This window comes from Pelodiscus sinensis, chromosome 28 (assembly GCF_052426305.1).
Source record: "Pelodiscus sinensis isolate ZL-2025 chromosome 28, ASM5242630v1, whole genome shotgun sequence".
NCBI classification, from domain to species: domain Eukaryota; kingdom Metazoa; phylum Chordata; order Testudines; family Trionychidae; genus Pelodiscus; species Pelodiscus sinensis.
The window spans coordinates 17,594,740-17,666,400 of record NC_143079.1 but is presented as its reverse complement, the minus strand read 5'-3'; the positions used below and the strand labels follow the sequence as shown (position 1 = coordinate 17,666,400).

The 71,661-nt window shown below is 46.8% G+C and overlaps 1 protein-coding gene across 1 annotated transcript; it reads right to left on the bottom strand.

Moving 5' to 3' along the window:
* Positions 1-27,835: 27,835 nt before the first annotated feature.
* ASTL (astacin like metalloendopeptidase) lies at positions 27,836-51,238 on the bottom strand. Its single transcript, XM_025180071.3, has 12 exons — positions 51,100-51,238; positions 45,371-45,484; positions 44,622-44,683; positions 41,098-41,188; positions 40,249-40,366; positions 38,938-39,119; positions 38,306-38,387; positions 37,624-37,769; positions 30,515-37,285; positions 29,457-29,585; positions 28,259-28,386; positions 27,836-27,972 (listed from the first exon to the last, which is right to left on the bottom strand). The coding sequence occupies exons 1-12, from the start codon at positions 51,155-51,157 to the stop codon at positions 27,850-27,852; spliced, it is 8,004 nt and encodes a 2,667-aa protein (XP_025035856.3). The 5' UTR covers positions 51,158-51,238; the 3' UTR covers positions 27,836-27,849.
* Between the last annotated feature and the right edge of the window lie 20,423 nt (positions 51,239-71,661).

Below are 71,661 nucleotides of genomic sequence, written 5' to 3'. Positions count from 1 at the left end.
AACGGAATCGTAACCAAAACAGACATAGGAGAATGACTGTTGAACTAAATATATGCAGCTAGATACAGTGTTTTAATACACATTCGACCAAATTCCATATTTTTCGCTCGAAAAAGGCTCCGACTCAAGACTCATATGGTGCCTGTGACAACTTTCCTCTCAGCGGGAATGAAAAGTTTACTTTTTCTCTCTGCGTGAAGGTGCCGTACAAATTATGGGCTTGACCCGAGTTGGTACGATTTCTGTAGCGTCTGGCAAGCTTTTCACACCTTTCCGAGGCAATGCAAGAAATAGTTTGACAACTCCTCTCCTAATCAAAAGTGCTGTAGGGGAATCTTGAATGACTTGTTTCTAGCTAGCCGCAGTTTGTTAAGTCGCATATAGGCAAACTCCGAACACTTTGCTGAACTTGTCTCCAGATGAAGACTGATGCATAGCTTTTGAAAGCTTTCTGTTCCGGGAAATGAAAGCCTTCATTTTTCCCCATGTATGACAGTCTCACCCAAAAGATGTAGTTGGACAGAGCTGTTGCTTTCTCTAGACCGTGCGGAAGGCTTTTCACACATATCTGCGGCAATACTAGAAACCTCGCGAAAAAGCGTCTCGTAAGCAGAACTGATCTAGGGGAATGTTGTATCCAGCTGCTCACAGTGTTGCCCAGGGTGCAAACATCTCAGCTACAGCTAAAAAAATCAATTCAAACCAACTTCTTAGAAATGCTATAGGGGAATGTTGAATTAAGTGTTACTAGCTAGCCACAGTTTCTTATGTACCATATAGGCAAACTCCATAGAGTTTGCTGAACTAATCTCCAGATGAGGGCTCATGCAGAGCTTTTGAAAGATTTCTCTTCCGGGAAATAAAAGCCTTCATTTTTCCCTATTTATGACAGTCCCAAACATGTAGTTGAACAGAGCTGTTGCTTTCTCTAGACCGTGCGGAAGGCTTTTCACTCATTTCTGAGGCAATACCAGAAACCTTCAGAGAAAGCGTCTCGTCAGCAGAACTGATCTAGCGGAATGCAGCACAGTGTTGGAATGGCCCAGGGTGCAAACCTCTCAGCTACAGCTAAAAATCAATTCAATCTTACTTCTTGTATGAGGGACATTGACTACAGGGCTACAGCTTCAGAAAATCGTCTCCTGAAACAATGATTGGTTCCTGTACCAATGTCTCGAGCTGATCTGTATGTAAACTGACTTGCTGCGGTGTGTAGAACGGAAGGCAGGATCTTGACGCATTTCTGAGCCAGTTGAAGACACTGTGTCGAACAGGGTCTCGCAAGCAAAACTGATATGGGGAATTTTATACCCAGCTAGTCAGTTTTCTAAAGACCACAGTGATAAACACGACAGGGTCATTCTGAAAACGCTTTTCAAAAGAGGGATCATTGTCAGTGGGAATGAACGACTGCATTTTGCTCTCTACAAGCAAGTTCCGCACATACCTCGTAGCTGACATGCGTTGTTGTGGTCTCCAGAACCGGGAGAAGGATTTTCACACATTTCTGAAGTACTTCATGTGATTGGTAGGAGGAAAAACGGAATCGTAACCAAAACAGACATAGGAGAATGAATGTTGAACTAAATATATGCAGCTAGATACAGTGTTTTAATACACATTCGACCAAATTCCATATTTTTCGCTCGAAAAAGGCTCCGACTCAAGACTCATATGGTGCCTGTGACAACTTTCCTCTCAGCGGGAATGAAAAGTTTACTTTTTCTCTCTGCGTGAAGGTGCCGTACAAATCATGGGCTTGACCCGAGTTGGTGCGATTTCTGTAGCGTCTGGCAAGCTTTTCACACCTTTCCGAGGCAATGCAAGAAATAGTTTGACAACTCCTCTCCTAATCAAAAGTTCTGTAGGGGAATCTTGAATGACTTGTTTCTAGCTGGCCGCAGTTTGTTAAGTCGCATATGGGCAAACTCCGAACACTTTGCTGAACTTGTCTCCAGATGAAGACTGATGCATAGCTTTTGAAAGCTTTCTGTTCGGGGAAATGAAAGCCTTCAGTTTTCCCCATGTATGACAGTCTCACCCAAAAGATGTAGTTGGACAGAGCTGTTGCTTTCTCTAGACCGTGCGGAAGGCTTTTCACACATATCTGCGGCAATACTAGAAACCTCGCGAAAAAGCGTCTCGTAAGCAGAACTGATCTAGGGGAATGTTGTATCCAGCTGCTCACAGTGTTGCCCAGGGTGCAAACATCTCAGCTACAGCTAAAAAAATCAATTCAAACCAACTTCTTAGAAATGCTATAGGGGAATGTTGAATTAAGTGTTACTAGCTAGCCACAGTTTCTTATGTACCATATAGGCAAACTCCATAGAGTTTGCTGAACTAATCTCCAGATGAGGGCTCATGCAGAGCTTTTGAAAGATTTCTCTTCCGGGAAATAAAAGCCTTCATTTTTCCCTATTTATGACAGTCCCAAACATGTAGTTGAACAGAGCTGTTGCTTTCTCTAGACCGTGCGGAAGGCTTTTCACTCATTTCTGAGGCAATACCAGAAACCTTCAGAGAAAGCGTCTCGTCAGCAGAACTGATCTAGCGGAATGCAGCACAGTGTTGGAATGGCCCAGGGTGCAAACCTCTCAGCTACAGCTAAAAATCAATTCAATCTTACTTCTTGTATGAGGGACATTGACTACAGGGCTACAGCTTCAGAAAATCGTCTCCTGAAACAATGAGTGGTTCCTGTACCAATGTCTCGAGCTGATCTGTATGTAAACTGACTTGCTGCGGTGTGTAGAACGGAAGGCAGGATCTTGACGCATTTCTGAGCCAGTTGAAGACACTGTGTCGAACAGGGTCTCGCAAGCAAAACTGATATGTGGAATTTTATACCCAGCTAGTCAGTTTTCTAAAGACCACAGTGATAAACACGACAGGGTCATTCTGAAAACGCTTTTCAAAAGAGGGGGATCATTGTCAGTGGGAATGAACGACTGCATTTTGCTCTCTACAAGCAAGTTCCGCACATACCTCGTAGCTGACATGCGTTGTTGTGGTCTCCAGAACCGAGGGAAGGATTTTCACACATTTCTGAAGTACTTCATGTGATTGGTAGGAGGAAAAACGGAATCGTAACCAAAACAGACATAGGAGAATGAATGTTGAACTAAATATATGCAGCTAGATACAGTGTTTTAATACACATTCGACCAAATTCCATATTTTTCGCTCGAAAAAGGCTCCGACTCAAGACTCATATGGTGCCTGTGACAACTTTCCTCTCAGCGGGAATGAAAAGTTTACTTTTTCTCTCTGCGTGAAGGTGCCGTACAAATCATGGGCTTGACCCGAGTTGGTGCGATTTCTGTAGCGTCTGGCAAGCTTTTCACACCTTTCCGAGGCAATGCAAGAAATAGTTTGACAACTCCTCTCCTAATCAAAAGTGCTGTAGGGGAATCTTGAATGACTTGTTTCTAGCTGGCTGCAGTTTGTTAAGTCGCATATGGGCAAACTCCGAACACTTTGCTGAACTTGTCTCCAGATGAAGACTGATGCATAGCTTTTGAAAGCTTTCTGTTCGGGGAAATGAAAGCCTTCAGTTTTCCCCATGTATGACAGTCTCACCCAAAAGATGTAGTTGGACAGAGCTGTTGCTTTCTCTAGACCGTGCGGAAGGCTTTTCACACATATCTGCGGCAATACTAGAAACCTCGCGAAAAAGCGTCTCGTAAGCAGAACTGATCTAGGGGAATGTTGTATCCAGCTGCTCACAGTGTTGCCCAGGGTGCAAACATCTCAGCTACAGCTAAAAAAATCAATTCAAACCAACTTCTTAGAAATGCTATAGGGGAATGTTGAATTAAGTGTTACTAGCTAGCCACAGTTTCTTATGTACCATATAGGCAAACTCCATAGAGTTTGCTGAACTAATCTCCAGATGAGGGCTCATGCAGAGCTTTTGAAAGATTTCTCTTCCGGGAAATAAAAGCCTTCATTTTTCCCTATTTATGACAGTCCCAAACATGTAGTTGAACAGAGCTGTTGCTTTCTCTAGACCGTGCGGAAGGCTTTTCACTCATTTCTGAGGCAATACCAGAAACCTTCAGAGAAAGCGTCTCGTCAGCAGAACTGATCTAGCGGAATGCAGCACAGTGTTGGAATGGCCCAGGGTGCAAACCTCTCAGCTACAGCTAAAAATCAATTCAATCTTACTTCTTGTATGAGGGACATTGACTACAGGGCTACAGCTTCAGAAAATCGTCTCCTGAAACAATGAGTGGTTCCTGTACCAATGTCTCGAGCTGATCTGTATGTAAACTGACTTGCTGCGGTGTGAGGAACGGAGGGCACGATTTTGACGCATTTCTGAGCCACTTGAAGTCACTGTGTGGAAAAGGGTCTCGCATGCAAAACTGATATGGGGAATTTTATACCCAGCTAGTCAATTTTCTAAAGACCACAGTGATAAACACGACAGGGTCATTCTGAAAACGCTTTTCAAAAGAGGGATCATTGTCAGTGGGAATGAACGACTGCATTTTGCTCTCTACAAGCAAGTTCCGCACATACCTCATAGCTGACATGCGTTGTTGTGGTCTCCAGAACCGAGGGAAGGATTTTCACACATTTCTGAAGTACTTCATGTGATTGGTAGGAGGAAAAACGGAATCGTAACCAAAACAGACATAGGAGAATGACTGTTGAACTAAATATATGCAGCTAGATACAGTGTTTTAATACACATTCGACCAAATTCCATATTTTTCGCTCGAAAAAGGCTCCGACTCAAGACTCATATGGTGCCTGTGACAACTTTCCTCTCAGCGGGAATGAAAAGTTTACTTTTTCTCTCTGCGTGAAGGTGCCGTACAAATTATGGGCTTGACCCGAGTTGGTACGATTTCTGTAGCGTCTGGCAAGCTTTTCACACCTTTCCGAGGCAATGCAAGAAATAGTTTGACAACTCCTCTCCTAATCAAAAGTGCTGTAGGGGAATCTTGAATGACTTGTTTCTAGCTAGCCGCAGTTTGTTAAGTCGCATATAGGCAAACTCCGAACACTTTGCTGAACTTGTCTCCAGATGAAGACTGATGCATAGCTTTTGAAAGCTTTCTGTTCCGGGAAATGAAAGCCTTCATTTTTCCCCATGTATGACAGTCTCACCCAAAAGATGTAGTTGGACAGAGCTGTTGCTTTCTCTAGACCGTGCGGAAGGCTTTTCACACATATCTGCGGCAATACTAGAAACCTCGCGAAAAAGCGTCTCGTAAGCAGAACTGATCTAGGGGAATGTTGTATCCAGCTGCTCACAGTGTTGCCCAGGGTGCAAACATCTCAGCTACAGCTAAAAAAATCAATTCAAACCAACTTCTTAGAAATGCTATAGGGGAATGTTGAATTAAGTGTTACTAGCTAGCCACAGTTTCTTATGTACCATATAGGCAAACTCCATAGAGTTTGCTGAACTAATCTCCAGATGAGGGCTCATGCAGAGCTTTTGAAAGATTTCTCTTCCGGGAAATAAAAGCCTTCATTTTTCCCTATTTATGACAGTCCCAAACATGTAGTTGAACAGAGCTGTTGCTTTCTCTAGACCGTGCGGAAGGCTTTTCACTCATTTCTGAGGCAATACCAGAAACCTTCAGAGAAAGCGTCTCGTCAGCAGAACTGATCTAGCGGAATGCAGCACAGTGTTGGAATGGCCCAGGGTGCAAACCTCTCAGCTACAGCTAAAAATCAATTCAATCTTACTTCTTGTATGAGGGACATTGACTACAGGGCTACAGCTTCAGAAAATCGTCTCCTGAAACAATGAGTGGTTCCTGTACCAATGTCTCGAGCTGATCTGTATGTAAACTGACTTGCTGCGGTGTGTAGAACGGAAGGCAGGATCTTGACGCATTTCTGAGCCAGTTGAAGACACTGTGTCGAACAGGGTCTCGCAAGCAAAACTGATATGTGGAATTTTATACCCAGCTAGTCAGTTTTCTAAAGACCACAGTGATAAACACGACAGGGTCATTCTGAAAACGCTTTTCAAAAGAGGGGGATCATTGTCAGTGGGAATGAACGACTGCATTTTGCTCTCTACAAGCAAGTTCCGCACATACCTCGTAGCTGACATGCGTTGTTGTGGTCTCCAGAACCGAGGGAAGGATTTTCACACATTTCTGAAGTACTTCATGTGATTGGTAGGAGGAAAAACGGAATCGTAACCAAAACAGACATAGGAGAATGAATGTTGAACTAAATATATGCAGCTAGATACAGTGTTTTAATACACATTCGACCAAATTCCATATTTTTCGCTCGAAAAAGGCTCCGACTCAAGACTCATATGGTGCCTGTGACAACTTTCCTCTCAGCGGGAATGAAAAGTTTACTTTTTCTCTCTGCGTGAAGGTGCCGTACAAATCATGGGCTTGACCCGAGTTGGTGCGATTTCTGTAGCGTCTGGCAAGCTTTTCACACCTTTCCGAGGCAATGCAAGAAATAGTTTGACAACTCCTCTCCTAATCAAAAGTGCTGTAGGGGAATCTTGAATGACTTGTTTCTAGCTGGCCGCAGTTTGTTAAGTCGCATATGGGCAAACTCCGAACACTTTGCTGAACTTGTCTCCAGATGAAGACTGATGCATAGCTTTTGAAAGCTTTCTGTTCGGGGAAATGAAAGCCTTCAGTTTTCCCCATGTATGACAGTCTCACCCAAAAGATGTAGTTGGACAGAGCTGTTGCTTTCTCTAGACCGTGCGGAAGGCTTTTCACACATATCTGCGGCAATACTAGAAACCTCGCGAAAAAGCGTCTCGTAAGCAGAACTGATCTAGGGGAATGTTGTATCCAGCTGCTCACAGTGTTGCCCAGGGTGCAAACATCTCAGCTACAGCTAAAAAAATCAATTCAAACCAACTTCTTAGAAATGCTATAGGGGAATGTTGAATTAAGTGTTACTAGCTAGCCACAGTTTCTTATGTACCATATAGGCAAACTCCATAGAGTTTGCTGAACTAATCTCCAGATGAGGGCTCATGCAGAGCTTTTGAAAGATTTCTCTTCCGGGAAATAAAAGCCTTCATTTTTCCCTATTTATGACAGTCCCAAACATGTAGTTGAACAGAGCTGTTGCTTTCTCTAGACCGTGCGGAAGGCTTTTCACTCATTTCTGAGGCAATACCAGAAACCTTCAGAGAAAGCGTCTCGTCAGCAGAACTGATCTAGCGGAATGCAGCACAGTGTTGGAATGGCCCAGGGTGCAAACCTCTCAGCTACAGCTAAAAATCAATTCAATCTTACTTCTTGTATGAGGGACATTGACTACAGGGCTACAGCTTCAGAAAATCGTCTCCTGAAACAATGAGTGGTTCCTGTACCAATGTCTCGAGCTGATCTGTATGTAAACTGACTTGCTGCGGTGTGTAGAACGGAAGGCAGGATCTTGACGCATTTCTGAGCCAGTTGAAGACACTGTGTCGAACAGGGTCTCGCAAGCAAAACTGATATGGGGAATTTTATACCCAGCTAGTCAGTTTTCTAAAGACCACAGTGATAAACACGACAGGGTCATTCTGAAAACGCTTTTCAAAAGAGGGGGATCATTGTCAGTGGGAATGAACGACTGCATTTTGCTCTCTACAAGCAAGTTCCGCACATACCTCGTAGCTGACATGCGTTGTTGTGGTCTCCAGAACCGGGAGAAGGATTTTCACACATTTCTGAAGTACTTCATGTGATTGGTAGGAGGAAAAACGGAATCGTAACCAAAACAGACATAGGAGAATGAATGTTGAACTAAATATATGCAGCTAGATACAGTGTTTTAATACACATTCGACCAAATTCCATATTTTTCGCTCGAAAAAGGCTCCGACTCAAGACTCATATGGTGCCTGTGACAACTTTCCTCTCAGCGGGAATGAAAAGTTTACTTTTTCTCTCTGCGTGAAGGTGCCGTACAAATCATGGGCTTGACCCGAGTTGGTGCGATTTCTGTAGCGTCTGGCAAGCTTTTCACACCTTTCCGAGGCAATGCAAGAAATAGTTTGACAACTCCTCTCCTAATCAAAAGTGCTGTAGGGGAATCTTGAATGACTTGTTTCTAGCTAGCCACAGTTTGTTAAGTCGCATATGGGCAAACTCCGAACACTTTGCTGAACTTGTCTCCAGATGAAGACTGATGCATAGCTTTTGAAAGCTTTCTGTTCCGGGAAATGAAAGCCTTCATTTTTCCCCATGTATGACAGTCTCACCCAAAAGATGTAGTTGGACAGAGCTGTTGCTTTCTCTAGACCGTGCGGAAGGCTTTTCACACATATTTGCGGCAATACTAGAAACCTCGCGAAAAAGCGTCTCGTAAGCAGAACTGATCTAGGGGAATGTTGTATCCAGCTGCTCATAGTGTTGCCCAGGGTGCAAACATCTCAGCTACAGCTAAAAAAATCAATTCAAACCAACTTCTTAGAAATGCTATAGGGGAATGTTGAATTAAGTGTTACTAGCTAGCCACAGTTTCTTATGTACCATATAGGCAAACTCCATAGAGTTTGCTGAACTAATCTCCAGATGAGGGCTCATGCAGAGCTTTTGAAAGATTTCTCTTCCGGGAAATAAAAGCCTTCATTTTTCCCTATTTATGACAGTCCCAAACATGTAGTTGAACAGAGCTGTTGCTTTCTCTAGACCGTGCGGAAGGCTTTTCACTCATTTCTGAGGCAATACCAGAAACCTTCAGAGAAAGCGTCTCGTCAGCAGAACTGATCTAGCGGAATGCAGCACAGTGTTGGAATGGCCCAGGGTGCAAACCTCTCAGCTACAGCTAAAAATCAATTCAATCTTACTTCTTGTATGAGGGACATTGACTACAGGGCTACAGCTTCAGAAAATCGTCTCCTGAAACAATGATTGGTTCCTGTACCAATATCTCGAGCTGATCTGTATGTAAACTGACTTGCTGCGGTGTGTAGAACGGAAGGCAGGATCTTGACGCATTTCTGAGCCAGTTGAAGACACTGTGTCGAACAGGGTCTCGCAAGCAAAACTGATATGGGGAATTTTATACGCATCTAGTCGGTTTTCTAAAGACCACAATGATAAACACGACAGGGTCATTCTGAAAACGCTTTTCAAAAGAGGGATCATGCAGCAAAATGGAGCCCGAGCCTGTGAAAGTCATCTTGTCAGTGCCCATGAATGACTGCATTTTCCGCTGTACAAGCAAGTTCCGCACATACCTCTTAGCTGAGATGCGTTGTTGTGTTCTCCAGAACTTGGGGAAGGCTTTTCACACATTTCTGACGTACTCAAGTGATTGGGGGGGGGGGGGGGAACAACAGAATCGTAACCAAAACTGACATAGGGGAATATTAACCCAAATGTATGCAGATAGATAAAGTGTTTTAATGTACATTCGACCAAATTCCATATCTTTTGCTGGAAAAAGGCTCCGAATCAAGACTCATGTAGTGCCTGTGACAACTTTCCTCTCAGCGAGCATGAAAACTTTTTCTCTCTACGTGAAGGTGCCATGTAAATCATGGGTTTGACCCGAGTTGTTGCGGTTTCTGTAGCCTTTGGCAAGGTTTTCACACCTTTCCGAGGCAATACAAGAAATGGTTTGAGAAATCCTCCCGTAATCAAAATCGCTGTATGGGAATGAAGTGTTTCTAGCTAGCCACGGTTTCTTAAGTCGCATATGGGCAACCTCCGTACAGTTTGCTGAACTTGTCTCTAGATGAGGGCTCATGCAGCGCTTTTTAAAGGTTTCTTTTGCGGGAAAATGAAAGATTTCGTTTCTCCCTATTTATGACAGTCTGTGATGACGCGTTGGGGGGGGGTCCCCCGTCTCCTGCACCCCGAAATGGTACGAATAGACTGCACCAGCCGGTGGAATAGAGGAAGTTTATTGCCTCTCCAGGATACAGCATAGCACCGATGTAATCTGGTCACAGAGCTGGGCTAGGATGCCTCAGGCCCACTTGAGTTGGGGGGAGACTGGGCCCCTAAACTGCAGCCCCTCTCCCTAGGCTATCTCCTCCATGCTCACAGAGAGCAACCCACTAACACTCTTCCAGCCCTGCCCCCCAGCTAGGGCAGCATTCCACCTTCCTTTGTTCCTCTCCATGGGGGGGTGTCTGGCCATACTGGTTTGCATAGTGACTCATCCTGTTTTGCTGGCAGCCAGTGGGGGGTTACCCCAGCGCCAGATGCATAGAAACCAGCCAGGTACCCTCACACCGTCACACAGTCCCACCCAAAAGTTGTAGTTGAGCAGAGCTGTTGCTTTCTCTAGACCGTACGGAAGCCATTTCACACAGTTCTGAGGCAATACAACAAACATCGAGAGAAAGCGTTTCGTAAGTAGAACTAATCTAGCGGAATGTAGTATCCAGCTGCTCACAGTGTTCGAATGGCCCAGGGTGCAACATCAGAGCGACAGCGAATGGCCCAGGGTGCAAACATCTCAGCTACACGTCCCAAGCAAATCTCGTGTACGAATCGAATTTTCCAGTCCTATAGTATCTGTCAACAGTATTTAGCGCACCTTTGAGGACAGCTAGGAAGTCCTCTATAAACGTGTTTTGCTAGGATTACAGATATTGGTCAAGATGAAGATGCGGGTGTACAAGTAATGGTTACAATTTAGGAATCCCAGCATTCTGTAAGCTCAGCATAGCGAAGTGTAGCTATCATTAGCTAGACACTGTCTCACGCCCATTCTTATGCAGCTTCACAGAAGCGCCTACTACGGTCCCAAAGCTTTGCAGCGCATTTTCTGCCTTAGAATGTCCAGTCTTCGCGAACGCCACTAACTCAGCATTGTCCAATAGAAGTCTTACTAGCCAGACTCCGTTTTCACACAAATTCTTATATGGCTTCAGAAATGTGCTACGTACCCACCACACGTGCTGGAAGACTGCAGAACTACATTCGCACACGAGATTTCCTTGCCAAGTTCTCATACGCACTAAAAACACCTAATTGTTCATTAGCACTGTAAAGACATGGTTTACTAATGCCATCCTGTTATCAAAGCCCCCACCTCGCCATAAACATCGTTTCTTTTGAAGCAGAACGGAGCTTCTTTTGAAGCAGAACGGACCTTTTATAAATACATTAAAAGCAAGAGGAAGACTAAGGACAGGGTAGGCCCACTCCTTAGTGAGGAGGAAGAAGCACTAACAGGAAATTTGGAAATGGCAGAGATGCTCAATGACTTCTTTGTTTCGGTCTTCCCCGAGAAGTCTGGAAGTGTGCCTAACGTAGTGAATACAAGCAGAGAGAGGGTAGGTTTAGAAGATAGGATTCACAAAGAACAAGTTAAAAGGCACTTAGGAAAGTTAGATGTCAGCAAGTCACCAGGTCCTGATGAAATGCATCCCAGGATACTCAAGGAGCTGATAGAGGAGGTATCTGAGCCTTTAGCTATGATCTTTGAAAAATCATGGCAGACAGGGGAGAGTCCAGAAGACTGGAAAAGGGCAAATATTGTACCCAGCTATAAAAAGGGGAATAAGAACAACCCAGGAAACTACAGACCGGTCAGTTTAACGTCTGTCCCAGGGAAGATAATGGAGCAGGTAATTAAGGAAATCCTATGCAAACACTTGGAAGGTAATAAAGTGATAGGGAATAGCCAGCATGGGTTTGTGAAGAACAAGTCATGCCAAAATAATCTGATAGCTTTCTTTGATAGGATAACGAGCCTTGTGGATAAGGGAGGTGGATGTCATATACCTAGACTTTAGTAAGGCATTTGATACGGTCTCGCATGATATTCTTATTGATAAACTAGGCAAATATAACTTAGATAGGGCCACGATAAGGTGGGTGCATAATTGGCTGGATAACCGTAGTCAGAGAGTTGTTGTTAACGGTTCTAAATCCTGCTGGAAAGGGATAACAAGTGGAGTTCCTCAAGGGTCTGTTTTGGGACCCGTACTGTCCCAAAAAAGAAGATTAAGGAGGGCCATGATAGCGGTTTTCAAATATCTAAAAGGGTATCACAAGGAGAAAGGAGAAAATTTGTTCCTCTTGGTTACTGAGGACAGGACAAGGAGTAATGGGCTTAAAGTGCAGCAGGGGCACTTTAGATTGGACATTAGGAAAACGTTCCTAACTGTCAGGATGGTCAAATATTGGAATAAATTGCCAAGGGAGGTGGAATCTCCCTCTCTGCAGATATTTAAGAACAGGTGTGACGTAATGGGGGTACCTAGCTGGTTTCTATGCTGCTGGCTCTGGGGTAACCCCCATTGGCTGCCGTGGGTACCACGACCAAGCACAACAGCATGAGTCACTATGCAACGGGATCTCTCAACCCGTATGGCCAGACACCCCCCCCCCCCCATGGAGAGGAACAAAGGAAGGTGGAATGCTGCCCTGGCTGGGGGGGGCAGGGCTGGAAGAGTGTTGGTTAGTTGCTGTCTGGGAGCATGGAGGAGACAACGTAGGGAAAGGGGCTGGATATTAGGGGCCCAGTCTCCCCCTTCTCAAGGGGGCCTGAGGCATCCTAGCCCAGCTCTGTGACCAGATTACATCGGTGCTGTGCTGTATCCTGGAGAGGCAATAAACTTCCTCTATTCCACCGGCTGGTGCAGTCTGTTTGCCATTTCGGGGTGCAGGAGACGGGGGACCCCAACCGCCTCATCACAACAGGTTAGAGAGACATCTGTCAGGGATGGTGTAGACGGAGCTTGGTCCTGCCTTGAGGGCGGGGGGCTGGACTCGACCTCTCGAGGTCCCTTCCAGTCCTGTTATTCTATGCTGCTTGTGCTCCTTAGAGTGGGCAATGCTGAGCTATTGGTTTAAAAGTAGGACAGCATTGTAACGCAGATGTAGAATGGACTGTGCTGCGTTATGGCTGAGAGGATACGTGCTCTTTGAGGGGGCATTGTAAACAAACTTCGAGCTTGGCGAGCATGTCTTTACAGAGCTAATGAAGGAGTAGGTTCTTTTCCTTCATGTAAGGACGTTCCAAGCAAATGGGGTGTGCGAATGTACTTCTGCAGTCCTCCAGTCCGTGTGTCCCGGTTTTAAGCGCATTTCTGGAGCCATATAAGAAATTGTGTGAAACAGTGTCAGCTAGTAATAGTTCCATTGGGCAATGTGGTGTACGAGGCGCCCTAGCATTCTAACACACATACAGCATAAACTGCGCTGCAGTTTTTTTAAAGGAAACTTGATCGTTGAGGCGTCATTGAAATAGGGCTCAATCTTGTAAACGATGTCTTTACAGAACTAGAGAACGATTAGGGTTTTTTTCCCCATGCAGGAAAGAACGTCGGAAGGACATCTCGTGTGAGAAAGTAGTTGAGTAGTCCTCGTCTACGTGTGGCAGGTTTTTAGCCCATTTCTGAGGCCACATAAGAATTTGGCGAGAATAATGCCTCGGTAGGAATACTGAAATGGGGCAATACTGACATAGTGGTGTACAAATCGTGAGCACATTAAAAACACCTACCCCATAACTACTGTTGCCATTAACTGCAACAGTAGCGTTCAGTTCGGGGGTTGGGAGGGGTCATTTAGAACAGTCATCAATTTTGTAAAAAAAGAATGCATCTGAACAGCTAATGAACGATTCGGTTCTTTTTCCCTGCACGTGAACACGTACGAAGCAAATCTCGTGTACGAATCGAATTTTGCAGTCGTATAGTATCTGTCGACGGTATTTAGCGCACCTTGGAGGCCAGCTTAGAAGTCTTTTAAAAACGTGTTTTACTGATATTGGTCAAAATTGGGGTGTACAAGTATTGGTAACAATTTAGGAATCCCAGCATTCTGTAAGCTCAGCAGAGCCGAGTGTAGCTATAACTAGCTAGACACTGTTTCACGCCCATGCTTATGCAGCTTCACAGAAGCGCGTACTACGGTCCCAAAGGTCTGCAGCGCATTTTCTGCCTTAGAATGTCCTAACTACGTGAAGGCCACTAACTCAGCATTGTCCAATAGAAGTCTTACTAGCCAGACTCCGTTTCACAAAAATTCCTATATGGCTTCAGAAATGTGCTACATACCCGCCACACGTGCTGGAAGAGTGCAGAACTACATTCGACAACGAGATTTCCTTGCCAAGTTCTCACATGCACGAAAAAAAAATTAATCGTTCATTAGCACTGTAAAGACATGGTTTACTAATGCCATCCTGTTATCAAAGCCCCCACCCCTCCCTATACATCAAGTTTCTATGAAGCAGAACGGAGCGCATTCTATGCTGCTTGTGCTCCTTAGAGGGGGCATTGCTGAGCTATTGGTTTAAAAGTAGGATAGCGTTCTAACGCAGATGTAGTATGGCCTGCGCTGCGACACGCCTGAAAGGATACGTGCTCTTTGAGGTGGCATTGAAAACAAACATCGAGCTTGGCGAGCATGTCTTTACAGAGCTAATGAAGGAGTAGGTGCTTTTCCTTCATGTAAGGACGTCCCAAGCAAATGGGGTGTGCGAATGTACTTCTGCAGTCCTCCAGTCCGTGTGTCCCGGTTTTAAGCGCATTTCTGGAGCCATATAAGAAATTGTGTGAAACAGTGTCAGCTAGTAACAGTTACATTGGGCAATGTGGTGTACGAGGCGCCCTAGCATTTTAACGAACATACAGCATAAACTGCGCTGCGTTTTTATAAAGGAAACGTTATTGTTGAGGCGTCATTGAAACAGGGCTCAATCGTGTAAAGGATGTCATTACAGAACTAGAGCACGATTAGGGTTTTTTTTCCCCATGCATGGCAGAAGGTCAGAAGGACATCTCGTGTGAAAAAGTAATTGAGTAGTCCTCGACTACGTGTGGCAGGTTTTTAGCGCATTTCTGAGGCCATATGAGCATTTGGCGAGGATAATGCCTCGTTAGGAATAGTGACATGTGGCAATGCCGAGATATTGGTGTTCAAGTCGTGAGCACATTCTAAAGCACCTATCCTAAACTACTACTGCCCTTTCCTGCAAAAGAAACGTGAAGTTCGGGGGTTGGGCAGAGTCATTGAGAACAGGCATCAATTTTGTAAAAAAAAAAATGCCTCTAAACAGCTAATGAACGATTCGGTTTTTTTTCCTGAACGTGAACACGTCCCAAGCAAATCTCGTGCATGAATCGAATTTTGCAGTCGAATAGTATCTGTCGACATTATTTAGCGCACATTTGAGGACAACTATGAAGTCCTCTTAAAACGTGTTTTGATAGAATTACTGATATGGGTCAAGACAGAGATGGGGGTGTACAAGTAATGGTAACACTATAGGAATCACAGCCTCCCTCCCTCCCGCCTTCCTTCCTCCCTTCCCGGTAGCCTCCTCCAGCCCCCGGGGCTCATTTGTATGGGGGCTCCGCCCCCTCTCCCCGCAGTCTTTCTGCCTCTGCTTCTGCTCTTCCGAGCCCTGACTCCCTTTCTTGATTTAAAAAAAAAAAATAAACAGAAAATTAAAATGAAAAAAGCAGCCGCTTGCCAACGCTGCCTTTGAAAAAACCTCCCCCAGGAGACCAGGGAGACGTGGAGCAAGGTCACGTCGAGAAAAGCCGCTCCGCGTCTCCCTGGTCTGCTGGGGTGGCAGCAGAACGGGGGGGGGGGGGCCAGCAGACCAGGCAGACGTGGAGCAAAGGTAGGAGGTGGGGCGGGTCCCAGGAGGCAGGAGCAGGTCCAGAGTAGGTTGCAGGAGCAGGTCTCAGGAGGTAGGAGCAAGTCTCAGGAGGCAGGAGGAGGGCTCAGGAGGAGGGGGCAGGGGCAGGTCCAAAGGCAGCAGGAAGCTCCAGCTCCAGCGGAGCAGATCCACAGCCGATAGCAGAGGATCCAGTGTAGCAAAAAGGAGAGAGCAGCTGTCTCAAAAGACGTGCCTAGGCAGGGCCTGAAAAGCTGATTGCAGATCAGTTGTAAAGCGGCTGGCAGAAAAACCGCGGTAGGGGTTTAAATCCCTTCCAGGCCAAAAACAAAAAACAAAAAAACCCGCACACAACTGTGTGAAAGGAAGGTATTGAGGCCTATCCAGAATATGTCAAATGAGCACCAGTTTAATTGTAAGTGTAAAGGAAAGGCAGCACTCTCAGATACAGGAGATAAAAATAAAAACAAAATTTGATTGGTTGACCAACAATAACCCCGCTTTTAGGGAAGTAAGTAACTCAGACAGCAGTATGCAACAAAGTGCTGATTACCCCAAATGGAGCAGACGAAAGTTTTTTTGTAGGGGCAGAATGAGACAACAAAAATCTAATGTCAGCAACTGTCAGGCGCGTGGAGGAGTACCAAAATACTGAAACAGGGTATATAAGTGATAGAAATGTAGCCGTGTTAGTCTGGGATAGTTGAAGCAAAATGCAGGACAATGTAGCACTTTAAAGGTGGGCTGAAACAGAGCAAGAGTGGATGGGTTGCAAATCCAAAAAGCCAGGTCTGATCAAGCAGGGCTCCCTCCCCAGCGCTCCGAAAGGGGAACGAATACCGGTCGTAAGTTGCAATGAAAAAATCCAAAGAAAGGAAAAACAAAGTAAAAAATGTCTCCTGAATCTAAGCAATGCTTCTATCTTTCTTAACGTATTATATATTTGTTAACTCCATAACTTGTTTAAAGGTAAATCAGGAGGGTATATCTGTAGGAGAAGTTATTATTTCTTGTTTTTTTTAACTGTACTGTTTTTCTATTTTTTCTTTATATATTATATTGTCTTAAAAGAATAAAAAATAATGAATTGATTTCAATGGAAAATTAATTATAAAGTAAATAGAAAAAATAAATAATCTTTGTTTGACCCTAAAAAGAAGTATTCCTCTCTCTGTGGTTTCAAATCCTTTAAAGAACCAAACCCGGTTATCGAAATGGTGTCACGAACAGGATTTGACAGAGCAGAGGATGCCCTTTTGATGGGTTAAACAAAACAGAAGGTATAGGACCTCTCAACCACTGGTTATATCATAATAAGGATGAGAGTGAAGAAAACATGCTCAAAATAGGAGCAGTTCTAGCAATAGGGGAAGAAAATCATACATATACCCTACATGTAATATGTTCAGGGTTGAGATGTTTAATGGCTAATAATGATCTAGCGAAATGGGAGTTAAAAGATTGCAAAGTACCATTACCAGATGTAACACAAAAAACCCCATCTAAAGAAACAAATTATAAAAAACTGCAAAACATATTAGAAAGAACAGCCGATACGACAGATCCGTATCGAAATGGGGGTACCCCAGAAATATTAAAATTGCCAAGTCAAACAACTGACAAGTTGATGGGAGAGGTACTAGAGGACCTTATAAGATATGCTAGAGAAAAGAAAAAATTAACTGCCGACAAATGGGATCCAAATAAAGGGGTCCGTGTACTTTGGCACTGGTTGAAAAAAGCCGGAAATAGAATAACTAAATTAGAAGGCACAGTAAATACCCTACAAGCCTTATTAAAAAAAGAAACTCAGGAGAGAGAGAAAAAAGGGAAATAATGGGAAAAAAGATATAATAAAACCAACAGCCCCACCCCCTCCTTATCCTGAATCAGTCATAGAGGAAAATCAAAAGGGAGAAAGGAAAAAAGTATTAAAAGGAGGTGTATACCCATGGGATATGCTAACGGAAGGAATATGCACAGGGGAATGTAAATGTGAGAAGGAGATAGGAGAAAAGATTGAGGCTGGAGATGATTTGGTCAAAGCTCATCCGATAACACAAATAATATAGAAACAGAGGGGAGGACTTCCACCTGTAGCCACTATGGAATCAAGGGAAAGATCCCAAATAGAAATGAATGACTTAATAAGTTGAACCCGAAGGAGACAGGGAGAGAACCCAGTAGTGTAGGTAGGAAGGCTAGTAATGGAAAATATGAATGAATTAATTTCACAATCAGAGCTAACTATATTAACAGGAAATCCCGGATATTCAGGAGGGCTGATGAAAATGAGTTCAGCTATAGGGCCGTTAACTGGCCGTTAACTTTACCAGCCGCAGTAGCCTTATCAATAGCAGCTACAGGGCAGGGAGGAGCTGTACCAGAGGGTTGCATAAAGACGAAGGAAGATGTTAAAGCTGCAGCTGTTGGAATTTCCTTCCTATTTTACCAACCCACAACAGCAGCCCAAGACCAGTTAACAGCAGCACAGAGAGCTGATCCTCACCAATTTAAATATATAGGGGATCCAGGTCTGATAACAATGGACAGAGTAACAGCACAAATGGTATGGCAAGGAGTAGAAAATAAGGAAGGAAACCAAAGCCTAAAATTGTGGCTAACAGCCCTAACAGGGACTAGTGTTTGGGGAATACTGGAAACAATAAATGATTTGGAACAAGTACGCAAACATACCCCAGCACCAACATACAAACCCCCAAGAGACATGCGTAAAACATGCAAAAGTTTCCAAACCCCGAAGAAGGGGAAAGACCCAAACAAGGAAGAAAAAGCCATATTTGGTTTTCTGTTAGGAAATGGATACAGTAGACCAGATTTAAAAAAGATGACGCCCCAAGAACAAAAACAGGCAGCAACAGAAAAAGGATGGCAGGAATGGACAAAGTTCCCCAAATCAAAAAACGAATAGCAGAGGCCCCAAACCAAGGGCCCAGAAACAATCAAAGAAAAAAAGATAATAGAATTTATATAAGTGCTGAAGTATTAAATTGGAACACTGGGAATTATGAACAATTTAAATGGTTATTAGATACAGGGGCCCAAATAACCATAATAGATGAAGCAAAAGTACCACATAGAAAAAGAAAACGTAAAATATGGGTGTCTGGACTAAATAGGGATAAAATGTATCGAACAGGGGCAATAAAAGTAAAACAGGGACAGAATGTAACAAAAACTACAGTAGTACTAGGGGAAGAGAATATACAGGGCATGGATATAATACAGAATCCAGCAATACGACAGAATTTAAAAGCAGTATTACCAATACAAATATCCAATGAAAAATTACATATCCCACAAATTGATGAGAAGAAATTAAGGTCACAAAAGGTGAATAGTAGACCAACAAAAGCAGAAGGAAAAGAACCCATTAATCAGTTATTAAAAGAGTTATTAGATCAAGGAAAAATTGAACAAGTATTACACACCCAAAGTAGGAGTCCAGCATGGGGGATACAGAAAAAGGAAAAGGGAAAATGGCGAATGGTAATAGATTACAGAAAAATAAATGAAGCAATAGAACCAGTTGCCTTTACCACCGCCTGGGACAAACCAACTATAGAACAATATTTAAAAGAAAATGGAGAATTAAAATGGGGAGCATTAATAGATTTAAAGGATATGTTTTATAGTATACCTATAAAAGATAAAAAAGGAGCCTTAAATTTTTCAATTGGAGGAAAATACTATAGGTGGAACGTATTACCCCAAGGTTATAAAAATTCACCAGCATTAGCAACAGATGCCATGAGGTATACCCTTAGTCAACGAGGTTGGGAACAAGATCCCCGAATAATATACTATGTAGATGATCTTTTAATAAGAGAAAAGACACAAGAAAAAACTGAGAAATTAAAACAAGAAGTTATAGAACACTTAACCACTCAGGGATGGCAGATAAACGAAAGAAAAGTAACTATGGCCCAAACTGAATACTCCTTTCTAGGAATTCAGGTGATGGAAAATAAAACAACAGTAGGTACAACTTACCCCAATGGTGTAGGTAAGTGGTTAAAAAGCCCTCCGAAAACCCGCAAACATCTACAGGAAGTTTTAGGCATGGTAAATTATAATAGGGCAAGTATTCAACGGTTAGGACATAAAATAAAACCCTTATTGAAATTATTAAAAGGAGGGAAAGATTTAATTAACTGGAATGAAAAAGCCCAAGCAGCCTTAATAGAGTTAAACCAGGATTTGAAATACCCCACTCCATTAAAAAGGTGGGACCCTAAGGGACCCCGGATAGAATTACAAATTAACTGGAATGAAGAGTGGGTAACAGGAAGTGCAACACAAGGCGAAACACGGGAAGAGGTAGATAGATGGATTTTGCAATTTAACGGACCCCAAAGACATTATGGTGAATATGGAAAATTATTATGGGTTTTAAATGAAATAAAAGATAGGTACTTTTTAATGACGAGTGTAGGTCTTACTTTACACGCTCCAAGGGTGTCAGCTTTAGCATGGCTTACCAGGGAAATAATACCACCAAACTTTGAGGGCCAGAAAAATACTTGGGAAAAACTGTATTATAGCTGGCTAGTAAGTTGGTCAAATGTTAAACTGGGAAAAAATTTAGTACCCTGGGAGGCCCCAAAAGCTACACCAGGAATAACAGAAACACCCTGGATATTTACAGATGGGAGCACGAAAGGGGGAAAAGCAAAGGCAGGATATTACTGTACCAAATGTGAAAAAAAGTTCTTTATAGTGTTAGGGGAAAAAGTGAATGCCCAAGAAGCAGAAGTAGAAGGAGTTAGAATAGGATTACAACATGCACAAGAGAGTCACCCTAACGAACCATGGGAATTAGGCATAGATAGTATGTATTGTATAAAGACACTGTTAAAAGGGAATACAGACATTGAAACACATGCAGGGTGGAGAGAAATATGGGTCATAATTAGAAATCACGTAAGTGGTACATCAGTGAAACATATCCCTAGCCATAAAGAAGGATACAATCCTGACCACAAACAACTAGATAAAGAATTGCAAGAATTTGAAGTGTTAGTAGGAAAAAAAAACAAAGAAAAAGGACAAGTGGATCCATTCATAAAATGGTTACATGAATGTACAGGCCACTTTGGGATACAAAAGGAAAGAGAATGGATAAGACAATATACAGGAGGAGAATCAATAATTGGAGTAAAAGAACATGAAAAAATACATAAAGCCTGTAAAATCTGTCACAATACTAAACGCATGAATCAGCTAAAATATGCCTATGGTGCATATAACCCAGATTATTATAAACTAGGAAACCATTGGCAAATAGATTTAATAGGACCATTACCAAATGCTAAACAATACCCAAAGGGAATAGTTGTAGTAGATGTGGGAAGTCGGAGTACTATGGTAATTCCTTTGAAAAAAACAAAAGCAGAACACATACTAAAAGCCTTAGAAAAAATAATGGCAGCTTGGGGACGCCCACAAATAATACAGTCAGATGGAGGCCCACCATTTGGAAGTAAAAAATTAGAACAATGGTCCATGGAAAAGGACATAACATGGCATTTAAATCTCCCATACCATCCTCAATCCAGCGGAGTAGTAGAAAAGAAAATTGATATTTTAAAACAACATTTAAAAATGGCAACTAAGGATGGCACCTTTAAAGGTTGGCACCTAGTATTGGATACAGTTTTATTAAATATGAATGAACATACAAGCCGATGGCCAGATATAAAACCCAAGCAGCAACCAAACTGGGAGCCATTCTATGAGCAAGGAGAAAAAATATGGATTGTATGGCCAACGGAGGATAAGGAGAAAAGAGTGGCATTGGAAGGAACAGTAATGGAAGCTGGAAAGTTACCATTCACCTATGTAATCACAACAAAAACAAGAAAAGGATTAGCACACCATAATTGGCCTCTGGGCAGCGCGCCGCTCGCCTCCCTCCCTCCCGCCTTCCTGGCAGCCTCCGCCAGCCCCCGGGCTCATCTGTATGCGGGCTCCGCCCCCTCTCCCCGCAGTCTTTCTGCCTCTGCTCTTCCGAGCCCTGACTCCCTTTCTTGATTTAAAAAAAAAAAAAAAAAAAAAAAAAAACACAAAATTAAAATGAAAAAAGTGGCGGCTTGCCAATGCTGCCTTTGAAAAAACCTCCCCCGGGAGACCAGGGAGACGCGGAGCAAGGCCGCGGCGAGAAAAGCCGCTCCGTGTGTGACGGCACGTTGGGGGTTCCCCGTCTCCTGCACCCCGAAATGGCACAAACAGACTGCACCAGCCAGTGGAATTGAGGGTGGTTTATTGCTCCTCCAGCACAGCGCAGCACAGATGTAATCTGGTCACAGGAACTGGGCTAGGATGCCTCAGGCCCCCTTGAGATGGGGGAGACTGGGCCCCTAAACTCCAGCTCCTCTCCCTAGGCTGTCTCATCCATGCCCTCCGACAGCCAGCCACCAACTCCCTAACTTCCAGCCCTGCCCCCCAGCCAAGGCAGCATTCCACCTTCCTTTGTTCCTCTCCATGGGGGGTGTCTGGCCACTGGTTTGCATAGTGACTCATCCTGTTTTGCTGGGTCGTGGTACCCACGGCAGCCAGTGAGGGTTCCCCCAGAGCCAGCAGCATAGAAACCAGCCAGGTACCCCCACTACGTCACACCGTGTCTCCCTGGTCCGCTGGGGGGAACGGGAGACGCGGAGTGGCTCAGCTCCCCGTGGCTTTGCTCTGTGTCTCCCTGGACTGCTGGGGGGGCAGCAGACGGGGGATGGTGGGGGGCCAGCAGACCAGGCAGACGCGGAGCAAAGGTAGGAGGTAGGAGCAAGTCTCAGGAGGCAGGGGACAGGACCCAGGAGCAGGGGACAGGACCAGGTCCAGAGCAGGTCCCAGGAAGCAGAAGCAGGAGCAGATCCAAAGGCAGCAGAAAGGTCCAGGTCCAGCGGAGCAGATCCACAGCTGATAGCAGAGGATCAAGTGTAGCAAAAAGGAGAGAGCAGCTGTTGCTTTAAGGCAGCAGAAGAGCCTCCGCCAATAGGCAGTCTCAAAAGACATGCCTGGGCAGGCCTGAACAGCTGATTGCAGATCAGCTTAGAGCGGCCAGCAAGCAGAAAAACCGGGGTAGGGGTTTAAATCCCTTCCAGGCCAAAAAACAAACAAACAAAAAAAAAAAAAACACAAAACACACCGCACACAACTGGAGGCTTTTACGCTCCGGAGCGGTTTCCGAGGTGCCTAGAAATAAGGCTATTGATTGCAGAGTCTTGGTATCAGAAGCCCTAAAAAGGGCTGGATCCAATCGGGTCCCACGGAGCAAATGATTCGATCCCACGGCAGTTGCTTAATCAGGCGATCTTCAAACAGGAACCCGGTCCGGATACTACACTCGAGCTTACCTCACCTCACGGGGCACACAGACGTACTCTCCCCCTCCCAAGACGTCCCCCAGCGTGGGGGAATAGAAATTTTCTAAGTCCCGCCTGCTCGCTGCCTTTGAAAAAACATCCCCCAGGAGACCAGGGGACGCAGAGCAAGGCTGCGGCGAGAAAAGCCGCTCCGCGTCTCTCGTGAAAATGGCGACCCGGGAAGCAGAGCCAGAAATCCACATCCGGAGCCCGAAAATGCCCTCCTTGGGCCGCGATGGCCGAAATTGACTTTTGAAGCCAAAAACGACGACACAGGCTTCGGAGGCCAAAATCCACGTCCGGAGCCCAAAAACGCCCTCCTCGGGTTGTGATGGCCGATATCGACTTTTGAATGCGAAAACTGCGATTCGGGCCGCCGAGCCAGAAATCCACGTACGGAGTCCGAAAACGCCCCCTTCGGGCCTCGATGGCCGAAATAGAGATTTGAAGCTGAGAACGGTGACCCGGGCTGCGGAGCCAGAAATCCACGTCCAGAGCCCGAAAACGCACTCCTCGGGCCGCGATGGCTAAAATCGACGTTTGAAGGCGAAAACGGCAACCCAGGAAGCCGAGCCAGAAATCCACGTCCGGAGCCCAAAAACGCCATCCTCGGGCCGCGATGTCCGAAATCGACTTTTGAACCCGAAAACGGAGACACGGGCTGCAGAGGCCAAAATCCACTTCTGGAGCCCGAAAATGCCCTCCTTGGACCGCGATGGCCAAAATCAACTTTTGAAGGAGGAAATGGCGACCCGGGCAGCAGAGCCAGAAATCCATGTCCGGAGTCCAAAAATGCCCCCTTCAAGCCGCAATTGCCGAAATCGACTTTTGAAGTCCAAAACGGCGACCCAGGCCGCGGAGCCAGAAATCCAGGTCCGGAGCCTGAAAATGCCCCCCTCGGGCCTCGATGGCCAAAATAGAGATTTGAAGCCAAAAACGGCAACCCAGGCAGCAGAACCGGAAATCCACGTCCGGAGTCCGGAAATGCCCTCCTCTGACCGCCATGGTCGAAATCGAGTTTTGAAGGTGAAAACGGGGACCCTGGCCGCGAAGTGAGAAAACCACGTCTGGAGCCCGAAAACGCCCTCCTCGGGCTGCGACGACGGAAATCGACTTTTGATGCCGAAAACGGCAACATGGCCCTCGAAGGCAAAAATCCACGTACGGAGTTTGAAAACGACCCACCATGGGCCGCGATGGCTGAAATAGACTTTTGAAGCCAAAAACGGCGATTCGGGCCAGGGAGCGAGAAAACCACATCCGCAGCCCGAAAACGCACTCCTCTGGCCGCAATGCCTGAAATCAACTTTTGAAGCCAAAAACGGTGACCAGAGCTGCGTAGCCAGAAATCCACGTCCGGAGACAGAAAACAACGTAGTAGGGCCGCGGTGGCCGAAATAGTCTTTTGAAGCCGAAAATGGCGACCCGGACTGTAGACACAGAAATCCAAGTCCGGAGCCCAAAAACGTCCTCCTCAGGCCGCAATGGCCGAAATCAACTTTTGAAACCGAAAATGGCAAACTAAGCTGCAGAGCCACAAATCCACGTTCGGAGCCCTAAAATGTCCTCCTCGGGCTGCGATGGCCAAAATAGAGATTTGAATGCGAAAGCGTCGACCCGGGCCGCCGAGCCAGAAATCCACATCCGGAGCCCGAAAAAGCCCCCCTTGCGCCGCGATGTCCAAAATTGACTTTTGAAGCCGAAAACGGCGACCCGGGCTGCGGAGGCCAAAATCCTTGTCTGTAGTCTGAAAACTCCACCCGGGGCCATGGTGGTCGAAATCGACTTTTGAAGCCGAAAACGGCGACCCGCTCTGCGAAGCCAGAAATCCACGTCTGGAGCCCGAAAATGCCCTCTCGGGCCTCAATTTTCAAAACCGACTTTTGAAGCCGAGAACTGCGACCTGAGCTGCGAAGCGAGAAAACCACGTCCTGAGCCCGAAGACTGCCTCCTCGGGCCACGATGGCCAAAATTGACTTTTGAGGCCAAAAACGGCGACACGGGCTTCGGAGGCCAAAATCGTTATCCGCAGCCTGAAAACTCCCCCCCCAGAGGAAATCAACTTTTGAAGCTAAAAACAGCGACCCGGGCTGCGGGGGCCAAAATCCATGTCCTGAGCCCGAAAGCTCCTTCCCGGCAGCTATGACTGAAATCGACTTTTGAAGCCAAAAACCACGTCTGGAGCCCGAAAATGCCCCCCTTACCCCTTAGCCCCCCGAACCCTCTTAACCCCCTTCACCTTAATCCCCCTTACTCCGAACCCCCCTTTAACCCCTTAACCCCCAACCCCCTTTAACACCAACCCCCTAACCCCCGACCCCCCCTTACCCCCACCTTCCCCCGAACCCCCCAACCCCACCTTCCCCTTCACCCCCTTTACCCCTAACCTCCCATACCCCGACCCCTCCTTACCCCTTTACCCCCCATACCGCCTGACCTCCTTACCCCAAACCCTCCTTACCCCCTTAACCCCCAAAACCCCTGAACTCCCTTAACCCCCCTTACTGCCGAACCCCCGAACCTCTTAACCCCCAACCCTCCTAACCCCCTTCCCCTTAACCCCCGAGCCCCCTTAACTCCCCCCTTAATCCCAAACCCCCTTAACCCGATCCCCCCTTGACCCCGACCCCCCTCAACCCCCAAGCCCCCCAACCTGAACCCTCACCCCCAAACCCCCTACCCTAACCCCCTCACCCCCTTATCCCAACCCCTCTAACCCCAACCCCCTTAACCCCAACCCTCAAAACCCTGACCCCAGACCCCTTAACCCTAACCCCCTACCCCCTTGACTCTAAACCCCAACCCTACCCCCTAAACCCACACCCTCCCCACCCCCTTTCCCACCCCCCCCCCACCCCTAAACCCCCTACCCCCCAACCCCACCCACAACCCTGCACCCCCACTGTAAACCCTCACCCCTGACCCTCCAGACCCCCTTAAACCCTAACCCCAACCCCCGGGCCCTCTTAAACCCTAACCCCAACCCCCCCAAAAATTGAGATGAAGTGTTTGAAAAATAATTTGTAAAAATTTATCAAAGTGTAAAAGTTAAATTTTCCACTGCAGTTGCAGTTAGAATCTGGTATATTCCATTAATTGGAACCTACTTTTGCCCCGGCTTCTAAGCTCATGAATGCTAGAAAGACATTGGAGAGCAATTTATCTGCGAGCCCATGCCATATAGCAGAGGTCTTAATTTAAGATATTTAGCTCTATTTTAGCCCAATCTAAGGCTATGTCTACACTGGCAGCTTCTTGCGCAGGAACAGCCATTCTTCTGCAAAAACTTGCTGGCTACACTGCACGAGCATTCTTCCAGAAGTAAATTTACAGTACAGCATTGTAAAACAGGGCTTCTCCTGGATGAGTTATTCCTCCCCACGAGGAATAAGCCCCCGTGCGCAAGAGCTCTTCTAGAAGAGGCCACTGTAGAAAGGCAACATGAATTTGTGCAAGAAGCCCCTATGGTTAAAACGGCCATCAGAGCTTTCTTGCACAAAAGAGCATCTACACTGCTATGGATGCTCTTGTGCAAAAGCACATGGCAGTGTAGACACTCTTGTGGAAGATTTTTGCACAAGAACTCTTCCACAAAAGAGTTTTTGTGCAAGAAGCTGCCAGTGTAGATGTAGCTTAAGGGTTGAGGTGAGCCTGAACCTGTTAGTTTGGGATCACCAGCAGTGTGCAGAGATTCTAGCTGTGTCCACATGAAGGATAGTTTAAAAGCAGGTGAGCTCCCTTGTTTTGGAACTTGCTTTATGGAATTCTGCTAGTTGAGATGCATGGGCAAAGTTTACATTTTACTAAACCAACACAACTCCACATCCACTCAGTCATCCGGGCCGACTTATCCATTAGGCACAGTGCCTACGGCCTACGAAAATGTTTTAAGTTCTTAAAATCAGAAGAAGAAAAAAAGAACTTAGGGTCAAAGAAAATGTTTTAAATTCTCCCCCCCTCCCATCAGAAAAAAAAAAAAAATCAAACTTAGGGCCATGTAAATCTATTTATTTTTCTGTTTTAGGCAAAGTTTAAGTATTGAAGTATTTAAAGTTATATCAAAATAATTTTTGATATTTCAGGGCTCACTGAACAGCGGCAAGCCCCACTCACCAGCCATGCTGTCCGGCGCTCTGCACATGTGCCGATCGCCCGAACCCGGCTCGGCCAGGTTGCCATCTACTCCCCCCTGGATAGTAGATTACGTTATTTCTTGAGCCCTGGATATTATGGTGGGAGGGGCCCATGAAGGCAAAAGTGCCTAGGGCCCACAAAAGTCATAATGCAGCCCTGTCAGTCATGTACTCCCAGCTAGACAAAGTCTGCTGTCAAATATGCCCTTGCTATTGAAAAAGAAAGCATTGATACTGGTCCCAAAACAGCTACATTGCTGCAAGTCACTTCTGTGACTTGCTCCAGTTGGAATGCAGGCAAGGCCTGGGCTCTAGACTGAAATGTGACTGAGCAGAAAGAGCAAGCCACACCTGCCTCCAATGCTCCCAGTCCAGCACTAGTGTCCAGAAGCTGAGCAGCAGCTTGCTTGGGCAAGAGGCCAGTTATCGGGGTTCCCCAGGAAGTTCCTGCAAAGTTCAGCTTGACTAGAGCCCAGGGATCTTTGGTAGGAGTGAGAGTCATTGACCAGTTTCTGCATGGACGACGTTTCCCTTGCTACAGCATGTTGGAAAAGGCCCTGTTGTGAAGGATGACATGGCAAGTGCTGAACAGCTCTGATTGTTCCCTATCCCAGCAAGGAGTCCAACCCCTGCTCCCAGCACTTCCTATCAGGGCAGTGGGATGCAGCTACTCAGCTGAGTGCCCCAATCACCACCTTCTCCATGGTGCTTGGGACAGTAACCCCAGCTGATCAGCCCAGAGAACGACTTGAGACCTTTGTGCATTTAAAAAAAGTTTATTTTGTTTGATGCTTGTTTCACTTTCTGTATAAGGCAGCTAGCTCTTCACAGCCTTCCTGACACTCCGCCATACAGAAAGCGAGGTCATCAATGGCAGCATCACTCCCTGCTTCCAGGCCAATGACTCCTTCCACCATCACCTACAGCAGAAAGATTTCAGTTACTGACTACTGCTTGGGCTCAAGAGGCCAACTCAAAGCCACTCCCTGCCTAGCTTCCATTGCCTTCTCTGCTGGGCAACTGTAGGTAACAGCACCCAGGAAGGGAGGAGGAAGGCAGCACTTATTTCCAGAGCCTGTCTGAGTCTCAGGCAAATCTTTCCCCTCCAAGCTACCAAGCATTCTCCTGACAAAACCCCTGATCACCCACATGCCATATCCTCCCTCCCCAGCCAGAGACAGAAGACACACCCAGCAGGGCTCTCACCTGCAGCTTCTGAGACACACAGGCCTCCACACTTACTTCATGCCAGTCTGTGCCCTGCTGCCCTTTGGCAGACCAGATTCTGTGCCACTCAGGGGCACCTGCAACTTTGAGATAGATGCTGATTGTGCCTGGTGAGAGATTCAAGCACTTAATGCCAGCAGGATACAGAACAACAGACAGGCCAATAAACCCAACATTGTCCCTGTCCCCTGCTGATCAGAGTTGGGGTTACTTTTGTTTACGGAACTGGTCCGTGTTTACATGGTCACCACTTCACAAACAGGTAGCATGCATGGGGTACTTGAGGGTTCCTAGATCATTTAGATGTGTGCAAGAGGGCCTCTGCAAGCTGGATCCTGCCTGCCAAGCAGGTTGATCCAGCCTCTGGAGACCCTGCCACTCCTCCACCCCAGGCCAGTTAGGGCCTGGGCCGGTGGAGTGCACAAGACTTCCTCTCGCCCAGCAAGGAGCATGCAGCACTTCAAAATGCTACATGCTCCTCACAGGACAGGAGGAGACATCATGTACTCCCGCCCCTAAGCCCTGATTGGCTGGGGGGGGAAGGTGTGAAGCTTCCTCCCACCCTGTGAGGAGCACATAGCACTTTGAAGTGCAGCCTGTGAGGAACAGAGTGGGGGTAGGGCAGGAGGCAGCTTCATGCTCCTCCTGCACCCAGGCCAGTCAGGGCCTGGGGGTGGGGGAGCCGCATGAAGTTTTCTTTGCCTTGTCCCAGTCGTGAGGAGTGTGCGGCACTTCAAAGTGCCACGTGCTCCTCACAGGGCAGGTGGAGGCTTCCCACACTCCCCTGCCCCCAGTCCCTGACTGGCCAATCATGGTGTGGGGGTGGGGCAACCCAGAAGCATCTTGCCCTGCCCCTTCTGGGCAGCCCGGGCCACTTCAAAAATGTTTGAAGTGGCCCCTGGCCCAAAATGATTACCCACCCCTGATTTAGACACAGGAATAAGGAAGCATCTGTTTCTCTGGGATGAGTAACAGCAAAACCACAGTGCTGTGCTCAGCATTCTCAAGGCTCATCCTGTCCCGCCTTCCCCAGCTGGAAGCCTTCAGCAATCAGTATCCCTCAGCTATTGCCAGCATGACTGAAAACATGCTCCTAGAAGGACTAAACCAATATACCCGCAGCGAGCTCTGGTTTACATCCTTTCAAGCCTTGTCAGAGGCACAAGGCCAAGCTTACCCATAACAGAGCCCAGTGGGCTGTACCAGAAGTGGATGCATCCAAGCTTTTGCAGAATGGGACTAATTAGAGCAGCTTTCTGTTCTGGCGTTTGTCTGGAGAAAGGAGACTTCAGGGAGATATAGCTACCTGGAAGAGTGAATCAAACGCACAAATCCTCACTGATCAGCCCTCCTTCCTGCCCATTTAGGGAACGCCTGCCTGCCATGGGTAAGTGCATGTATGCAAAACTGAACAACTCAAACTATGTATGTGACTAATGTTTTTGTAACCCAGGAATGGCAATTTGAATCCTCCTCCAAATGGATTTAGGGTTAGGCTTTTAGGAGTCTAGTTTGTGGCTGAGTACAGGGATACTACAAGACCCCCATTCCACCTGGAGAGAGAAACACCTTCCATGGTGGTGGGGTGGAGGCACTGTCCATACTTGCTTCCCAGGGACGCTTCATGTTTTAGCTATTAAGTGAGCTGTAGAGAATTTAGGGGAGGGCTCAGTCCCTGCATTCCTTTAGGATTCATGAAAGAACTGGGAGTATCAACGCTGCTTTTCAATGATCTGAGGGCCCCTGCCTGCGCCCCCCCACCCCCCACCCCACAGAGGAGCTCGTTAAGACTCAAGGGAAGTCAGAGTCAGGTGACTTGGCTCCATGGTGTCTCCCACTACCTACCTGTCAGTCTCACCTGTCACTGAAAGGAGGGCTGGTATTATGGAGTATGCTGAGTTTTACCAGCTAAATGCCTGCAGCATTCCCAAGCCTCTATCCAAATGAGAGCTGGGCACTTGCCAAGGATCTTTCCTTGCATTAATTCAAACATGCAGTGCTGGTCACAGGGCAGCATCCCCATCTGCTACTGCTCCTCCCTCTTGCTGAGCCAGCTGTGAGTCACCACAGCAATCTGTCCTAGTGCAGACTCCCCTGGTGTTTAAGAGTTCCTGAAGCCTTATCAGCTGAGTCATGTTCCCAGCTCCCTCTGCCCACGAGCTGGTTTACTAGGTTACTCCTGGACCCCATGGCACAGTTACTCCCACCCCACTGCCCAGAGACAGCACCACTTACCCCAAGAAGGAGAGCACTGGGTTTCAGAGGTATTGCCAGTCACTGGCCCAGCAGGTCTTTCCCCGGCAAGTATCCAGTCAAAGTCATCAGTGTTGCTCTGCTGCCAGCCACACAAGTCCCTCTTGAAGTCACAGACCTGCCAGTTAGGTAGTCCTGGCAGCACCACAGCCCTTTGAGCTGGCAGGATGTGCTGGACATGTTTACCAGGGCCAGACAGTTTGTCCATGGCAGCATGTGGGCTTCTACCAAAGCAGTTCAGGCAACAGCAGTTCTTGGGCAGAAAGAGGCCAACTAAGGGGCTGGCCAACAGACAGAGTTCCCTACACTTCTCATTCTGCTCGTGAGAAGAGGTACCTGCCTCAAGCCAAGGAATATGCTTGATCCCTCTTGCAGGTGGATGTAATCCAGTGGCAGGGAACCTCTGAAACTCAGGTGACAGGAAGTGTTGCCTTTGGAGTGCTTCTAGAACCTTTGCCTGTAGTTTTTCTAGGGTGTTTGGAATCAGAGGACCAATGTGTCCATGGCTCAGAGTACTCACTGTGTGATCTGGATTGCAGCCATGGGGTGGAGCTGGCCTTTCCTCCATCTCTGGCAAAGACCTCTTGCCAACAAGGTGCAGGAGTTCTGAGTCAACTGTAGACCGGCTACTGGGGAGCTTTTGGAAAGCCCATTGCAATTGAGTCATCTTTATTTGATGTGATTCTTCAGAACCTGGTGTTGCAGAGTTGGTGGCAGTTCTTGCTTTATGCATCTGTGGTTGTGGGGTTGACAGTTCACCACTGGTCAGTTTGGTGGCGATGGCCTGTTGCTCAGCTAGATTTGAGTGCCATTTTGTGGCATGTGTTTCATTTTCCAGCCCCCAGGAATGCACTGGAGCTGACAGCTTATGTTTCCCTCCATTGCTCCCTGCTGACGGGCTTGTAGTTTGGCTCTCAAGGGAAGATCCCACATATTGAGATGGGATTCCTTCCACAATAGACTGAATTCCAGATTCCATTTGAGTCTCTGTGGCAGCCAGGACCTTTTGGTAGGAGGGAGGCCACAGGGCTGGATGGACATAAGTTGTGTCACTTCCCACAGAAAATATGCTGCCAATAGGAGGTTGGGTATGGGCTTGTCCACTTTTCTTCCTGTAGCTACTTGTGACTGTCCTCCCCCTCTCACTTGGGCTACTCAGGGCCTCAGCTGTTTTCATTCTGATCCCCCATGTAGTGGAGTAAGACTGTCCTGGGGCTTTGGGTCCTGCTGATGCAGCCCTTGTCTCCCTTGGGAGCATGGTCTGAGTCTCTGTACTCTTACTAGGCACATTGTTCACAGCTCCTGTTGCTTCACCTGCTCTCAAGCTAGGTCTCTCTGCAAGTGGGGAAGAGACAAGTGCTTTGAGTAATGAAGTTTCTGTAGTTCCCTGCTCAGTTTGGCCTTCTAGGGCTCCTATACCAAGTACTCTCTTGGTAGAAGATTCCAAGTAAGTCTCATTTTCTACAGGTTGTGTTGTTCCTAGGTGAAGAGGAGAGGGTTTTCCTTTTCTCTTTTGGTGTAAGAAACTGACCTCCTCTAGTCTCTGTACTGGGGGCTCAGGAGAATGTGCGGATAGAGTCTCTCTGACAAGTCCTAGCCTGACTACAGCTTCCACCCATTCTGGAGGGAAAGGGCTTCGGCCATGTTCTTCCCTGGGGAGCATCATGGCATGCATTGGGCTGTGCAGTTCAATGAGGCTGACTGTTTCTGGTGAGGCCTGCAGCAGAGAGACTCCCTCGGCAAGCTGCCTGGAAGCTAAGACCATTCCAGTATAAGAGACCCCACTTGAACTTAGAGGGGTATTTCCAACTCCTGCAGGGGTTATGTTAGTTGTGGGTTTGCTGGTCCCCTGTTCAGAGGGAGTGATGAGCTGATGCCTCCTGAGAATTGGCTTGTGTATTTGTGTAGACTGCACTTGCTCAGCAGTTTCACTGCTTAGAGTATCAGAAGCGAGAGGATGGGTTGTAGTTACAGCCGCTTCTCTGTAACTACTAGTTTCTTCTTTTATTGCCACAGCTGGATTTTCAGGAGCTTCCAGCAGCAGCACCTCTCTGGTGGAATGCACTGTATCAGTTGATGTGTTTGCAGTGGAAGTTCCCTCCTTGGTGTTTGAGGAAGTTTGGGCTGGGGTCTGAGTGTATGGCCTTTTCGAATGCATCTCCCTATTGGGGCTTTTCTTGGCCAGATGCCCTGGGTGTTCTGACTCCCTTGATATAGGCCATATACCAGCAGGCAGGAGTGTGTAGTGTCCTTCCTGTCTATGGAAGATTGTGGCTCCTTTCCCTTTCATCTCCATTGATGGGCTGAACACATAGGTAGTATCTTTGAGACCAGCATTAGTGCTTATAGTATTTGCCATTCCAGTGCTTGGGCTTGTTACTGGGGTTTCTGCAGTCTCTAGAGATGGCCTTACATGTGAGACTTTAGTTCCTGTTGCAGAAGTGTGCACCCTACCCTGCTTTCTACAGGGCTTCTGGACTTCTTGGTGACCCAGCACAGCTTGGGGAGTGGTTTTAGTCAGAGCCTCCAGGAATTGTCTATACATCACTTCAGTCACTGACAAGTTCATTTCTTCCCTTTGCTCTGTTCTAGAACAAGCTTTCCTCTGGCAGTTTGGGACTGCCCTTGATGCCAACTCTGTGGGACTGAGAGTTTGGTTTTCATGTCTTGCTGTGGTGGATACAATTTTTGCAGGTTCCCAGAGACTCTTGGTTGCTGCAGCTGGCATTCCAACTAGAATCTGAATTTCTCTGCTGCCTCCTTTCCTGGCAAGGTTTGTGGCTTCTTCTGTAACTGAAGTAGTGGGTACATTAGTCATTTGAGCACCAAAAGCCTCCAAAAAGGTGCACACAGTTTTTGTTTCCATGCCCACAGACAGCATTCCTTCTGTTGTAGGAACAGGCTGCTCTCCACCTTCATTTCCTTGTACATGTGTTTCTATCCCCCTCCCAGACGGGCCTTCTATTGCTTTTGTAGCCAGCACTGTGTTATTGGACTGTTTGGCAGGAGCAAGAGTAGCTCTGAAGAGTCCAGGCACAGCAGCTGTCTTCACTTCCTTTTCAGCCAGGCTGTTTTTCCTGCTCTCCCAGGGCTCTAGGGATTCAAAAGTGATATTTGCAGTTCTTGCTAAGGGAGCCCTCTCCATAGCTGAGATGTGTGGTACAGCCTCCTCCCCAGGGAGGCTTGTGGTATGGGTCTCTCTGTAGCTCACAATGTCATTTGACTCAGGGAGGAGACCTTGACTCCTGCTTCCCCTAGCAGCACGTGCACCTTTGGCTTCCTCTGTTCTTAGGGAGGGCACGGCAGGAACACTGGTGTCTGTCTGTACTTGGTGCATCTGCCAGTTCCCAGAGGAGAGCAGCAATTCCTCTGTGGTGATCACTGGTTCTGTGGATTTCTTTCCCAGAAGTGCCTGGGTTTGTTCAAAGGGGAACAGCTTTTTCTTGAGCCTACTTGCCTGAAGGAACATGACATGATTGAGAGTTGGCCTCACTGCCTTAGAAGGGAGCATTGGGCTAGCTCTTCCTTCCTTCCTGTGCTCATCTTTGAATTCTTGTGCTCCCATCTCTGTTCTGCTGCTGTATTCTGACAAGCTCAGCTGCTTTCCAGCACTCATGTTCATCTCTGCAGTCCAAGAGTATGGGTAGATTGGTGGGTGGTCCAGTTCTTCAGAGATCACCACATAAGCAGGTTCCATTCCTGCAACAGAACGCTTTAATATGGAGTGAGCCGAGAGACTGATCCATCCACTTCTCTTTCTGTGAGTGCTTATTGCTTCCTGACTATCCATTTCCACTGTGTGGGTTGCTGGAAATTCAGGAGGGAAGGTTACTTCTGGGGTTTTGCTCAGTGGAGGGGAGGTTCTTGCAATTAGAGACCCATATTCTTTACTAGCACTGGCATGGAAATTAGTTTCCACAAGCCCTAACTTAGCTGGGGCCTCCAGAGACATTGCTTTGGTCAATGGCTCTGCATTCCAGGGGCCTGTCATTTGCTTTCTAGATATTACTTGGGCTCTGGGTTCCCCAGTGACACCAGCAGGAATGGTTGGTGTCTCAGACATGCCCAACAGTGGGGCAGTCACAGCTTCTGAAGGGTTGGCTGTGGGAAAGACAGCTCTTTCTGCATGGGGAGCAAGGTGCTGTTTAACTAGTGAAGCTTTAGTTTGTAGCTCAATTGAACTGGCTGTTTGGCTCTCTGAAACTCCTGCAGCAAGAGGGCTCATATGGGTTTCATCTTCAGCAGGCAGTCTCTCTCTCATGGGGAGAAGGAAGGTTTTTCCTCTTTCAGCCTCCACTGGTCTGTATTGAGGACACGGAGAAGCCAGAGTGCCTAGAGCTTGTGTAGAATGGTGTTGAAACTCCTCTGTAGAAGTGGAAGTTGTAGGAGTCCCTTGTGGAGGTGCCAGGCTTTCCTTGACACTCATATTTGCATGCATTGGTTGTTTACTTGCAGTTTTGAGTCTTCGTTCAATGGAGCTGGAAGGCTGCAGCAGTGAGGGTCCCTCTGCAGGGTATGCTATGTTGGTGGGCTTTGTTTCCAAGGACAGGGCAACTCTTTTTACACCTGTCTGGGCTTGGTTAGTTGTGGATTCAGTATGGATGGGGGTCAGTTTCTCAGCTGTTGACTCAGGCATTTCTGCCGATGGCACTAGCTCAGTCCTTAGCCTTGACTGTGGAGGGGGAAGTGTAACTAATCTAGCCCCCATTCTGTAACCAACTCCATATTTCTGTATCCTCCCCTCAGGTAGGCTGCGGAAGTCTGAAGACTGGAGAACCTTGGTGGAGTATACCTTTTCTGTACCATGAGGGAAGAAAGTTGCCTCCCTAGTTCCTGAGGAGCTCAACAGGTTTTTAGCTTCAGTCCAAGCAGGTGAGACACTTGTAATTTCCATCTCAGTTGGGCTGCTGGCATGAGCCAATGAGGTTTCCAGGCCTAATACTTCTCTGGAAGGATGTTCCTTGGGTTTCAGTTTGGTTACTGTGGAGACTATCACAGAATTAGGGGAATAAGTTTGTCCTCCCCTTCTGTTTGGAGAGGCGTTACTGGCAGCTTGCATCTCCATTTCAGTTGCCCTTCTGGTGGACAAGATAGTTTTGCTTCTTGCAGCTTCTGCAGGTTCTGCACTGTATGGGTGCATTACTGGGTTCTCAGAAGCCCCCAATAAGGGTGTTGTGGGTCCAACTGCTGTAGGTGAAGTTCTTCCATTAGTGTGCACCGTGTAGTTGGTTGTAGTTGCTTGTATACCAGTGTCAGCTGGTTCAGAGGATTGGGAGACCCAAGCCACTGGAAAGGTCACTGCATCTGTAGCACACTCAGCATCTTCCACTTCAGTCCATTCTGTTAAGCCAGGAGAGCCATGCTTGCAGCTGGCTTTGATTTTTGTGGTTTCTACAAATCCCAACTTCATTTGGGTCTTCATGGAAGTAGTAGGTTTTGTAGGAGGTACTTTATAGGATGTTTCAATTCCTGATGAATGCAGGGCTGTACCTTTATGCCTAGTTGTGCCTTCCTGCAGTCCTATTTCCACTGGGTAAGTTGTATGGTTCTCAGCCATCTCTGAGGAGTTCATTACTGTTGTAGGTTGCATCATGTCTGCGGGTTCAGTCTCTGTAATGCCTCTAGCAGGCATGGCAATGGTGCTTCTCTCATTACTCCCTGAGCTGTATGTCTGGCCACTTGCAGGCTGGTTTCTTTTGGTCAGGCTGCTGGCCCAGCTCTGTATGGAAGATAGCAGGAAGGTCTGCTCTGGAGCGTGTGTCACAGGGATCATCTCTTGAAATGGAGACAGTGTCTCCCAAGTTGGGGCAGATGTGGTCCTGGGGGGTGCCATGGAGGTTATGGCTCTGGAGCAGACCAGTCTAGTGGTCAATTTTTCAGTGCTTGTTGGATGGAAGGTTTCTGCTGCACTTACTTGCTCAAGGGGGGTTGGCCCCAGAGACAAAGGTGCTGATCTATAGATTCTCGCACTCTCCAACAAGCTGGTGCTCTCCTCTGTGGCCAACTCAGTTTGAGTCTCCAGAGACTCTGTTTGGTCTAGAGACAAGGCCACCACACCAACTTCCATTACTGGAGTTGGCCCCTTTTGGGTCCAATAAGTAGGAAGATAAGTCAACTCCATTCCTTGGATGTTGGTAGTCTCAACTATTTCCCTCATCTCCATAAGGGTTACTCTAGCAGGGCTTGAATTACCAGAACTGGTCTCTGCAAGAGTTTTTGTGGAAATTTTAATGGTACTAAGTCCCTCTGCAGCCTGCCCATGGTGGCTTGTCTGGCTCTTTGGAGAGGTCATTACTGTAGTAAAGTCAGGCTCTTTAATGGATTCAGCTCCCAGGAGTGATGAGTCCTCTGTAGGAATCAGAGCTTGCCCCTCAGCTTCTACAATCCTCATTTCCATGGGAGGTGGAGGGGGCTTCCCAGTAGCTTCCAGGTAAGTCTTGGCGTGGTTAGACAGCTTTGTAGGCTCAAATGTCACTGACTCAACACCCCACCCTGGAGTCAAAGGCACTTTTAGTCCATCATCCATTGCAGTTCTGCCCATGGGTTCCTCCGTGCCAGCTCTGAATTGACTTGTTTGTTTAGAGGGCCCCCTTACACACTGGGCTGTTTTGGGGGGGTTGGTTCCTGGAGACAAGGCTCCTGCAGTGGGAAAGGGGGTGGACACTTTGATTTTCCCTTCAGTTGGGCAAGGTTCCAGCTGCTTTGGGATGAAGTCCATTACCCTCTCTTTGGTGGTACTTACAGTTGGTCTTTCTGGAAAGAAGTTAGGAGAGCAGAGAGGTGTGTATCAACATATGGCACAGCTGGGTCATGGTGTGCTGTGCACATCACTAGTTCTAATTCAGCAGGATGTTCTGCAGAGAATTAGTCACCCTGACCCAGGATGCATCCACACTCCCATTCCTGTGTGGGCCCTGTTCCTGCTCTATTCCTTTCCCCTTGAATCCTGCCACTTCCAAGCCTAGCTATTCTTGAAGGAGAACCTGCTCCCGAGGCCCTTCCCAGAAGGGTTGGGCTAAAGTGCTTGGAAGCATTACTGTCTCCATGTGTTGGGCCCCTCCCCAGAGGAGGGGCACCCAGTTCCTCCCTACCTGATTCTGTCCCAGTCTGAGAACATTTGTACAGTTTGTTGACTCTGGCGATGTCCGAACTGCTCAGATTCCACCTCTGCCCAAGAGCAGCATTGGGGTTGGAGAGTGGTATGATGGTGGGCAAGCCAGTCATACTGAAGGCATACCTAGAATTCAGAAAGAGGACTAATCTGTCTGGAGACCATGTCATAGCAGAGATCTCCCAAGCTGGGTCTCCTACATTGAGGGGAGTAGTGAAAGGTGACTTCAGACTATCAAGTAAGGTAACGAAGTGATTAGAAGCTTCCCTATCCAGCTTGATGGTTAGAGGCATGTACATAGGTCATGTGCCCTTCAGGTATAGGGGAGAACTGGCTCTGATCAAGGGTGGTCCTCCTCTGAAGCACCACCTGTTTGACATGGGGAGGTGCCACTCACAGCAGTGAGAAAATGTGCTTTGATAGCAATGAAATAGGCACACAAGTCAACACCTCAGTTGGATGGGGCTGTTTTCCCTGAGGTAATTTGGATCTGGGCAGACTAATACAGTGGTGCCTGCCTGAGTTCACCCCCAGGCCATATTCCAGAGTGATCTCTAGTAGCATCCTGAGGGTTGCCTGAGCACTGATGTTAGAATAAGCTAGCAGCCTCAGGAGCACGCCCCTGGTATGACTTGATGTGAGTGCTCAGGCCTGTGTGTTACCTGCCATAGTGTAGGACTGAAGAGTAATCATAGTTCACCAACATGTTGCTAGTCCAGGATTTCATGAAGTTGATTTCAAAACCTGAAAGACAAGAGGAGTGTAACATCTACTCCAACAGCCTAGAGCCCTGCCTTTGACTGGGACATGTGGCACCCTCTGTGCCATGCCAGTCACTGGAAGGGCATCAGCACCAACTCTATGCTCCTGCTTTACAACTGCAGCTCTTCTGTACTGATGGCACAGGCCAGTGGGATGCACTTCAGTTGGCATTTCCTACTTCAACTACTTGGCATCCCTCCTGGTCTGGTAGATGGGGCAATGCTTATTCTAATGGGGCTTTGAAGTTCAGCATCTCTCATTGAGATGTTTCCAGGTTTTGGAATGTTGGTTGTGCACATGCACCCAAAGGAAACTGGAGCCTGCACCATCACCACCCTACATCAGGGACCCCAGGCATCCAGCATAGGGAGCTTGTGCTAGGTTAGTAGCAGGAAGGTCCCATTGTATTCCTTTGGGAAAACACTTCCTCAGCTCTGGAGGTACAGCATGGAGACAGACACCTCCAGCATTCCCCTTGCTTTCAGGAGACCAAATCTGGAATGGTGAGAATGAGACAGCAGGGAGGACTTACCAGTCAAGATTTCATTCCAGGAAATGCTAATGTACTTGTCCCGGTCAGCCCTGGAGTGCTCATGCCAGAAACCCACCACATGCATGAGCTCATGCAGAGCCACACCCTTCCCACTTTTGAGGCAAGCAGGGGCTAAGGAGACCACCTGCATCCCACCAGTGCGTCCAACGCTGGAGAAGCACCTAGTGTGAACCAGAGACAGCTGTTCAGGAGAAGGGAGGGGCACTCTGCCAAGCAGAGCAGCCCCTACAACATGGCTAAGGCAGGCAGGCAAGCTGCAGTCATAGGGGACTCGTGGCAGCACCTGGGAGGTACACCTCCCCCTCTACCCTCAAAGTATTCATTGCTAAATGGAGTGCTCTTTCATGTCCCCTGCTCCTGTGTGGCCATACCTGCCTCCTGCCCCACTCCCAGGCACCAGATGCCCCTGGCTGTAGCTTAGGCACTGATTTTGGTTATACCAGTGTAAATCCTGCCAGACCTTGATGGGGTCTGGCCCTCTGCTTACTTTGGGCTTCAGGCATGTTCACTTTGAGAGCTAGCAGCATCTCAGCCAGAAGGGCAACACCAACCCAGCATTGGAATAGGGGCCCCATCTGATAGGTCAGCAGAACTGAAGGGCCAAGCTAACTCAGGAAACTGAGAGCCACCTCCAGCCCATCTCTGGCACCTGTATGGGCTGTCTAGCTGTTCTGCTGAGAGCTGGGGAGGGGGGGGGGGGGGGGGGGAGTGTCACATGAGCAGAAAGACTGCTGAGTGCTCCTGGCCTAGGGAGAAGAGATCACAAGTTCTATAGGCCCCTGCAGTCCATTCAGAGGCTGTCAGGTAACTGGCACTTCAGCAGTTCAGTGCCAATCCCCACTGAGTTTGACATGCTGGGGGGTAGTCAGATGCACTGCTCTCACCTGGGAGAAGAGGGATGATGCTCTGAATACTACACTCTGCTCAGAGGGTAACAGGCTACTGTAGTTCAAATAAAGCCAGTGGTTTGGTGCAAACAGGCCTAGGTTGAGTTCCTGCTGCTGGCTAGTGGGGGGCTGCAGGCCTGCACCAGTGACTTGACTGGGACAAGGCCTAGCACTGAGTTCTGTGATGCTCTCCAGCTTTAGGAGAGCTGGAGCTTGGTTCAGGAAGCATTACTGGATGGGATGAGACTCCAGATTGGGGTGGATGGTGTCACTGAGTACCACAGCCAGTGAGGATTCACTTGGGCAGAGTGGGGCAGTCTGAAAGAGCTAGCAGGAAGCAAGTGAGCATTTTACTATGCTACCTTGAAGCATGTGAAGTTACCAGCCCAGGCTCAGTACTCACCCAGACATTGGCATGATGGAGATAAAGTCTTTCTGGTAAGAATATGGAATAAACTTGATGCAGGTGAACTTTGCAAAGTCTGCAAGTGCTTCCTGGATGATCTTCACACTAGGCCTATCTGGGGAGGAGAGGCACTTCAGTATCATGCTACCTGGCTGACTCACCTGCATCTCTACAGCTGTCTGGGCTTTGGAACACTCACCCTGCCAGCTCTTCTTCTAGAAGCTGGTGCAGCTCCTGTCCCTGACTGGGTAGCCCAATTCCACAGAAACAGACAAGTGGCCATTTCCAGCAGTCCACTGTGTGGCTAGAGAAACTCAGGGTCCCTGGAGGGCCAGGTACTCCTGGGAACTGGCAATACAAGCTAGTGCCAAGTTAGTGATTAGTCCCTAGTGCAGAGGCTCTCAAAGGGGGACTTGGGACCTCCTAGAGGCACGAGGATACTACATGGTGGGGTTGTGAGCTGTCAGCCTCCACCCCAAACCCAGCCTAGCCAGCAGCATTTATAATGTTGTTAGACACTTGTATAAGGAAGTTACTCTAGAGGCTAGTTGTGTGAAAGTGGTCATTAGCACAAACATTTTAGAACCACTGCCCTAGCAAAGCCCCTTCTAGAAAGGCCAGTGGTCAGCAAGTCCTTGTTACTTCAACCAGCTAAGAAACCACAGCCAGCCAAAGAGGCAAGGTGATTACTTTCTGGCAGCCAGGGTTGTAGTGCCAATTGCCAACTGTTATTCAATAGGTACCTTCCTGAACCCTGGGGGCCCCCTGTTGGTCTATCTAGTGTTTGTCACCCAATACCTAGACCCTGCCCTTCAAGAAAGGCTTCTAGCACTAGACACCACCTACCATATTTGTAGGAGATGACATAAGGAATTTGGACTGTGCCTCTTCTCTTTGGCCATTTTGGGCTTGCAGATGAGAACAGTCTGAAAGGGCTCTAGAACAGGAGAAAGAAATATGCTAGTTGGTGGGCAGGTGTCCCTAGGATTGGCCTGTAACCAATAGCCTAACTGGAGGAAAGACGACCACCAGGCTTCAGCATCCCCTTACTAGGTTTGTCCTTGAACACTGATCACCAGCCAGTCAAGGTTCATCAATGGCTACCGTTAAACTGTACTAGCTGCATATAGTGGAAACAGAGGGAAAGCACAGTGCTTCCCCTTGTGGTTCAGTCTCATGTCCTCTGCATTGACAGCTCCATCTGTTACTGCTGTGTTTGCATTCTGAAGTGGTTACTGCATTGTAGTTCTATTGAATCACATGTCTCCCTCTATGCACTGTCAGATCATAAAGCCATGTCAGTGAAGCTCACATGGCTGCCATGTGAGCTAGGTGCTGCTTTTGTCAGGTCCCTGGAGCAGAACACTATTTTAGCCAAAACTAGACACAAGACGTTCTAACAAGAACCTCTGTTCAGCTTTAGTATGGCAAGCTCTGAAGTCATAGAAATGTAGGATTGGAAGATTGCTCAGTCATCTAGTCCAACCTTCTACTCAAAGCAGGGCCAACCTCAACTAAATCATCCCAGCTAGGGCTTTGTCAACCCGGGACTTAACCTCCAAGGATGGAAATTCCATCACCTCTCTAGGACTACGTCTACACTAGAGTTTTTGGAAAAACCAGCCATTTCTATAAAACTTCACTTATGTCCACACTGCAATCACATTTAAAAAAAAAAGTCAAAAGAACAAAGATTTTTTCCCTCCAACATTGGTAAGCCTCTTTCTACAAGAAAGAAGCCTTTTTCTGAAAGCTATTTTAGAAAAAGGTGTGTAGATGGGGAAGAGAGTTTGAAAGAAAAGGAAAGAGGAAAAGCACAAGTGTCCTGGTGGCCACTCTGTCCATAGTAATCACAACTGAAATATGAGCGAGTGTCCATTCAGTGTGGATGCTGTCAAAAAAGCAGATTGCTTTTTTGATGCATTTTGGCAGTATGGACACTTTTGGAAGATCTCTTCAGAAAAGCTTCTTCTGAAAGAAGCCTGCAGTCTAGACTTAGCCTAGGTAACCCATTGCAATCCTTCACCTCCCTCCTAGGGAAATAGTTTCCTAATATCCAACCTAAACCTCCACCACTGCAACTTGAGACCATTGCTCCACATTCTGTCATTGCTATCGCTGAGAACAGTCTAGCTCCATCCTTTAGAACCGTCCCTTCAGGTAGTTGAAGGCTATCAAATCCCCTCACTCTTCTTGTGTAGACTAATTAAGCCCAAATTCCTCAGCCTCTCATAGATCATGTTCTCTAGCCCCCTAATCATTTTGACTGCCCTCCACTGGATCCTCTTCAATGTGTCTATCCTTTCTATAGTGGGGGCCCAGAGCCTTTTCTGAAGTACTTTAGGCAGTAATTTCCCAGTTTGTATTTGGGGAAACTTATTCCTTAAGGCTGTGTCTAGATTGCAACCCTTTCCATAAAAGGGATGCAAATTAGACACAGCGTGATTGCAAATGAAGCGGGGATTTAAATCTTCCCCCCTTCATTTGCATAAACATGTCTGCCACTTTAGACTGGCGCTTTTTGCCGGCAAAGCCCCGAGCCAGAAAAGAGTGGCAGACATGTTTATGCAAATGAAGGGGGGAAGATTTAAATCCCCGCTTCATTTGCAATCACGCTGTGTCTAATTTGCATCCCTTTTATGGAAAGGGTTGCAATCTAGACACAGCCTAAGTGTAGGACAAATGCAGGACCAATTATACTTTAGGGACTATTTGTTTGTTTAATATAATTTTAAATTCTAATCCTGCCCTTAGAAGTGCCCCCTATCCACCCCAAATTTTAAATAGAGTCCATTTTTCAGTATCTTTATAAATTTGAATGGGATAAAACCCAGAATAGATGCCTTCAGAATTCCATTCGATATACCCTTCCAGCTTTACTCTGAAGCATCAACAACCACCAAGTACACTTTTCCCAACCAGTTGTACATCCACCTAAAGGCAGGGTCATCTAGGCTATATTTCTCTAGTTTCTTTATGAGAAAGCTACGTGAGACTATCACAAGAGCCTTAAAGTCAAGATATATCACATTACTGCTTTACCCCTGTTCTTAAGGCTTCTTACCCTGTCAAACATGTCAAACCAAATTAAAGCCCTTGATTTGTTCTGAACAAATCCATGCTGATGTCTGCTTTATTTTCTTCTAGGTGCTTGCAAATTGACTATTTGCTCCATTATCTTTCTGGATACCAAAATTAAACTGACTGGTCTATAATTCCTTGCCATTTCTTTATTCCCCTTTACAGATGGGCACTCAGGAGAGCCAACAGGATTGCTAGACCGTGAGGGGGGGGGGGAGAGAGAAGGGGTGACCGGCTCTGCATGCCCAGAAGGGGCAGAGCTACCCAAGAGCACAGCACCTTTCCCCCTTTGCCGGCCCTCAGAGGCAGCTGGAGCATGTGCAGCACAGAGCTCCGCAGCATACCACATGTCAATTCTACAGGTCCTGGGCACATTGTTCAGTGGACCTGCAGGTGTTATGTTCACTTTTCTAGTCCTCTGGGACCTTACCTTTGTCCACAAAGTTAAGAGATGCTAGTGGCTCAAATCTCTTCAGCCAGCTCTTTAAATTTTCTAGGGTATTAGACAGCTTGTCTATTGGCCTACCACCTTGTCCTTGGTCTTCCTCTTGCTTCTAATGCTTGGTTAGCTTGTGTCCTCAGTTTAATCTTGTTTGTTGCCTTGACCTTGGTAATTTTGTCCCCCTGTGATTTATAGTCCTTCATAATTTGAAATGTTAACTCACCAGGATCAATGCAGGAAAATGCAAGGGGCAGAGGAGCTGTCTGGGCATGGGGCCTACTTTTGGAAGCCAAATCCCCCTCTGCAGGAAAGTGAGGGGTCACCCCATACACACTCCCCATGTGCAGCAGAGGCCTCCACATCTTAATGCAGAACTCTTCCCTCACTTTGTGCAACCCAACATAAGTTCTTAGAAGATCTATCTGCTTAGCAGTGGTGGTAGTTTTGCCTGACATTTGACTCCTCAGCTATTGTTCGTAGAGGATCTGGAATCAAGGTCAACATCTCTACAGCTCATTGCACATTGCGTTCTCATTTAGTGTCACTAGCTGTGGCAGAGGCAGAGATTAGTGAGGGCTCTGTGCTCCTGTTGATAATGTGTTTCTGCTTCCCTCCTCTGCATCTGGCCTCAATGCTGCTGTAGCAAGCACCTGGAGCCAGTTAAGAACATCACTAGGACTCCCAATCCTGGATCCAGTCCATTCAGATCTACCCACAGCAACCTGCTCAGGGCTAGAGACCTGCCAACAGATACAGTCTTATGATCCTGTCTTCTCCAACCCCCTCACCCAAAAGGAGCCTTCTCCAAAAATGGATTCCCCTCCTACACCGCAGGAGCTTCACTCACCACTTTCACAATGTCACCTTCCATCAGGAAGCTGCTCCCTGGTGCCTCTGGAGGGATGAGCTCTGGAAGTAGAAGAACCCCCATCATTCTATGCACCCCATGTGCCTCAGGTAGAAGGTACCTGACCTGCTATCACCACCAAGTGAGCAGCCAGTCCAGAATCAGAGCACAACCTGCACCCTGATCATGGGAAGCTTGATCCAGAGCTTTGTTAGGAATCTGCAGAGACTTGCTTCTTGACAACCAGTCATGTACTCGGCAGCTGTCCACTGCCTATACTTAGTTACTACCTTCCTCCCCCATCCAAATACACTCCAAGAATAGTCCCCCGGCATCCATGGGAGATTGTCTGATGTTCCTCCAGACACTGTTCTCTTGGCTTGCATTATTGCAGGCAACCCACTGCATGCTCCCCAGCCTTGGAAGGAGTCCAGACAGAGTCCTACCAAGAGCGGTTAGGCCTAGGAACAATTTAGACCCATTGTAGACCAGCTGAGCTATTTAATGGGTTGGTTCTCAGGTTTTCCTGAAGCAGGGGAAGCAAACCATGCCAGAACACTAATGGAGACATGCTGGGATATGCCACCAGCAGAAGAACACCAGCTGAGGCAGGGCACACTGCATACAGACTAGTATGAAGATGGCATTCCTGCTCCTACAGCTATTGACACCCCAACAGGACAGGTCACAGCAAGCAGGAGCTTGCAGCAAGATTGGCAGATATTGCATGCTGTGAGGGGATCTCCCACCTTTATTAATGTTGAGGATCTCATCACCAGCAGGTAGATTCCCAGTCATACCAACAGCATGCTTTTCAGACTCTCTGGGCTGGAAGGAGTCACCACGGCTTCCTGAGGGGAACGCTAGAAAAAAAAAAAGGGAGATTAAGTCAGAGTTTCCATTCTCATTCCCTCCTTGGGGTAGTTTAGGGACTGCCTTTGAGATGGCTACACACCCATCCACCCCCCTCCCTCCAGGCACTAGCAAACCCACTCACCTCCAACTCCAGCTGCAGTTTCAGGAGTGACTGATGGTAGATGCCTGATAGAAACAACGCATGGGTGCTCAGTCTCAAATTGGGCACCTCAAGATGAAGCTCCCTCCCCTCCCTGAAAGTCTTTGCAGAGGTGGCAGCAAGAGCTCAGACAATCAGCATTGATCTGGGATCCAGGCAGAGTCTTTGGCACCTGCCCCACCAAGGACAAACCAGGCTAACACAGCTGCCTCTCCCATAGCAGCATTGGATTTGTAGGGCCCACAGAAGTCAAGGAAGCAAATACAGTTCTGAGCAGCATAGGGCAGTGAATGAGATGGTCATAACTTGTTGCCACTTTACCAACCCTACCTTCAGGCACCAGGGGCTTCCATTCCACAGGTCTCACCCTGGAGTATTCAGGGCACAAGAGGAGCCTCTTGTGCAGTCTCAAAGCAGTGTGCCAAGTCCTTTTGACTGTCCCTGAGAGGTCCAGAGCAGTGTTTGAGTGATTCCACAGAACGCTTTTAGAAACACCGGTCTAGAGCCATGTTCCGTGAACAGCATTCAACCATTATGCAATTACTTCAGCTGCCCTGGTTAGGCATTTAGTGAGGATTCACTGGTACAACATCCATTCGGCAGGGAGTAGCTGGATCTCAAGGAGATTCAGAAACAAGTCAGGTCAGGTGAGAAGAAGGTTTAAGAAAAATTAAACTGCACAGCTGTTATGTACGGAACATTGTAGAGGTAGTTAAGCTTAGCCCTCAATTTCCATCAGCTCAGATCCCTGGTACACAAGGAATTTCCAGAGTGTCCAGGAGAATCAAAACTCCCTCCCTTGCTATGTTCAGTCACTTCCAAAAGCCTCTTTAGATTTTGAGCCCTAGGAATTTTCAGCCTCATTAGGGAGGCTGAGGCATAGCACGGTTAAGCAGCAATACCAAGGTCATCAGTAAGTTACTAATATTAAACAAAAGGCAAGTTAGCAGCTAGTGGAGACAGATGTTTAGGCCCACATCCACAATGCTGCTTGTGGATCTAAACAGCCAGCCTTAGGCATGTCAGTCCCTGTTTGGCACCACTACAGCCCACAGCACTTGTCAAGCCCTGCAAGTCCCTCAGCAACCTCAGGCTACCTAGGCTTCTTCCTCAGGGCACATGCACTACTGCCTCCCTCTAGATAGGTAAGGTACCCAAGCAATTCACAAGCCAACATTAATAGATATTCTCTATGTGATGGATGGGTCAAGCCAGAGACTTTTTCCATTTGATTGCATTGAGACACCAGGAAATGTCAGTTAAATAGTGAGAATTTTTAGAGTGCTTATACACAAACATTAGGGCTATGTCTAGATTGCATCCCTTTTTCGTAAAAGGGATGCAAATTAGACATATCGCAATTGCTAATGAAGCAGGGATTTAAATCATTGCATAAAAATGGCTGCCGCTTTTTTTGGCACGGAGCTTTGCTGGAAAAAAGCGCCAGTCTAGACGCGGATCTTGCGGAAAATAAAGCCTTTTCCGAAAGATCCCTTATCCCTCTTAAAATAAGAGTCTAGACTAGTGCTTTTTTCCAGCAAAGCTCCGTGCCAAAAAAAGCGGCAGCCATTTTTATGCTAATGAAGCAGGGGAGATTTAAATCCCTGCTTCATTAGCAATTGCAATATGTCTAATTGCATCCCTTTTATGAAAAAGGGATGCAATCTAGACGTAGCCTTGGGCTGTGTCTAGACAGGCATGATTTTCCGCAAATGCTTTTAATGGAAAAGTTTTTCCGTTAAAAGCATTTGTGGAAAAGAGCATCTAGATTGGCACGGACGCTTTTGCACAAAAGCACTTTTTGCGGAAAAGCGTCTGTGCCAATCTAGACGCGGTTTTGTGCAAGAAAGCCCCGATCGCCATTTTCGCCATCAGGGCTTTATGGCGCAAAGCAGTTCTCAGTTGTCTACACTGGCCCTCTTGTGCCAAAGCATTTGCGCAAGAGGGCTTCCCCCCCAAACGGGAGAGTCATTGTATTTGCGGAAGAACACTGACAATCTTACATTAGATTGTCAGTGTTCTTGCGCAAATTCAAAGTGGCTAGTGTAGACAGCTGGCAAGTTTTTCTGTAAAAAGCAGCTGCTTTTGCGGAAAAGCTTGCCAGTCTAGACGCAGCCCTGCTGTCCATTCACACACCTTTTTGCACAAGAGCTCTTGCGCAAAAAGGCTTATTTCTCATACAAGGAAGAATAACTCTTGTGCAAAAAGCCCTGTCTGACGATCTACTGTATTTTTTCTTGCGCAAAGACTCTGCAGTGTAGATGTAGCCAAATTGAAAAAGTCATCTTCATTTGCAATTTTGAAGTGTTTAATTTACATCCCTTTTTTGAGAAAGGGATGTAGTCTAGATACAGCCTAAGAACCAAAGAAGTGCCACTGTGACTTAACCACCAAGTAAAAGAAGCAGTGACAGATAAGATATTTTAAAAAGTGGAAGTTGAATCCTAGTGAGAAAAATAGAAAGGAGCATAAACTGTGTCAAATTAAGTGTAAAAATACAATAAGAAAAGCCAAAAAGGAGTTTGAAGAACAGCTAGACAAAAACACAAGTAGTGATACCAAAATGTTTAAGTACATCAGAAGCAGGAAGCCTGCTAAACAAGCAGGGCCTTTGGACAATCAAGATGCTAAAGGAGCACTCAAAGATAAGGTAACTGCAGAGAAGCTAAATGAATTCTTTCCTTCAGTCTTCACTAGGGTTGCCAGGTGTCCAGTTTTGAACCAGACAGTCCAGTATTTTAGCTCTGTTCAGGAAACAAATTGAGAAAATAGAAGTGTCCAGTATTTCCTAAATAGGATGTAATGTAGATTGTGATGTAATGTCAAGTGTGTCCAGTGTTCTTGTTGAAACCATCTGGCAACCCTAGTCTTCACAGCTGAGGCTATTGGAGAGAGTCCCAAACTTGAGCCATTCTTTTTAGGTGACAAAACTGAGGAATTGTCCCAGATTGAGGTGTCAGAGGAGGTTTTGGAACAAATTGATAAACTTTACAGTAACAAGTCACTGGGACCAGATGGCATCACCCAAGAGTTCTGAAGGAACTCACATGTGAAATTGCAGAACTATGAACTGTGGTTTGTAACCTATCCTTTAAATCAGTTTCTATACCTAATGACTGGAAGATAGCTAATGTGACACCAATATTTAAAAAGGGTGTAAGGTGAACCTGGCAATTAGCCCAGTAAATCTAATGTCAGTACCAGGCAAATTAGTTGAAGTTATAGTAAAGAATAAAATTGTCAAGACAGATGAACATAATTTGTTGGTGGGAAGCCAACATGGTTTCTCTAAAGGGAAGTAATGCCTTACTCATCTACCAGAGCTTCAGGGGGTGGCCAAGTTAGTCTGCACTAGAGTTCTTTGAGGGACTCAACAAACATGTGGACAAAGGGGATCCAAAAGATCTCCCATAACTTAGATTTCCAGAAAGCCTTTGACAAGATTCCTCACCAAAGGCTCTTAAGTAAAGTCAGTTATCATGGGATAAGATGGAAAGTCCTTTCATGGACTGATAACTGGTTAAAACACAGGAAACAAAGGGTAGGCATAAATGGCAAGTTAGCAGAGTGGAGAGAGGTAACTAGTGGGGTCTCCCAAGAGTCTTGGACCAATCCTATTCAACTTGTTTATAAATGATCTAGAAAGAGGGGCAAACAGTGAGGTGGCAAAATTTGTAGAGGATACCAAACTGCTCAAGATAGTTAAGACCAAAGCAGACCGAAGACCTTCAAAAAGATCTCAAACTAAGTGTTGGGCAACAAAATGGCAAATGAAATTTAATGTTGATAAATGTAAATTAATGCAAATTGGAAAAAATAATCCCAACTACACATAGAATATGATGGGGAATAATTTGGCTACAACTACTAGAGAGATCTTGGAGTCATTGCAGACAGTTCTTTGAAAACATCCACTTAGTGTACAGTGGTAGTCAAACCAAATAGAATCATTAATAAAGGGATAGAAAATAAGACAGAATATCTTATTGCCTCTATATAAAACCATGGTATACCCACATCTTGAATACTGCATTCAGATGTGGTAGCCTCATCTAGAAGATATTGGCATTGGAAGAGGCTCAAAAAAAGGGCAACAAAAATTACAGTTTCGGAACAGGTCCCATATAGAGAGGTTAAAAATACTTGGACTTTTCAGCTTAGAAAACAGGAGACAAAAGGGGGAATATGATAAGAGGTGTATCAAGTCATGACTGGTGTGGAAAAAGTGAATAAGGAAGAGTTATTTACTTATTCCCACAATATAAGAATTGGGGTGGGGGGTCACCAAATGAAATGAATAGGCAGCAGGTTTAAAACAAAAGGAAGTTTTTCTTCACTCAACGCACAGTCAACCTCTGGGACGTAAATAAAATGCATAAATGCTTAAATATTAATTTTTTGTTTTGAATTCTCACTAGGGTTGCCAGATGGTTTCAACAAAAATACTGGATACACTTGACATTACAGCACAGTCGACATTACATCTTATTTAGAAAATACCATACATCTATATTTTCTCAGTTTGTTTCCCAAACAGAAAGCTCAAATACTGGCCTGTCCAGTCCAAACTGGACACCTGGCAACCCTAATTCTCACAGAACCCTTATTTTGACTTTTCAGAATTCCAGGGTTCCACAGAACACCATTTGGGAAACACTGCTCCAGAGGAATGCCCAGGGAATGGCCTCTAGCCAAGCCCTGGGAATACTGACAGCAGAGCAGAGCTAGCAAAGTTACTGATCTCATCTCCACCTCAAGCCAAAGCAGCACTAAATAGATAGCTAAGATGAGCTGCCCATTGTGATCCTTTGCAAAGGAAGCCCCCCCCCCCCCCCTTCTCTTTATACAAAGTCAGGACTGAAGTTAGAGACAGTCCTTAAAGCAACAGACTCAGATATGTCCCACAACTCTCTGTAGTGCCCAGCAGCTTCTCTAGTTCAGCACCCCCTCACCCTAAGGGGCCAGGCAGCTATGCACCAAAGGAGGGTCACCTCATTAGCAGAAAGCCCCTTTTAAGCCCAGCTCAGTAGGATTCCAAGCTTTTGAAGTAGGCCCAGCACCAGCCTGGGAGTTCTCAACCAGGACTTGCACTGGGAGCCTCAGAAACACCACAGCTACTCCCAGCCACTCAGGGCCCTCTCCTTGCCCCTCCATCACTCACTCAGAGTGAGAGCTCCACATTTCCTGAGCGCTCAGTACCTTTTGTAGTTAAGTTACAGGATTTGCAGTTCAGGGGTTGCTTAACCAGAACCTTGAACTCACTCCAGGGCTTTCCCTTTCCCCTAGGCCACACAGGAAAAAGCTCCTGTGTCTTCCAGGTTCTAGCCAGCCCAGGCCTGTGGAGCCTGGGGCAGGGGGCTGGAGGGAAGGGAGCAGTCGGGCGGGGGGAGCTTGGAGAAAGAGGGTGGAGCAGGGGAGGGGAGGGGAGGGCTTGTTCCAGGGACCAGGAGAACTTTCTCTTACCTTCTGCTGCCCAGAGAAGGCCTGTGAATATAAGCCAAATGCCAAAGGACAAATCCATGGCAAAGAAGGCATGCCCAGGTTGCCTACAACACACTTTACCCCCTGCACCTAGTAAACAACATACAGCAGCCCTCGCCTGAGACTCTTTATATAAGGGGGCAGGTCAGAGGCACACCTGGAACTGGCCTTCTGATTAAGGGATGATTAGCCCATTGTGCACAGCCCATATAACAAATAAAAGATGGCTACACGCATGCACTGCAGGGGGTAGTAGCACAGACTTATGAGGCAAACTCACAGCTAAAACTTCTAAGGCAGCAGTTTTCAGCCAGAAATGTGGAGGCCACTGTGACTGTGAGCAGGTCTCAGGGGTACACCAAGCAGGGCTGGCCTTAGACCAGTAGTCTCCAACCTTTTTAACCACAAGATCACTTTTTCAAGTTTGCTACATCTACACTGCAGAGTTTTTGTGCAAGAAAAAGTACAGTAGATCATCAGAAGACAGGGCTTTTTGCGCAAGTTATTCCTCCTTCCATGAGGAATAAGCCTTTTTGCAGAAGAGCTCTTGTGCAAAAAGGTGTGTGGACGGCCAGCAGGGCTGCGTCTAGACTGGCAAGTTTTTCCACAAAAGCAGCTGCTATTATCACCTCTAATATCATTAGCTCACAGACATTTACCTTCCTCCCCTCATCCCCCTTCTGTTCTGAAATTTGATTTGTCCTTTTCATATGTGTTCATTTTTTTAATTGTATCCTTTGGTATATATGGTTGTGACAATTTTCTTCCACTATTTGATCTGAGGAAGTGGGTCTGGCCCACGAAAGCTCATCACCTAATAAACCATCTTGTTAGTCTTTGAAGTGCTACATAGTCCTGTATTTTGTTTCAGCTAGACCAGACTAACACGCTACATTTCTATCACTATTAGATGAGAGCATCACAGCAGTTGGGATACAGCTGGAGGGCAGTCGAAGAGACTGGGTACTGAGATGTCTGAGGGCAGTCGAGGGACAACTAGGTGTCACTGGGTACCCAGGTCTCTGGGAGGGGCAGTCTGGATACAGCTGAGTGTCACTGGGTATCCAGGTCTCTGAGGATAGTCAAGGTCTAGCCAGGTGTCACTGGGTATCCTGGTCTCTGGGGGGCAAAGTCCACTTTTGCTCACTTCCATATTCTAGGGCTGTGTCTAGACTGGCCAGTTTTTCCGGAAAATCAGCCGCTTTTCCGGAAAAACTTGCCAGCTGTCTACACTGGCCGCTTGAATTTGCGCAAGAGCACTGACGTTCTAATGTAAGAAATCAGTGCTTTTTGCGGAAATACTATGCTGCTCCCGTTCGGGCAAAAGTCCCCTTAAAAGTAGGAATAAGGGATCTTCTGGAAAAGGGCTTATTTTCCAGAAAATCGCGTCTAGACTGGCGCTTTTCTCCGGCAAAAACCCCGAGCCGGAAAAAAGCGGCAGCCATGTAAATGCAAATGCCGCGGGGGATATTTAAATCCCCCGTGGATTTGCAATTCCGAAGTGTCTCATTAGCATCCCTTTTCCGGAAAGGGATGCCAATGTAGACACAGCTGAGAAGTTACTCCCTTAAAGTGCCATAGGACTCCTTGCTGTTCTTTCAATCAAGTGATGCTACTGCAGCAGCTTTCCCCAGAGCAGGCAAGTTGAGTCCAGGGAAGGGCAGGGATGGAGTAGACTGGGCAGGGACTCTTCTGCCAGGGGGAGGGGGAGATTTGGGGTTTCCTGGGGGGAAGGGGAGGCTTGTGGTCCCAACTGAGAGGAGGGGACAGGAGGCCCATAGATTTCTGCCCTGGAGTCCTGGATGTCCAACAGCACCCAGCTCAGGTGTTTGGCCTCACGTCTCCTTCTCTCAGACTATAAAGAGAGCCCTCAGGTTGCTCTAACTTACACAGATGGACAGGTGGGCCCCTGCATGGTCTTAGACCAGCATGAGAAAAATGGACTGAAGCCCCTATCCCAGCCCAGGAACACAGGAAATGCCCATCTGGCCAAGGGGCTATGAGCTGAGCTGTGCCCTTGCTCCTACTGGGCCCACATCACCAACAGTGGTGGGAGCTTGCTCTCTCGCAGCACAAAGGCCAAATCTCCTTGTTCAGTCAACGCCTGTAGGCTCAGCAGAACGATGCTCAGAGACTTGGGGAACAATATAAACACCAGCATTTATTGGAAACAGTGTTAAACCAGCTCTGTGGGTTATTATTTGGGGGAGGGATAGCTTGGTGGTTTGAGCATTAGCCTGCTAAACTCACCATTGTGAGTTCAATCCTTGAGGGGGCCATTTAGGAATCTGGGGCAAACCTGTTAGGTGTTACACCTTGGTTCAGTGATGTGGTGGAAGCCTCGAGGGTTAAAGCCAATTACCCAGTGAAAACTACTGGATGATGGTGTAAAACAAATGATTTTTATTAAGTGGAATGATTCTTTTATCAAAACTAACAATTAGAAAATGGTCTTTTTAGCTAACAATTGCCTAATGCTTTTACAGAGTAGAAAACTTGAACATGACTATACCTAACTGATTACAATTCTTAGATTACAATTTACTTATATTAAATCACTATCTCTAATTCGCTTAACAAAAATACAAAAACAAAGACAATATAATGATAATGAAATCTCCGTCTAAAGCCAGCCTTTCTATGGTTATTTTAGGGCAGCTGGTGGAGTTAGTCATAAATCTACTTTTACAACTTAAGAACTCTTGGACTTCTATTTCTAACACTTACACTTAACCTAAATACAACACTACTACACAACACAAAATTATATGATTTACACAGTGTGGTTAACAGAACTTAGATACACTTTACAGAATTACACAGTGAAATTAACACAATTTAACTATTAATTAAACCAATAACTAATACATTTAAGCAATACTTACAAATCCAGCATCGATAATAACACAAAGACACACTAGAACTTGGAGCATGCTCAGGACTCGTGTACCCCTATATTTGACTCGAAGGGTGGGAAGGCAGCCTTAGGGTGATCAATCCTTTAGCCGGGCAAAAAAAGATACGTACCCTCAATACACGGAACCTTCGTCGAACAAAGGGGTTGAGGGTCTTTTATAACATAACCTGATATCTGGTACCTTATTAGGCTTAGTTCCTTGGCAGGGCCTGATAGGCTGGTAATGAGGTAACGTGAAATACTGCCCTATAGGATTTTTCATGATGCCCGCCTGATGGCCCCATGGACAGTGCTGGGTGTGGGCATGGTCACAACCATATATACCAAAGGATACAATTAAAAAAAATGAACGCATGGCAGTTGCGTCTTATCTCCTTATGCCTACCTCCCTGCTTTCAAGGACTGGTCAAGAGAGTCTTATTTATCTCTTGCAGCTTGTGTTCTATTTTTTCATGCTCACCTCCCTGTTCTACGATGCCTACAAGGCCAAATCCCATTTTACAGAAAGCTGCATTGTGCTTCCCATGCTTCTCTGAATATCTCACAGTCTGGGTTTTCTGTGAGGGGCCTTGTGTGGCAGGATGGGCAATACGCGAAGGCCATGGACAGAAAAAGCCTGCTTTACAACATTAGGTATGTGATAGAAATGTAGCCGTGTTAGTCTGGTGTAGCTGAAACAAAATGCAGGACAATGTAGCACTTTCAAGACTAACAAGATGGTTTATTAGGTGATGAGCTTTTGTGGGCCAGACCCACTTCCTCAGATCAAATAGTGGAAGAAAATTGTCACAACCATATATACCAAAGGATACAATTAAAAAAAATGAACACATATGAAAAGGACAAATCAAATTTCAGAACAGAAGGGGGATGGGGTGGGGGGGAAGGTAAATGTCTGTGAGCTAATGATATTAGAGGTGATATTTGGGGAAGCTATCTTTGTAATGGGTAAGATAATTAGATTCTTTATTCAGACTCAGGTGTAAAGTGTACTTGGTCCTGCTGTGAAGGCAGGGGACTAACCTTTCAAGGGCCCTTCCAGCTCTAGGAGATAGGTATAGCTCCATATATTTTATTATATACATGTAAAGTGCAACATTTCCAACAGCTGTCTAAATTAAGTCAGGGAGGGCAGTGAGTGGTTTCCCTCCCAGCACAAGTGCACAAAATTGCATTGCTCTGCACTGTCAGAGACAGCTCAGTTGAGGGAGTCATCCTTCAGAGAGGTTCTTTGCCTTGGCAGGTTTTGCCCAGTACCTCCATGCATTCAAAAGAACAGAACATTGCTGGGAGGGGTGCTCGCACCCTCTTCCCCAAATAGGGACAAGATGCTGTGCAAGGACTGGATCCTTTGCAATCAATTCTCCTGTTTCTCAACCCACTTCCACCCTATTTTCTCAGCGGCTGTGTGTAGACTGGCCAGTTTTTTCGGAAAATCGGCCGCTTTTCCGGAAAAACTTGCCAGCTGTCTACACTGGCCGCTTGAATTTCCGCAAAAGCACTGACTTCCTACTGTAAGAAATCAGTGCTTCTTGTGGAAATACTATTCTGCTCCCGTTCAGGCAAAAGTCCCTTTTGCGCAAAGTTTTTGCACAAAAGGGCCAGTGTAGACAGCTCAGATTTGTTTTCCTCAAAAAAGCCCCGATCGCGAAAATGGTGATTGGGGCTTTTTTGCAGAAAAGCGCGTCTAGATTGGCCACGGACGCTGTTCCGAAAATGCTTTTAACGGAAAACTTTTCCGTTTAAAGCATTTCCGGAAAATCATGCCAATCTAGACGCAGCCAGCATATTTTAAAAATTAGCAGGGAGTGAATTACAGAGCCTTCTCAGATACGAAAATTGGGTATTGGCTCTCAGATGTGAGGCTGGGGCTGGTAGGCCATTTGCAATCCTCTGCTCATATAACTAATCAAAGATTCAGGCTATGTCTACAATGCTGTTTTTTTGGAAAAAGGTACGCAAATTGTAAACTGCAATTTGCGTACCTTTTTCCAATTCTTTTTTTGGAAGAGGCTTTTCTGACATTTGGCCTGTCTACATGGGGCCAAATGTCAGAAAAATCTCCTCTTTCGGAAGAGCCCTTATTCCTCAAAAAATGAGGAAGACAGGGCTTCCAAAAGGGCACATCTGCTCTTCCAAAAAAAATTTCAGAAGAGCAGATGCATTCCCATGACTTGGCGGAGTTTTTCCAGGATACTGCCAAGATTCCAGAAAAACTCCGTAGTGTAGACATAGTCTATGTTTGTCACTCTGGGTCAGATTTTTCAGGTTAATCAGGCTGATTCAAATTGAGGAAAGATGTCTGGGCAGGAAAACACAAACTCTTCTTTTTGTCACTACAGACCAAATTCTGCTCTCTCAATCAGTTCAAACCCTAGAATTCCATCAGCCTTAAACTCTGAGGCATGGATCAGAGAGGATTCTGGATGGAAGTTTGGGTGAAGAGAAAGAAATCAAAAGAGAAACTGTGGAATTTATTTTTGCTGTGGTGGTAAGAATGGAACCAAATTTTTACAGGTTCTTCAGTAAAGTTGTCAGCAGAAAATTCGGTCTATTGTCCTATTATCTTTCCTTCTGCCTCCTGGAGCAGAAAAGGGGCAAGCTTGTGAAACAAAAAAGATCAGACAATGAACTGAATTACCCAATATGAACCCTGACCCCGCTCAATGGAAACACGATCAGGGCCATTCAAAAACAACAAAGCATTTTGCCCTCAAGCACAGAGTACAGGAGATGGCATAATTCTGAAGTTACCTGCCATGACTTCACATAGGAAATAAGAGAGATGCTTACTAGTTATGGTTAACTGGCAGGGGCTGGAGCAGCCCAATCCTCCCCCTACTGTAGGCAGGGAGCTGCTCAAGCCCCAAGGGGCCCACTGATGGTAGAGGACTTCTGCCTGGCTAGAACAGTCCCCATCTGCAGTGTACATGGAGGTGTCACTCCAGCCCGTCTGTGGTGGGCAGGGGGCTTAAACCTTCCTCCCCCTTCCCACCCCCCCGCATCCCCCTTCTGTTCTGCAATGTGATTTGTCCTTTTCATATTTGTTCATTTTTTTTAATTGTATCCTTTGGTATATATGGTTGTGACTACTTTCTTCCACTATTTGATCTGAGGAAGTGGGTCTGGCCCACGAAAGCTCATCATCTAATAAACCATCTTGTTAGTCTTTAAAGTGCTACATTGTCCTGCATTTTGCTTCGACTAGAGGCAGGGATCCCTGCCCTACCATGCAGGCAAGCAGACAGCAGCAATGTGAACATCTGCTGCAGGCTGGGCTGAGCTGGACCACCTGGGAGTGAGAGAAGGGCAAGAAGGAAACAGGCTCCCCACACCACAGTTCTGCAGGGAAAGGTAGGGCCGTCCCTGACACTTTCTGTTGTGGGCACTGCAAATTGACCATTAGCAATGGGGAGAGTGATAGCTCCGTGGTTTGAGTATTGGCCTGCTAAACTTAGGATTGTGAGCTCAATCCTTGAAGAGACCATTTGGGGCAAATCTGTCAGGGATGGTACTTGGTCCTACTGTGAAAGCAAGGGATTGGACTCAATGGCCTCTCAAGGTCCCTTCCAGCTCTATGAGATAGGACTACACAGCCAAAGGGCAGCTTGGACAGGCCTTTGGTTCAGTCTGAAACTTCCCCAATGCTCCAAAACTTATTGAACATTAACAGTTCAGAAACAATAAGCAGTCCTGTGGTACCTTAGAGCTTAACAAAGGTATAGTATAATGAGCTTTCATGGGTAAAACTCACTTCATCAGGGTTAGACTAGATCTCCAGCCAGCTCTTTTAAAACTCTTGGATGCAAGTTATCTTGACCTGCTGTTTTCAAAATGTCCAACTTATCCTCCAGACACACTAGTGGAATGGAAAGTATGTTATCACCATTGATGAGACAGTGTCATCTGTTTTCCTCCCAAATACAGAATAAAGTTATTTAATGAACACTTGTGTTCTGCATTATTCATAGTTCTACCCCTTATATCTAGTCATGGATCAATGGCTGAATATTTCTAAAGTACTTTGAGAGGCAGTGGTATGTTGGGCCAGAGATGGTGTGCATCAGATGTAGCATTGGGATTTGGACTCCTGTCACTTCAAAGTCCGAGGGTGTTTGGATCCAGAGCACTGATTCAGCCCAGAACAACCTAGGTGGACAGTTTTCGACTGCAACGCCTGGATGAAAAGGGACCTGGCAGCTTTAGTCACCAGTGCTGGCTGGGACATTAAAAGTCCAGTTCATGGTACGGGGGGCCCAGGGCTAAGGCAGGCTCCCTACCTATCCTGACTCCACATGGCTCCCAAAAGCAGCTACAAGGTCTCAGTGGCCCTTAGACACAGGGGCTGCGTCTAGATGGCAAGTTTTTCCGCAAAAGCAGGTGCTTTTGCGGAAAAACTTGCCAGCTGTCTACACTGGCTTGAATTTCCACAAGAACACTGATGATCTCATGTAAGATCGTCAGTGTTCTTGCGGAAATACTATGGTGCTCTCATCCAGGAAAAAGCCCTCTTGTGCAAATGCTTTTGCGCAAGAGGGCCAGCGTAGACAACGCGGTATTGTTTTGCGCAAAAAAGCCCCAATCGCAAAAATGGTGATTGGGGCTTTCTTGTGCAAAATCGAGTCTAGATTGGCACAGACGCTTTTCCGCAAAAAGTGCTTTTGTGGAAAAGCGTCTGTGCCAATCTAGATGCTCTTTTCCGCAAATGCTTTTCACGGAAAAACTTATCCGTTAAAAGCATTTGTGGAAAATCATGCCAGTCTAGACGTACCCAGGGAGGCTCTGCACACTGACCCAGCTCCCAGTGAGGGCTGCGCAGCTCCCATTGGCCATTAACCACAACCAATGGGTGCCTGCAAGTGCAAGGATAGGGCACAGAACCTCTCTGGCCACCCATATGCCTAAGGGCTGCAGGGAGCTGGCAGCCGCTTTCTGAGAGACATAGTAAAGGCTTCCAGGACCCTGTACCCCCTTCTGTACCCCAGCCTCAGACCAGAGTCCTGCCTGCATCCCAAAGTCCATCTTGGAGCCTGCACTCTCTTCTACAAATTTGTAACCTATACACATTTGACACATTTGACACCTATACACATTTGTTACCCTGGGCTTGAATAAAGACATTAACTGGTACACTACAAAGCCAATTTTCCCTGTCTTTGACATTTGCATTTTCACATCAAAAAGCTATGAATGGGGCACATGCAGCCCACTTAATTAGCTTCATTTACGTGGTCCTACAATTGACAGGTCCTTTTGTTGTTTTTATATATATCTTGGAATCTGTTATTTCCACTGCAACTCATCTGATGAAGTGGGTCTTACCCACAAAAGCTCACAATGTTAGTCTCTAAGGTGACACAGGACCACTCGTTTCTATTGTGAAAAAGTTGCTAGTCAAGTGAATAACAGCACTTCTGACAATGCACTTCAAGTGGTGCCACTGCACATATGAGGAACTTTTACTGTGACTGTTCAGACCAGCATGTAAGTGATGGCTGCTACTTAAAAAGGACTGAGTCATGCATGAACAAATGATTTACTCGTGTTAAACTCCATCCTGAGACATACTTTTACACAGAGAAAACAATGGAATTCCCTCCATATAGGCAAGGGTATAAAGAGGGCCCTAGCGGTTCCTCCATCTTTGTATTCATTCCAGCTCATCACTTTTGAAGCAACTTTGCTATGAACTGAGCCCGAAAGGACTGATGACCCATCCTAACAGGGTGTATTCTAGAAAAAAATTTTAAGACAGCGGATTATTCCGTCTGCTACAAACCTGCACCAAGAACTCTGTAATTGGTGTATGTAATTTGATTCCTTTAACAATTTTACTTTCAAACATTTTCTTTCTTTTTAATCAATAAACCTTTAGATGTTAGATTCTAAAAGGACTGGCACAGTGTGCTCTTTTGGGTGAGACCTGGGGTATAAATTGACCTTGGACTGTGGCTGGCCCATTGGAATTAGAAGAATCTGTTCAGATTTCATAAGATCAGTCTTCACAACTTCTCATCTGTATAAGGAGTGATACTGGTGGTGGCATAGGAGAAGCTGGGTATTGCTTGCATGACTTCATGCTAGCCACTGTGGCAAACAGAAGTGCTCTTTGTGACTGGTGTGGTGCCTTGTAATGGAAGACCCCAGTGTTGGCCTGTAAGTGGCCCTGGTCTTAAGCAACTTGCCCTGATTTGACCCTCTCTTCAGTGCTCCAAAAGCCCCCTATATTACACCCAAACCCTCCTTTCCCCCGTCCAGAGCCTGCACCTCCAGCTGGAGCCACAACCTCTCCTCCAGCTCAGAGAAAGTGAGTGAGGGTGGGAGAGGAGTGATGGAGGGGCATAAAGCAATGGGGGGGGGGGGAAGGGGGCTCCGAAAAGGGGTGGGCCTCAGGGCAGAAAGCAGGGCAGGGGTGTTCAGTTTTGTGCAATTAAAAAGTAGACCACCCTAAATTAAATGTTGGTGGCTGTAATAAGATGAGGGCCTGAAATATAAGCCCAGTTATCACAGGCCTGGTGTAAGGTCTGAGGAACATTCAAAATGGTCAAGACTTTAAATCAGAATTAAGCTGTGAGCAACAGGCAGGCACAGCTTACAGAAGTTGGCATGAACAGGGCCGATATTACAGAAATACTTATACTTAAGAGCAGTCCTCTTTTTGTAGGAAAAAAAGGGGGGGGACTTGTTGACCCCACCCCCCAAAAAAAGCGGGGGCCAAAATGTGGTTGTGGCCCCTTTAAGAGCCATAACACCACACTGGGAGCCAGAAAAAAATGCCTCGCATGCCAAGTAGGCTTCTGTCAGGAGACAAGCAGCACCAGGAAAACAGGTGCTAGTACGTGGGAGGAAATGCCATTTCTTTACTGTGTGCTGGGAAAACAGGTGACAGGATGCCGTTCCAGGCTGTACTGTGACAAAAAATGCACTGCCTGAGAGTTACTAGGAACAGGCCCTTAGCACATGGGTCACAACAGAGCCCCTCGTGAAGAAACATCTTGGTACCAACACACCCCAGGGCTAAAAGGAACTTACCGACCCAGGTTCGAGACAGGGTAGACCCAGGGATGGGCAAAAGGGCCTCCGCAGGCCAGATCCAGCCCGTCAAGCGGGCTGCTCTGACCCACTGAGGCCCTGCTGCTCCCCTGCCCCCAGGCCAATTAGGACCTGGGGGCGGGGAAGTGCACAAAGCTTCCTCCCACCCTGTGAGCAGCACGCAGTGCTTTGAAGTGCCACGCGCTGCTCTCACGTGCTCCTCCACCACCAAACCCCGATTGGCGGGGGGGCAGGAGGAGCGTGTAAAGTTTCCTCCACCCTCCCCCTAGCCCTGCAAGGAGCACACGGCATTTCAAAGTGTCGTACGCTCGCACAGGGCAGGAGCAGGGCAAGGGAAGCTTCGCACAGCTCCCCCACCCCCTAGCCTATCAGGGCCTGGGGGTGGAGGAGCGCATGATGTCTCCTCCTGCCCTGTGAGCAGCACGCGGCACTTTGAAGTGACACGTGCTCCTCATGGGGGGGGGGGACGGGAGGGCGGGAGGAAATGTTGCATGCTCTTCCTGCCCCCAGGCCAATCAGGGTCTGGGGGCAGGGGAGCTGCACGAAGCTTCCTTCGCCCTGTCCGGGCCCTGTGAGGAGTGCGCAGCACTTCAAAGTGCCACACACTCCTCACAGGGTGGGAGGAGGCTTCCTGCACTTCCCCCACCCTCAGGCCTGGGAGCAGGGGAGTGTGTGAAGCCTCTTCCTGTCCTGCCAGGGGCATGGGTGCCTAGTGGGAAGGGGGCAAAGGGGCTCCCCCACCCCCAGACCAATTATGGTCTGGGGGTGGGGAAGCCCAGAAGCATTCTGGCCCCGCCTCTTCTGGATTAGGCCCCACTCAAAAATTATTGCCCACTCCTGATCTAACCTGACAGCATGACAGATAGTGATCGAACCCCTATGTAGCAGGTAATGGATGGTATCTAGGTAACATCAAAGGGTGGCAACCTGATACATCAGGAGTGACATGCAACTTGTTTCGACCTGTGTATAAAAGTGGACCCCAAAGTGTTGTCTTTGTCCAGTCAAGGGGGCAGTGTCACATTCCTGGCACCGACTGACTTGATCCATTGTCGGTAGACTCTACCGTACCCACTGACAACTATTATTGTACTTTTTGTCAGTCAATAAATCTGGTCAGGTGCCTTCTGATTTTGTGGTCTTTGGGGGCTCTCTTGGAGTCTGCTGTAGTGGCTATTTGTGCAAGCCAAAATGACACACAGAGAAGCAGACATACACACAGCCGAATGGTTATCATTACTGAAGAAGCAGGAGACTTGTCAGGACACCATAACGGTGACTTCTAACTACTACAGCAGCCAAGAAGGTTTCATGGTACAAACAGATTTTCACCAGCCTTTCCCGTACTTTGCAAGTGGTACATTTTCCTGGGGCCATATCCCCAGCTGGCATCACTTGGCCCCAGCTCAATTGGAGTCAATAAGCCAGATCCCCAGCTAGTGTTTATCAAAGTAGATCTAGATCAATGTACAGCACTGAGGATCTGACCAATTGAACTCAGGAGGGGACATCCTAGGGTTCAGTTCTCCACTACTTTGCAGCTTGCATTGTCATTTCCACTAGTGAAACATGGCTAACTTGGTAGCTTGTCACACCCACTTTGTATTGTTGGAAATGACACAAGCTTCAGTGCAACAGTGTGCGAGACCCCTAGTGGGTCTTCAAGGCCATCTGTTTGGAATAGCAGGGTGGCCAGGTGGGTCCTGATTCTGAGTAGCACCACTGAGGTGCATAGGGCTGAGTTGGAGAGGTCAGAACTAGGCCTGCTCCCCTCCCTGACTCCCGAACACTCCACTCTACTTCGAAGCCAGGCAGAGGTGTGGGACACAAAGAGGTAAGCCCGGGCGGATGCAGCATTGGCAGGAAGTACAAAGAGCATGTGACCCTAGAAGGAAACCTCTGTCCAGTGGAGTGGAGGTCCCTGAGGGAAAATGAGTGATCTGTCATTTCAGCTCAATGAATCTTGCTCCAGCCCTGATTCCTTTGTCCTGCAGGAGGGAGAGCACTGGTCTCTCAGCAGGCTGCAGGTTAGCAAAAGGAGAAGGGATGAGAGTGGAAAGGGAGCAGAAGGGAGAGGGATTAGCCAATCCCACTAATCAGATAATACACTTCCTCTCCACTAAATGCAGCTTTTCTGTTGAGTACAATAGCCCTGGATAAGTCACTAATACAGACACACACAACTTCCGGGTACACATACACAATCACCATAATACAGCCCGGGGTGAGTTTCTAATATAGAGAGACACAGCCCCTGGGTGTACACACACACACCCCCATATCAACATAGCCACCATAACACAGCCCTGGGTGAGACACTAGCAGAGAGAGAGTGACACAACCCCTGAGTACACACACTCCAACACAACAATCAGCGTAACACAATTGTGTTGGATCTCCAGGTGCTTGTGGATCACCGTGGGCATTTCATGGACATTAATGCAGGCTAGTCCAGAAAGGTGCATGACGCTCACATCTTTCAGAACACTAGCCTGTTCAGGAAGCTGCAAGGGGAGACTTTTTTCCTGGATCAGAAGACCACCATAAGGGAAGCCAAAATGCCCACTGTGATCTCTAAAGCCCCTTAATGCCCTGGCTCATGAAGCTATAAACTGGGAGCCTTGATAGCATCAAGAGATGGTTCAATAATAGGCTGAGCAAATGCAGAAGAGACTGGTGCTTTTTTCCGGCAAAACTCCGAGCCGGAAAAAAGTGGCAGCCATGTTTATGCTTATGAAATGGGGGGGATTTAAATCCCCGTTTCATTTGCAATTGCAATGTGTCTAATTTGCATCCCTTTTATGGAAAAGGGATGCAGTCTAGACACAGCCCCTGAGTGTGGTTTTGGCCTTTTAAAAGTCTGTATGGGAGGCTGAACATGTCTGACAACATTCCTTTGCTTACAGCTGCAGGCTATATCCTCATAATATATGTGACGGGAAGAGTGAAAGTTTCACGCAAGGCTGGATTGCTGAGGATCAGCACCTGGAGGCTGAATTTGAGAACCAGAGAGCAGGGCTATTAGAGAGGCCCAGCATGGTGCTATAACCATCAGGGATGCCATGAGGTAGCAATTTGAAGCTGAAAGTCAGCAATATTTTGAGTGCAGGGGTTGTTATGCTAGTATGTGACCGATTTCTAATGAATACATTGTACAGGATAAAGTGCTTGTTGCTTTTGTTGGCTAAGCTTGCTTTCATTTACTGAAATAAAGATTGCTTTCAAACAAAAAAATATAATTTATTAAAATCCAACAACTGCTGGACAGAGGCACAGAGCATAACACATCTGCACTTTGTGGGATAGAGAAAGGAAGCAGGAGAAGCCCTGGAATGTTTACAGTCCAGGTGTCATATGCAGCCTTGTTGTTTGGGCTAAACTGGATGGGGACAGAGGTTGAGTGCAGTGGATTCTGGTCAGTCTGCAGGGCTGGACAGTGACAGGGCTGGTGTAGACTGCATCAGGTGCCAACTGGGAAAGTGTCCCCTTTACTTTTTCAAGGCTGCTTTCTAATTCTATACAGCCATTCAGCTGGCAAAAGCAAGACAATCTAGGATTCCAAAGTTACTTCTGTGAAACCAAACTGCAACATTTTTTGGGGGGGGAGGGCGGGGGCGGGAGGGTGCTTTTTTTGCTCAACATTTAGACATTCCCCCTTTTTACTAATGCAGAATTTTATTTAAAAATGAACAACAATATAATTAAAATAAAAATTATCCAATTAAATTAAGTTTCTATCAAATTTACCCAATTCACATTTACTATGAAAATAGCCTTCAATTTCACATTTGACGCCTTTTTTTGTTGGCACCTGCCACACTCTTCTGAAAACATGAATGTGCTATTGGCCACAAAAAGGTTGGGGACCACTGCCTTAGAGACTAACAAAAGATTCAGACAGTATCATGAGCTTTCATGGGTACAACCCATGTCTTCAGATGAATGGAATTATTAAAGGTCCAGTTTCTAAATAACTAGAGGATGGGGTGGGGGGGAAGTGGGAAAAAAGAAAAAAAGGGGAAAGAAATAGTTAAGAGTGTCCATGCTACATGAAGCTGATATTGAAGGTACTAATTGTTCTTAAGTACCCATTGTTTGATGTTTTATGCCATTAGGATGTGGAATGTAGCAGGCCATCCAGCTAATGTCTTTATTCATACCTCTGTTATAAGAATCAAACTTGTAAATGAAGTCAAATTCTAAAGCTTCCCTGTGGAGTTTGCTTGAGAAATTGGCCTGAAACAATACAGTGACTTTGAGATCCATTAATGAGTGCCTGGGCAAGTTAAAATGTTCCCCGACAGGGCACTGTGTGTTTATTAATTCTCTCTTATAGAGACTGACCAGTTTGGCCAATATACAGGGCAGAAGGGTATTACTGGCATATTCCATATGAATGACCCCTCACTCTCACAGGCTTTGGGGGACAGGCCAATCCTCCCCTACAGACAAACCCTTAATCTCAAACAAATTCTTTCCAGTAACCATGCAGCACAGCTCCATCATAATCATCCAGGAACCCACCTCTGTAATCAACCCTGTTGCCAACTCTGTCCACACATCTATACAAGCAATATCATCACAGGACCCAAACACCACACCAGAGGCTCATTTAAGTGCACATACACTAATGTTATCTATGGCATCAAATGCCAGCAAGAGTTCCAGAAGCTAAGAGCCAAGTGCTAATTATCAGTCCTTCCCAAGTGGCTGCAACATGAGACTACTAGGAGCCTCTGGGAGCCCTTTGCACTGAAGAACCAAAGGTCTCTAATTGCTCTGATTTAACATCAAATGGTCTGGTAGCACTTTACAGACTAACGAAACATGTAGATGGTATCATGAGCTTTCGTGGGCACAGCCCACTTCTTCAGATGACTGGAATTATGAGTTGGGGAAACCAAGGTGACCTGGCACGATACAGGCAAGAAACCCAAATACCCTGCCGATTACTGATTTTCCAAGTCAGGTGATACTACCAAACCTCCCACTAGACCTGTGTTTCTTAAACTTTTTAAGACCAAGGATCACCAAACAATTTTTTTTATGAGGAATACCAAGGACTTTTTGTTGAGGGGGAAAAGGGGGGGGGGGGGTAAAGGGGGGCAAGTTATTGAGCAAAAAAAAGTTGCCTGCCCCTTTAAGGGCAGCCATTTTGAACTCTGTTGTTCTCCGTGGCACACCACTGAACACTGCCCTAGACATTTTGTCCTGTCCAGTCCCACTGAAACATATGTCTTTGTTAGAGCCTGGCACGTGTTGGGCGCCTGTTGTAGGTCTCAGCCCAGTTCCTAAAAACACAGGGGCGTATCCAGTTCCTAAAAAACACAGGGACTGATTTGGTCAATTATACAAATAGGAGCCACAGTGAGCTTTAATCCCCGAATCCCAGCTCAGTTTTGAGCTTTAGACCCATATGGAGCATCTCCACATAAACCCTTAAAAGTCCTGTTGAGTGGCAGCTGTGGGTGGCTTCTGCACAGTGAGATTTCTGGCTCTCAGTCCAGTGTCTGACATACGTGTTCTCATCTCTAAAGCTGCTGCCACAACAGGTGTTGATGTAACCCCACCAAAGGTGTTCCCATCTGAGCAGGCCAGCGCTGAACTGCTCCCCTTTCATTAGGAGCAAGGCACGGAGCTGGAACACTTGCCCAGCTGCTGCCCATACTCTGTTAGCAGACAGAGAAGCTCAGCACAGCCAGACTGTCTTATCAGCATCCAAGAATCCCAAAACATCCCAAGCAAATCAAATTAACAACAAAGCACAAACCCAGCTGTTTCCGCCTATAATTATCCCCACAATACATGTGAGCAGCCTCAGCACCTGCATGAGACTTGAGGGGTGAGGTTTGAGCTTCTCCCAAACCCAAGGCTTGGAGTCAAATATGGCCCCTCCCAAGCTGAGCTGGCATGCTCTGCCCCTTGCCATAGTGAGCAAACCCCTTCCCCTCCAGGTGCTTCTGCAGACATGGAATTTCCTGAGCTTTCTGGAGGAAAGGGCTGCATTTTATGATTATGGTGCGACTCCTGACCATCACATTGCAGCTAGAAAGGGGGCTACAAGATTATCCTTCTCCTGTGTGTATTTTCTGGTGCACCACAGAATATCATCCCGAGCCCTGTGAAATGGAAGCCAGAGTCATTAATATGATTGTGAAATGTACATGCAGACACTAAGAATATGCTCTTAATGTCTGCATCAAGGCAGAGTGAACAAGCAGGTTTTCTGTCAGACAGAAGGGCTGCGTCTAGACTGGCAAGTTTTTCCACAAAAGCAGTTGCTTTTGTGGAAAAACTTGCCAGCTGTCTACACTGGCCACTTGAATTTCCGCAAGAACACTGACTTCCTACTGTCTGAAATCAGTGCTTCTTGCAGAAATACTGTGCTGCTCCCGTTCGGGCAAAAGTCCTTTTGTGCAAAAGTTTTGCACAAAAGGGCCAGTGTAGACAGCTCAGATTTGTTTTGCGCAAAAAAGCCCCGAGCGCGAAAATGGTGATCAGGGCTTTTTTTGCAGAAAAGTGCGTCTAGATTGGCAGACGCTTTTCCACAAAAAGTGCTTTTGCGGAAAAGCGTCCATGCCAATCTAGACGCTCTTTTCTGCAAATGCTTTTAACAGAAAAGTTTTCCGTTAAAAGCATTTGCGGAAAATCATGCCAGTCTAGACGTAGCCAAGATGTTTATTCCCCTGCCCTTCTGGCCCGTAAATGAAGCCTTGTAAGTTAACACAATGGAGAGTCATTTACACACAAATCAGTAGGGGGATATGAAATCAACAAGAAGACAGCACTCCAGAAAACAAAACACGGGGTTGGGAGGAGGATAGCCAGACTCTGGAATCAGACAAGGAGAAGGCAGGGAAGACTCCTCTTTATCCTGCATCTGGAAAGTAAGAAGGCAGCGCGATTATATTCATTAAAATAAAATTGCAGTCTGGCTTAGCTAAAATGCTTCAAAAGACATTTGGGGTGTGATGCGCTTCTTTACACAGGGTTTGGCCTAGGTTAACTTTAGTATCTGGAACGTGTGTTATTATTTTGTTTTATATGTAAACCTTTAGTTTCCCTTATCCTCACTCACTAGCTCTTGTATATTTGGTAATAAATTTATTTTTGTTGTCACTACTAATATATCTCAATGCTAGGGTATTGCTGATTCTGAGCTGAATCATCCAGGCAAGTGTGTATGCTGTTCCTTTGAGGACAGCAGCAGTGTTCCCTGTAAGTTGAGTGCCTGGGCAGACACCCAGGAAAGATTTAAATGCTGCACAGCTGATTAGCAGAGCACCCACAGTGCCCAGAGACAGCCATATGTATTTTTATTGGTGGTACACATCCACACATGCCTTGGTGCACACAACAAAATTCATCCTACACCTGGATGAAAACATTAGAGGGAACACTGAACAGCAGCCCTGGCATTTTTGGGATAAAAGATTGGACACAACATGGGAATGGGCTGCATCTATTGCTAACCTGTAAGGCAAAGCAAGGGCTACCAGAGTCCAGAGAAGAATACCTGTATGGCTAATGCTTAAAATTAAGCATAAGCAAGACTCACTCTTGCTGGATACATAGGGATAACAAGGTAACTCTCAGTCCCGGGCACCCTGAGCCATCATGGGTGGCAAATTTATACTGTGTGTACTAGGAGATAGGCTGAGATCCACAAAACTCATCACACAGAATCACCCAGAAGACTTATGATTGTTCTGTCCCCACATCTTTAACATAGATCATAGAACTGGAAGAGACCTGGAGAGGTCATCAAGTCCAGTCCCCTGCCCTCACGGCAGGATCAAGCACCATCTTAAGTTGCAGCCCTTGGCATGAACTTAAGAGTATCATTGTGGGCCCCAGTGCTTTCAAAGTTGAGTAGCCCAGTTCTAGACCATCCCCAACAGCTGTCTGTCCAACCCGCTCGTCAATTTCTCCAATGATGGAGATTCCACAACCTCCCTAAGCAATTTATTCCAGTGTTTATCCACCCTGATAGGAAGTTTTTCCTAATATCCAACCTAAAACTCTGGGTGCAATTTAAGCCCATTGTTTCTTGTCCTACCATCAGAGCCCCTCTGACATGAGCCCCCAGAAGAGTCAATCTAGCCCTAGGTTGAGAGTCTTGCCACCTCTCTCCCTGCAGGGCTGGAGCCTGAGGGAACCCTGGTGCCTGAGTTGCAGGAGTGAAAGTGCGTATCATTTGGGGACCAGGTCAGTGAAAGGTGGGGTTTTGCATCTCACTTGTGTGGTCCCTGACTGATTTTTGGGGGCAGGGGTTAAGTGGCCCCTCCAACTCCAAAAAGGTTCCTACCCCTGCCCCGTGGGGAGAGGCCTTTAGGTTTTTCAGTGAGACAGCTGTGGAACAGGGCTGAGGAAAGGGGAAATTGCTGCTCTGTCCTAGCTCAGGCAGGTATGACACTCCCAAGAGGAGCCAGATATGAGGCGCCTCCCACCACCTGCCCTGAGCACGAGGGAGTCTTGGCTCTGTGTGCTGGGGATCGAAGTCCCTGAAGCCCCTAGCCTCTGGCAGCACAAGTCTAGCCTTCCTACACAGGCAGCAAATGACTCCCTCCCGAGCCTTCACCAAGTGGTTCCACAGGGCCCAGGCACAGTACGCTTGCAGCAATCCCAGGCTGCCTAGAAGCACTCTCCCAAGTTTACGTTCCGTGCTCATCAGCAGGCAACCTCCCTGGATTGGTCTCCCCTGTATGCCAATACCAGATGTCCCAAAGGGAGGGAACACAATAGATAATCCTGACATGATCCCTCGCCTGTCATCCATTTCCAGACAAACAGAGGCTAGGGACACCATTCCTACTGTTCAAGTCCTAGTTTTCACAATATCCTCTAGCAAGGAGTTCTACAGGTTGACTGTGCACTGAGTGAAGAAAAACTTCCTTTTGTTTGTTTTAAACCTACTGCCTATTTATTTCATTTGGTGACTTTAGTTCTTATATTGTAGGAATGAGTAAATAACTTTTCCTTATTCATTTTTTCCACGCCACTCATGATTTTATAGACCTCTATCATATCCCCCTTAGTCTCCTCTTTTCTAAGCTGAAAAGTCCAAGTCTCTAATCTCTTCATATGGGACCTGTTCCAAATCCCTACATTTTTGTTGCCTTTGTCTGAACCTTTTCCAATGCCAAGAGATCTTTTTGAGATGAGGCAACCACATCTGTATGCAGTAGTCAAGATGTAGGCATACCATGATTTTATATAGGCAATAAGATATTCTGAACAGCTCTTCTCTGAGACAGCCTGAGCACCTCTGCTGGTGACTCAATGCAGCCTTCAGGGACACATCGACCATATGTGCACACAGCACTGGACACAGGACCGGTTCCCACAGTTCATAGCCAGAGAGACACTGCTCATGCACCGTTCTTTAGGGAACCATAATACGCATTCTTAGAGCCAGGGTTTTAGCCTGTCAGCCTCGCGCATGGCAGAACTGGCCACAGACTGCACACTGGTATCTCATGGCACACGGGAAAAAGCCTCACACAGGCCACTCCTGTACAAAGCCCCAGCCCACATGCTCCTTTCCTGAGTAATGTTCCCAGCAGTGCCCAGCAGCTGCTAAAGGCCCAGGGCAGGAGAGGGTAGTCTAGACTTGCACTGGATGGCAAAATCCCTCTAGCGCACATGGTGCAGAGCCTGGTGCAGCCACATCAGCAGGGACGGAATTGGGTTAGGAGCAGCCACAGTAGGGCATCATAAGCTGAATTTAGGTTTTATGTAAATGGAATTAAACCAGCAGAGCTGTGTCTCATACTGTCAGATGCACCTAAGCCTTAGTTTCAAAGTGATTAAGGCATACCTTTGAAAATGGGTCTTAGGCACTTTTGAAAGTACTGCTCTGTGTAATGTGCTGAGTGAAGATTGGGTCCACGAAGCCCTTCCTGCAGAGGCATGGCTGGCCCACTCCATGCTAACAGCTCTTCTCAAACCTTGGTACACAGCTTGGCTCAAAAAGCAGCACAGGGAGGCAATGTCATCCACTTTCCTGTTTCCATTGCTGCAGCAGTGCCTCCAGCTCGCTGCTTTGTTGTAGGACTCATTTGTACCAAGAAGTGCAGACATCACAGCATTGCGGAGGCCACCCTTCACTCCAAACTGCTGGGACTCTTCTGGGCCACTCGAGGCTTTCTGCAAATGTCTGCCGGGGGAAATGGGTTGTGCCTGGCTGTCAAAAGCAGGGGTGAGGAACTTTTTTGGGTCAGAGGCCAGTGACCCACAGAAAAATAATTTGGGGGCTGCACAAAAGTGAGGGGGAAAAACCCCACCTCACTGACATGGCCTCCAACTAAGAAGCAGAAAGACACTCCCCACATTCCCCTCGCACACCAGAGGGGCCTAGGCTGGGTAGGAGGGAGGGTGCAGGAATGGATTGGGGGTTAATGGGTTCGGGGTGGGAGGAAGGGTGTAGAAGTGGGCTGGGGACTGGAGATCTGGGCAATGTGGGGGGCACTTACCTGGTGCACCTCCCTACGGATGTATATGGTTCCGTGTCCTGTGCCACTCCCAGGCACTGCCCCCTACTGTTCCTATGGGCCATGACTATGGTCAGAGCG

Coding starts and splice junctions, on each gene's coding strand:
- ASTL (XM_025180071.3), bottom strand. CDS start 51,157: ATGGATTTGTCCTTTGGCATTTGGCTTATATTCACAGGCCTTCTCTGG. Junction 41,189..44,621: donor AAGGTGACATTGTGAAAGTG/GTGAGTGAAGCT, acceptor CTCCTGTTCTAG/AGCCCTTTCAGACTGTTCTC. Junction 29,586..30,514: donor CCAGTGCTCTCCTTCTTGGG/GTAAGTGGTGCT, acceptor TCACTCTTCCAG/GTAGCTATATCTCCCTGAAG.